The sequence below is a fragment of the Stenella coeruleoalba genome (assembly GCF_951394435.1).
Source record: "Stenella coeruleoalba genome assembly, chromosome: 5".
Classification (NCBI taxonomy): domain Eukaryota; kingdom Metazoa; phylum Chordata; class Mammalia; order Artiodactyla; family Delphinidae; genus Stenella; species Stenella coeruleoalba.
The window spans coordinates 127,675,569-127,747,657 of record NC_137150.1 but is presented as its reverse complement, the minus strand read 5'-3'; positions in this window follow the sequence as shown (position 1 = coordinate 127,747,657).

Genomic DNA, 72,089 nt, shown 5'->3' with positions numbered 1-72,089 from the left:
CATGGAGATCTTGCTAAAATAACAGAACACAGGATTAATGACACCAGAAGTAAATAAATAAATATACCCACTGCCTAAAAAAAATCAGTTAGAGATTTTTTGTACTATACTCCTAATAAAAGAAGCTAATAGCTGATAGGTATTTAGTTTCATAGCAGAAACTCTATTAATGGCTGAATAAAACATTACTCTTTACCTAAGAAAGAGGTTGATAGCTGTTCTAGGATGCAAGCAAAGGTCACATAGCTTAAAAAAAGGACTATTGGGCCCTTCCTTAACATCTGCTCTCCTGCCTCCATGCCAGAGCACACAGCTGTCTTGATACCCCACCCATTGCTACAGACATAACATTAATGCTTGGGTTAACTGTTGGGCTTATCCTTTTCCTCATGCATGAAACTACATGAGAGGATATTCTGTGTCTCTTATGTATTAAAGCACTTTGACCTTGCAATTAATTTCCAAGGTGATAGTAGTTACATTGCTAGATGATAATAAAAGAACAACAACAAAAGTCAACAGTTTGGATTAATACAAGAAGAGCCATGGCACCAGGAATGGAGTTGCAGATTGTTGGACTGTCTAGCATATGCAGGTTGCCATGGAAATTATGCAGAAATGGAACTCTGGGCATCCAGCACAATTAAGAGCCATTACCAGCCATAACCAAACAAAGAACATGTTTTAAAAATCAGAAGAAAAAAGGAAAAGGAATTAAGAATGTGAACTGGGAGAACGGACATGAAACAACATGTTTCTGATAATAATATTGAGGGAACATCTTCCATTTTCTGAGACCAGCAACCAGAATGTTTAAAGTTTGAAAATGATGGGCTTGAGTTAGATGACTAGGTTACACTAAAACCCTCTCATTAAAATAAAGATCAGCATCCATCCTCAGTCCCCTGATGATAATTTTTGGCACTGTGTCTACATCTCAAGGTCAGAAAACACACTTGGAATTCTCATGACTAAGCTAATTTCACTGACTTGGTCAAAGGGGTACTTTCCAATATTATTTTACAGCACAATCTTTGCTAAAGACTGGCTCCTAAGGTTTAATATCCTAATTCAAATCATACACTCCATAATTTCCTGGTACCCAAACAAATCCAATTGGCAGGCATGAACAAAATTTGGCCACAAACACTAGTAATCACTACTTCTTTTCCCAAGGTCTAATAAGAGGCCTGTGGATACAATGCCATTTGCCAATGGACAGAAACCTTCATATCAACCACAGCCATGAATTTGATTTAGTTTAAAAAGGAGACATCTGGCTAAAATCCACTGCCTGTGGTATGAACCTTGACCAGCCTAGCAGAGCCACCATCCAGCACCAAAATCCCTGAGTAAAGGGAAAAAAAAGGACTAAATAATAAAGAAAATATGGGCAAAACATGATAAAGCAAAGTTTTTTTTTGAATACTCAAGTGTCAGAATTAATGCTCCTTGGCAATAACAATTTTCTTTTCTTGAAAAGTAGAATATTAGTCCTTCAGTCCTTCCACTTTGCTTTGTCCAGGAAGGATGCTTTAAATAGTTAATGATGATGATGATGATGATGATGATGATAAAGTAATGACAACCGCTAATGATTATTGGATCCAGGAACTATATTTGTTACTTTATGTCATAACTCTTCTGACCCTCACTAGTCTACCCTCAAAACCAGTAAATATTCATACTGGTGGATTCAGATGGTTTGGTTCCTGAGTGCTCACTCTTAACCATTATGTTTTACCATTACCATTATGTGGTACCATTATGTGGTACCATTACCACATAATCAATGGGAATCCACATAGCAGATGGGAATTAACTTTGATGTGTAAAAATAAGTGGGAAAATAAAACTATCACTGAAAGGGGTTTCTTTACTCTCTAGAACTGGGACAAGTCCATTAGCTTAGTGGTTCCAAAATGTTACATGTCTTATGCTACATCTTTGGAATAGAGGTGATCATTCTAGAGTATCTACCAGATGCCAGACACTGTTCCATGAATTTCAACACAATTTCTCTCATTGAATCACATAAAAAACTGTAAGTTTGAAGAATGGTTAAAGAAGAAGGTGAGCGACCTTGGTGTTTTCCTGATTTTTATATATATATATATATATATATATATATATATATATATAGTCAGGAATATATATATTTGAGTTGTTTTCTTTGTCTTTTTTTTATAATTGAGCAATAATGAAAAGTTCAATAACAGCAGCTAGATTTCAAAATCTGTGCTCATTTTTAGAATGTATCCAATCACTTGTTTCTACAAATGTACTAGGTATTGTTGGAATAGCTAGGATTCCCTCCTTGACTGTATAATAATGTATTTTAAGATATGTATACTTTCAGGTGCCTCAAATTTAGTTACAAACATGATGAGATTGAGGCTTCATATTCCCAGTGGGCTTCTTTAATAAATATATTTTCTTAATTTCTGTTATTATTAATGTTCCTTATTTAAGATTAAGCAGTAACTATTTGTTGTCCCATCATGCAAAATAAAATATCATAATATTAATGTCAGTTGTGCAGTGGCTTTTTGCCAAGTTCGGCTGTAAGTCAATTAAGTCTATTAGTTGAATTAGCCTCCAACTGCCAAATTATGTAGGTACTATTACTATCATTCTTATTTTATCTTACAGATGAGGAAAGAAAGACAAGGGGAATTTAAGTAACCACAAGAGTTTACCATTGGAAGATGACGGGACCAAAGTTTGAACTCTAACAGTTTGACTTCCGAATGGGAAATCTTAACTTCCATACATACATATTGTCTTTGGATCCTCACCAAATTTGAGGTTATCTGATTTCAGACAATTTGAGAGTCACTCAATTTCTTTCAAAGTTCTCTGAGAAAAGTCTCAAAAAGGTAAGTAACTCCCAGAAGATGAAATAGCACTAAAACAAGAGTACATACCTGCCGGTCACATTGCTAGGAGAACACTGGTTTCTATGAACCTCTGTCAAACTCATGAGGGCAAACCCAGGAGCACTTTGAGCACTCTCTCATCTAGGTAAGATCCATCATATGTCATGGCAACAAGGATAATTTTGTTTAAGGATAGTAAAGGGCAGCTAGTTTAGAAATATAATACCCAACTAGATAATTTTAAATACATAAAATCCCAAAGTACACTTAGACATGTCATTTACCTTCTGTTATTATCCGTCAGAGTTTAATTCAATCTTGTTCTCTATCCTCATTTACAGCTAGGAAACTATGCAGTGGTTTTATCAATTGACCTGTGTAAATTCCCTCTCACAATTTTGTCCTTATGCAATTTTGGGAAAGTTTCTGTCATGACAAAGTTCAATAGGATAGCATAATTGAGTTGCTGGGTAATCAGTAAGTAATCAGCATTCAAGCATTTTTTAATCATTATAGCTAAGACTCTAAAATCCCCTTGGTTAATTGTAACAATTGTTTAATAATAAAAGAAAAATCTCATTCTTCCTCAGTGTTTAACTTTTAGAAACAGGATCTAAAAAATGTTTTTAAAAATGTTTGACATATACACATTACTATATATAGAATAGATAACTAATAAGGACCTACTGTATAGCACAGGGAACTCTACTCAATACTCTGTAATGATCTCTATGGGAAAAGAATCTAAAAAAGAGTGGATACATGCATATGTATAACTGATTCGCTTTGCTGTACACCTGAAACTAACACAACATTATAAATCAACTATATTCCAATAAAAAATTTTAAAAACTTACATGTCAAATTATTCCTCCACACAAAATTTCCTGACACTTATCTTGTGCCAAAATCTCGAGTGTAGATATTCAAAATTGTCACATGAATGTATGTAAACTAGAGACTAGGAAATGTGAAGATTTGTTCAGGTGATGACACTCCTTGCCAAAATTCACATTCTCTTTTACCTCAGAAGTTTTGTTGTTGATGATATTACTGTTTAGGAAAACTGCATTCTGTAAATTCGTGGCGAAAGTGAGTGGTCAGAGGGTTGCTTTAGAGCACTGAGAACAAGATTGAGGTTCTCCATAAGCTTCCTAAAGATTGCTTACTGTGTAGGAATACTTCTAGCTCAAAAAATCTCTCAATATTTCTATGGCTGAGATGGAAACCTAGAGCATCCTAATATTTTGACTGTCCTCTTAACTGTCTAAGAAGCTGGAACTTCTCACTAATAGTCTTTGCTGGGAAACACATTATTTTCAATTAATAATTAAACTGTTGTTATTTGATTTAAATAGAAGGACTTTTGCCAATGCTTGTATTGAACACATGCCAAAACACTTATGCCTTGTGCATATACAGTAATAAGAATGCTTTGTTTTAGCATCTACCAGAAAACAAAATTAGAGAAGCATCACTCCCTACTGCCTTCCTTGAACCCATGCATTTATTACTTATCTGAATTCACCTTAGAGTAAGTGCCTTCCTCCTATATAGGATAGACCTAGTGTAATAGGCTTGCCCTAGAATGAATAGGTGAATAGCTTTAGAAATAATTTCAATTGTCATGCAGTTGCACCTCAGTTTTATGCAATTGCTAAATAGGAACATAACTGAAAGGAAAAGTATAATCAATCAATCAAACTATAGTAAACAAGTTTTAGGTGAGAAAACAGCCAAAAGAGTGTAGATTTGGAAGTTTGCCCTACTTATCAACTATATGTCTCTTTAATCTATCTTGATATCTATCGTTAGTCATTAATTTTATCTATTTTTCTGTTCTTAATGCATCAAATCACTAAATAGGAAGAAGTAAATCTGCATCAAGGGACCACCTAGCCCTTGACTTAAAAATATATAAGCATACAGTCTAAAATAAAGGAGAAATATGCATATGTACCAACTTTCTTTGACTTTGATGACATTCTAGAGTATGCTAATATCTCATGTGAGTTAACTCTCCCCACTCCCAAATAATAACAGGGCATATAAAATTGAAACATAAAATTGTACAAATCCATATTAAGGCTCTCAAATTTAAACTAAGCTTTAAAATTTAGCAATATTGTGAGATTCATTGCCTTCTAATAGAAAAAGATGCAAGTAAATTCAAATAGAAGATACTCCATATGTTGTCATAATATGACAGTGAAACTTATTCTTTAAAGAAAGATCAGGCTTTTAAAAAATGGTAACAAGACCAAGCATCATCTAGAAGTCAGTTTTTTAAAAAATTTCTCAGCACTGTGGATAACTTTTATAAAAACGAGAAGACTGAATTTACTGAAAATGAAATTTTGATGAAGTGCTATTGAAGTATAATATTCTATGAAATGCCATGTTATGTTAGAAGGAGTTAAATGACAACTTTTAGATTATTATGAGACAAACACAATTTAAATTTACATTTTTTTCTCCTAAATTGTCGTATAGTGACTCTCTTGGTGTTCTCTGCAATTTGTAAATCATATTACTCAAGTTTTAAGTCTAGATCTTAACCCAGTGACTTTCTGAAACTTGGCTTGGCTACAAAAAACAATCCGTGTTCTTTCTTAGCCTCTGAAGGGCAGTAGGCTTTACAGTTAATACCATGCATGTGTCTTCTACTCTGTGATAATCTTTCAAATCTTCTCTTGGTTTCTCAACTTGTCTGTAAACTCCTGGGCCAAGTTTCATGCCTTATACAACTTCTTTCCTTTTGTATCACTTCTGTGTTGCTTAATTATAGTAATTTCTTAACAAGGATTTTTAGATTCATCTGTCAATTTATTAACTGTATTATTAATAAGAAGAACAAAGCCAATTCACACTAAAAGCAAATGATTAGGAAAAAATGATTAGGAAAATTGCCTTCCTCATGAATATAAGGAAGAGTTTTGGTCCTCATTCTCTTGATAGGTTGACTCAACTACATTTCCCATTTCATAAAAATACAGCTTCATTTGGGAAACATCTTTTACAATGTTTTGGTCTAAACATTACCACCTTTAAATATTTACTTAGAATCTTTATGAAGTTTGCACAGGATGTAAAATAAAGATCACTAAAGATGAATGGTTACACTTTAGGTGAATGGTTTTATTATTTTTTCTTTTAGTATTATTGAGATATAATTGACATACAGCACTGTATAAGTTTAAGGTATACAGCATAATAACTTACACATATTGTAAAATGATTGCCACAATAAATTTAGTTAACATCCATCATCTCCTACAGATTCAACAAATAGATGGATGGTTTTAAAAGCTTAGTGGTCAGAAGTTAGCTGGATTTTTTGGTTTAAAGTAAGTATAGAACAAAACATGAGAATCTGTATTTTAAATGAATTCAAAGTGTATCTTAAATGCTCACCTTAAAAGGTGATTTTATTACTTGAGAAATGTCACTTGTGATGGTTACAATCAGTGATAAAAAGCTAACTACAAGATTAGGTATTTTAAAGAAAAGTATACGAATGAAACGTGTTCAGTCAAGGATGTCAGTCTCTGATCATCTTTTTTTGCCTCTTTCTTTGTTCAACTTTATTGTTCTGTGCATTTGCTTATGACTTTCATGAAAGCTCCAGCCATCTTCATCAATCCACATAATATGTACCTTGCAAGGACCTTTTTAAAGGCTTACTTAAAATATTCCAAAGCTGGATGAATCAATTGTCCCTCTGTCCTTTGTAGTGATTAATTTGAAGCAGTCATGACACTTATTTATATGAAGATTGATGGAAGATTTCCTTATTTGATTTTTTAATCTCCTTTACCTTAACTATTTTTTCTAGAAAAATAAATCATATAGACATACACACAAAGATAAGGGGTTTCAACATGATAACACTGAAATAAGTTTTACCTTAATGCTATGCATATAAATAAGGAATGTATGGAGTAGATATAAAGTAATCTTAAGATTAAAAGGGAATATTATTAAGCAAAAGACACACATTTTTTTTTTATCAGAGCTTAAACCTTTTTGTTTTTAACAAATTCAAAACCTCAAGGATTTCAAAATCTTTAGTTATTTATCTTAGCAAAAATTTTCAGACCACTTATTTTTAAAATTATAGTTACTGATTTATTTCACTTTTATATAGGTAACATAGAAAGTGAAGGCAAATTCAAAGATAGAATTACAAGAATAAGAATACCACCAAATGATTTAATAATTGTTCAGAGCATTTATACTTTGTCATCATACATACAAATGAATAGTAAAAGGAGGATAGATAATGAGTCATATGTAATTAAAATTATTATTCAATCTTAAATGAGTGTCCAAAACCATGGACACTGTAGGATACTGAATAAAAAGTTTACTTCTCACTCCTCTATTAAAATCTGACAGAAAAAACAAAAGAAAATAAACATATTCAGAGAGAGAATTATAGCCCCAAACCATATACTCTGTAGCAAACCTGCCAAATACCATGATATCCCAACTAAAACAAGGCAAAAATCTGAGAGATTTCACATGCATAGTCAATCTATATTCAGAATTTTCATTTTACCAAATGTCATTGTCACTATTCTGGGAGGTGTACCTCAAAAATCTTTTTCTTAAAATAATAAGATCTTACAGAAAGGTTTGATCATGATTAAAGTAAGAAAAACACTGTACAGTAACTCAGCATCTAATCATAAAGTGGAAAGTATTTGAAGTTGAAGGAGAATTCAGGGTAATGTACCATTCTTATTTCATGTACTCTGGGCTCCAAATGAAAGGATATTCATAGAGGTAAAGAGAAGTAAAAGGAAGAGAAAAAGCATTAAACGGCAGGTGATAATACAGAGATTTTGTAGCCCCAGGAAACTAAATCTGTGTCACACTACCTCTGGAAAGGTGAGCAATGGGAGATATTTGCCCAGTGCTTAGGTAGGAGGAAAATTAGTAAGACAGTATTCCATAACAGAAATCTAAATAAAAGATGATACAAATTGAAACACCATGCCAGTCCTTCCAAGTATCTCTTATCTGATCTATTCTAACAGGTATAATGAGAAATAAATCAATATAGGGTCTATGCATGCATTCTATTCACAAAATATGAAAAGGAAGAAACAAGCATAAGCAGAATGAAGCTGACAAACCTCTATCACAGAAAGTTATCAAAGTAATCAGAGAAAGAATTGAAGCTAATAAAGCAAGTTAACTGATCTCAGGATAGAAATTGAAGTAAAAAAAAAATTAAGGAATTATAGAAAAAAAATCATAGACCATAACACCATAAAGTACATCCAGGAAAATGGTAAATAGCTAGAAGAAATCACACAGAATAAAATGAAACTGACAAAGGCACATTTCAAGTATACAATATAGCATTATTAACTGTAGTTACCATACTATACATTAGATCTCCTGAGTTTATTTATCCTATATCACTTTGAAGAACATCTCCTCATTTCCCTCACTCTCTGACCTCTGACAACCTTCATTCATTCTACTCTCTGGTTTTATGAGTTTGAATTTTTTGGATTCCGTATATAAGTGAGATAAACTAGTATTTGTCTTTCTGTGTCTGGCTTATTTTACTTAGTATAATGTCCCTCAGATTCATCCATATCATCACAGATGGCAAATAAACATATGAAAAGATGTTCTACATTGTACCTCATCAAGGAAATGCAAATTAAAACAGTGAGATACCAGTCCACACCTATTAGAATGGCCAAAATCCAGAACACTGACAACAACAAATTTTGGCAAAGATGTGGACTAACAGGAACTCTCATTTCTTGTTAATGGGGATGCAAAGTGTTACAGCTACTTGGGAAGACACTTTTGAGGGTTTATTACAAAACTAAACATATTCTTACTACACGTGACCCAGCAGTCATGCTCCTTGGTATTTACCCAAAGGTGTTGAAAGACATGGAGGAAACTTAAATGCACATTACTAAGTGAAAGAAACCAATCTGAAAAGACTATATACTATACGATGTCAACTATATGACTTTCTGGAAAAGGCAAAACTATGAAGACAATAAAAAGATTCATTTTTGCCATGAGTTGGGGGGAGAGGGAGGGATCAATATTTGGAGAACAGAGTATTTCTAGGACAGTGAAAATAGGTGACACTATAATTATGGATGCATGGCATTACACATTTGTCCAAACCCACAGGCTATACACCACCAAGAAAGACTCTAAAGTAAACTATTGACTTTGGATGATAATGATGTGTCAATGTAGGTTCATCACTTTCAACAAGGATACTATTGTGGCATGGCATGTTGATAATGAGTGAGGCTACGCACGTGTAGGGGCAGGATTATGTGGGAAATCTCTGTACCTCCTCTCAATTTTGTTTTAAACCTACATTTTGCATATAGGCAATAGTGATGGAAACATAAAAATCAAAAGAGGTAAAGCGCCCACATTCCTTTAATGTAAGTAAAGGGTGTAAATTATTGCATGCACATAGAGATATTAAACAGAAGATAAAATACCCCATTGGAAGAGTGAACTTCCTTGGTCTTCATGACCTTCAAGGTTTGACCCTTCTTATGAGAAAGAGATTCCCCCTGATTCTCATTGCAAAATTCCCATTTCTGTTGCGTTAGTTTTGGTTTCCTTTAAAAGCAGACTGGGGGACAGAGACTTGGGGGCAGGTAATTTATTCAGAAATTGATCTCAGAAAGCATTAAAGTGGAGAAAGTGAGGCAGGAAATGGAGAAAAGCCAAATATGAATGAGTGGTTATTACTATGTGCTTAGTCTTGCTGGGGACATCTAGAACACGTTTCCAAATCATTTCATAAGGAGACAGGAAGACTGGAGCATTTCCCAACTTAGTCTCACGTTTCATTGGTTGAGGGGTGCCTAAGAAGCATTAACTTCCCATCTCTAACTCCCTCTTTGATCCTGCTTGAGACTGAGCAGCACTGATTAGCTGGAAGGAATTCACAAACCCAGAAGCAGAAAGACACTGGCATGAGATGGGAAGCTGTCTGTGAGCTGGAAACAGGTGAAATTCAGGTAAAAACAGTGGGCCCAGGAGATACAGTGCAAGGTATCAACAGTGTCTGTTGTAGCCAGTTTTATTTTAAAAATTTTTTCAAATATATACACTATGTTTTGGGGTCCCCAAGTCCACCCTCAGGTTTGATGATTCTATAGAAGGATTCACATAACTCAGAAAATCTGTTTTGTTTTGTTTTCACAGTTCTAGCTGATTACAATGAAAGGATATGGATTAAAATCAGCAATGCAAAAAAGGCATGCTGAGTGGAGACCAGGAGAAACCAGATGCAAGCTTCCTCTTAGTGAGGTCTTAAGACAGCATTTAATTCTCATAGCAACAATGTATGACAACATGTGTGAACTGTTGTCTATTGGGGAAGCTCACCTAGTCCTTGGTATCCAGGGTTTTTGTTTTTTGGGTTTCTTTGAATTTTATTTATTTTTTATACAGCAGGTTCTTATTAGTTATCTATTATATATATATATTAGTGTATTTGTGTCAATCCCAATCTCCCAATTCATCCCACCACCACCCCCCACCCCCTGCTTTCCCCGCCTTTGTGTCCATACGTTTGTTCTCTACATCTGTGTCTCTATTTCTGCCTTGCAAACTGGTTCATCTGTAGCATTTTTTCTAGATTCCATGTGCAAGCTGTGGAATACGATATTTGTTTTTCTCTTTCTGACATACTTCACTCCGTATGACAGTCTCTAGTTCCATCCACATCTCTACAAATAACCCAATTTCATTCCTTTTTATGGCTGAGTAATATTCCATTGTATATATGTACCACATCTTCTTTATCCATTTGTCTGTTGATGGGCATTTAGGTTGTTTCCATGACCTGGCTATTGTAAATAGTGCTGCAGTGAACATTGGGGTGCATGTGTCTTTTTGAATTATGGTTTTCTCTGGGTATATGCCCAGTAGAGGGATTGCTGTATCCAGAGTTTTACTGGGGATTCCTCACATATGCATAGTCCACGTGACTGACCTTAGCTACTGAGTTTCCAGCCTCCCCACCCACAACAGAAGTTAAACTGATAGAGCATGGTGCAAAGCTCCAGCATACAGAAACATATATTCACAATAAATTACACTGTTAGCATAAACTATCTGGTGTGGTCTGCAGTTTCAGGTCAAACACTTATCAGGAAGAATATTCCTAGGGGTCACAGGTTGTCCCCCAGGAGTTGGTCAAGGGACAGTCCTGAAGACCTTTAGAATGTTCAGGGTGTGAACAACCTAGGTATATTTTGTTAACCCTTTAGTGTATACCTTCCAAGACACTTATGATCTTTTCAAACCTTTGACAACTTGCCAACCAAGATTAAGTAACTAGCAACAACAGTGTACTCATTCAAATTTGAATCATAGGGCAGTTTTCCTGATCTATCTTTCCTTTGCATCTTGCAACTTAAAATGTGGTCTGTGAACCAGCAGCAGTGGCTTTACAATGGAGCTTGTTGGGCATGTAGAATCTCATGCAACCTTACTGAATTTACTTAAGCAGAATCTGCATTTGAACAGAATCCCTAGGTTAACATATCTGAGTTAAGATTTGAGAAGCACAGCCCTAGCAGGCCCATTTGTTAAGCTACTCTGAGTTATATTGCAGTAGCCATTTGATACTGTTATCTTAAGCAAGTTGTTTGATCTCTCTGATCATGTTATCTCATTTATAAGGTATATTTTACACACACTCAGACTCACAAGTATATATATGTATTACATATGTGTGTAATATTATGTATATGAATCTTTCAGTGACATGTCAAAGATCAATTTTAATATATTTAAAGGGTCTTGCACAAAGATTGATTCTGTACTGGTAGATATGACAATCATGATCATGATGGTCCCCATGAATACAGGGAACTGAAGGAAGACATAGGGTCACAGAGATTACTGCTATGCAGAGAGGTAGGTAAAGAACAAAGATAGAAAAATGTAAGAGAGATCAGCAGTAGAGTTTTAAGAAGGAAGAGTAGTTGTATCTCATAAAACAGTTCAAAAATAGAAAAAATGCCAATAGATTTTTACAAGTAGGACATGGGGCTAGTTTTAAAGGCTTAATTCAGCATATGACTTTCAATATAGTAGAGGTCTCCCTAGAAAAATGCACCCCTCTTCATCCCCAAATGAGTCATGCCATGAACTACCTGCTTCTGACCCCCAGCTGAATCTGGGCCGATTTTCTAATTCTAATGAAGCAGAGCTGTGGATTTATTAACTGAATGAGTGTTTTTTGCCTGATCCTGGCATTGTTTCCCTTAGATGTGTATAAGTGAGTATCAGGCAGACTGCAAGAGTCCTTCCTCATCCCTGTGACTTAAAAGTCTAGTTTTTATATAAAAATGATAAAATTCCTATTGAAAATGTGCTTGAAATACATGTAACATAAAATATTCTTGCACATAGACCTGAAGTGCTTTTATCAATGTATTAATAAAGAACTGAATTAAAGAGGGTAGGTTCTTTTGAACGCCTGTGTTTATCACATTAACTTCTAAGAACTGTCCTTTTCATTTGGACATAGCTTAGAAATTATGCCTATATATTTTGCCAAAGTATAATTTTAAAAAGTTAAAACATGATTCACATTGAAATGTAGAATGGACAAGTGTCAAAATGTCTTCAATTGATCAATAACAGAGATTTTGAGGAAGTGGGTATTAATAGGCATTTTGAAAAAAGAATATTAGAATAAGACTGCTATGGGATATAATGAACTGGTTAATGTCTTAAAGAGCAATAATATATAGTCGTTAGAAATATATGCTCTTCTGGGCCGGAATCTCCCAGTTCATATGTGATTTCACAGTGTCTGATCTCTGATTAAATAATAAATCGAAAAGTCAAGAGCAGATAATGCTTTCTAGGAAATTAAATAATCCCGTTAAGTAATGCTGCAGTACAATATCAAAAGGCCATGTTACTCAATCTTGGTCTAATTTTCAAGTGCTAAATAATTTTTTATGTGCACGTGATCTTCAGTACATTTCAAGTTACACATCTTTGTAATAGTACCATAAATACTGCAAGTGGACTCAGGGATCTAAATTCCGTCTTTATTAATTTATCCCTTTATTTTTGTCCTGTAGCAGTGAATTTGAAAACTGCTTACTAACCATTAACTCACAGAAGTATAGACATTTAACTAATTTCAGGAAAGGCGAGGCTGACTAACTTGCTGGAGAAATAAAATTAACCCTGGATATCAAGTTTATAAATGTATTCAGATAGTCCTCACATTCTAGTTTTCTTGTTAAGAAACCAAATTGCCTAAAGTAGCACTAAATAGAAGTTGTCTTTTAATTTCAATGCATTATAAGGAAAAATGACTATTTCCTTAGCATTCTTCCCAATAATGAATACATTTATTATACGTCCAAGTATATTCCAAGTATCATATTTTTCTAATGAATTTAAGAGAAATGATCAGAAACTTTGGAGATAGGACTCAGCTTTAGGAAACGTTAAAAGCTTCTTCGGTTATTGTAGTTCACAGCGAGGACTGCAGTTCACTACCTGTTCATCATACCCCTTTGCATTCTTTGCTGAGAAGGAGTAAATAATTGGCTTTGGGCAGCTCCAGGCTTCCCCAACAGCACAGACATTTGAACCCTTAGAACTCTGCACATTCTTGATGCCCAGATACCCTCTTTGTAAGGGCCCAGTATCATTGGATCATACTCACTTAGTGAAACAGAAAAATAGTCTGATAATTAAAGCATGATTTAAATATTGTTTAACTCTAGTATACATTTCTCAATTTACATCTTACTGGCCTGTGTGTGAAATAAGTTGATATGAAGACAAACACTAGCAAGTTCTATATAGTAATGGAATTTTCTTAGAATAAAACCATAAAATGAGATTAAGCATGCATAGAGAAACTAAAAAGTGAAAATGAAATGCTAAAAGTTCAATGATTTAGCATTAACTTTTCTCTTTGCTACCATGACTAAGGAAAAATCTCAGGGAATACATACTACATAAAATTAACATTTAATAATATATACTGTTGGAAGAGAGACTTTTTCCCCCTGAAATTACAGGCAGAGAATTTCCAAAAAAAACTATACTATTTAATTTCAATGCTTTTAATTTTAGTCATTTTAGCTAGTTCTTTCTCTTGCTCCTTCTTTCTTTTTTTTCTTATGCTTTTAAAGACAAGGCAACATCTCAAGTATGTAAAAAAAAAAAAAAAAAGTTTAAGCAAACTTGTGTTCATTCTAGAAAAAAGTTGAATTAAGAATTTGAATTTGAGGGGGCTTCCCTGGTGGGGCAGTGGTTGGGAGTCCGCCTGCCGTTGCAGGGGACACGGGTTTGTGCCCCGGTCTGGGAGGATACCACATGCCGCGGAGCAGCTGGGCCCGTGAGTCATGGCTGCTGAGCCTGCGCGTCCAGAGCTTGTGCTCCACAATGGGTGAGGCCACAACAGTGAGAGGCCCGAGTACAGCAAAAAAAAATAAAAAATAAAAAATAAAAAAAATAGAATTTGAGGTTTAGTTAACATGAAAGAATATGTTAAATTATTAATAAAGAAAAAACAGTGTGTCTGCTTATTATAACACATATCCTGAAGTGGGCAGAGACAGGTCCTATAAAAGCCAAGATTCTGCCTGCATTGGCTTAGAAGTTTATTGTAAAACATGTCTGAGCCAAGGAGATTTAGAGGAGCAATGCCAAGTTAATATGAAGATGCCAATGTAGAATAATCTTTAAAAGATGGAGTCTCCAACACTGAAGTTACTGAAAGTACAATTCATGTCACGTCGATTTAATTGGAGACATCTGTTACCGAGATACAGAAGCATATCTGTCTATTAATTTCTGAGTTTAACTGTTCAGGCTGTGCTCATCCACTTAATTTTAATAAAGGCTCTATAAGAACTTCTTTTCAAGTGTTATTTTTTATGAAACCAAGTTTCAATCTCTGATATTTTTGGTCATTATGTCCATTTTAAAGTATAAGTAGAAAAGGAGAAGGGTGTTCAAAAAGAAAATTCTCACCCCTACTGGAAGCCTGTTTCTCAAGAGATGCTGTTTTTATTTTACCACAGCAAGACCTGAGAGCCTCCATGTTACCAGATGCCTTATGCATTCCTCACTAGTCTCTTTTTTACATTTTGAATCTCCTTTGCACTGGGCTAGAAATACAAGTTTTCAGTAAGTGTTTGCTCAGTGAGTATCAGTGAAAACTCCAGACTTTTTATAAGAGTAGAAATAATGAATAGGTTAATGATAGAGTTTCTGAAAAATCAAAGACTTGTTAAATAAGATAATGAATTAAAGATGAAGCGAAACATTAACAGCAATAAATACAGTGTTTGGACAGATAAATATTGGAGATACATCAGTGGGTAGAATCCCACATCTCAAGGTATAAGTAGTTCATACAATTTTTTTTCCTTCAACAGTTTATTCATCAGCATTTAATTTAGCTCACCAACTGACACTTAAAATAATGGATCTTCCCACCATATGATATGGTCTATAACTTACAGAACAAGCAATAAGTCTATTATCCATCATGAGATGCAACATCCCATGCCCCCAAAACACAAAGGTAGCAATCATTCAAGAGCTTCCTAGCAACTTAGATGGGTCAGAGCTAATACTGGTTTCAGTCACTGCTTCAGTCAAGTTCTTCAGTGAAGGCACTGGCATTGGCATTGGACAGGTAACTCATAACGTACGACTCTGTTCTAGTGTCTAATATCAGTAAAAACTTCACAAATTGTGCCTGTATAGATTACATTCATTCAGGATTAGTGTGTTTGAAATAAGTGAACCTGACTTATAAGAGCTCTGCTGGCCCTCCACATGTGCAGTGTTGAATAGAGGATTATCTATTCAGCTTATTATAGGACTAGAATAAATCATAAAACCACCTATGCTTTTCTTTGGTTCTAAAGCAGACTTTTCTAAACCTAGCATTTCAGTTATATAACATTATTTTAAAGTATCAATTAAGGCATTAAAATATCATAATTTTCTCATTAGGTCTATTTGGATATTACATATTTTTGTCCATTAATTTGAAGTTTTTCAGTTAAATATGGAACATAATGTTAAGTAGCTGTCAAAATCCAGGTTTTCTCAAACAAAGATATTACTTGATATTGATTAAAATATCTTAAGTAGAAACATGCTTTTATTCTTTCTGGCTTTAAGCTATGATGTTAATGCCCATTGTTTTGGAAGTTAATATTTAGCGTTAGATGACTGAAAACTCTGCTATATACTTAGGTAGTAATAGTTCAATACAGGTTTGTACATTAAATTTAGTTAGTTGGGCTGAAAAGTGACCTCAGATTTAGGGGAAAAAAAAATGTACACTTCCAACTACTTATGCAAACCACTGTTGTGAGGCCAAGGCTAACTCAACAGAACAAGACATGATTTTTATATTGCACTAGCGTTTACCAATTTCTAGGCCTAGGGTAAGCTTATATATTAAAGTAAAACCATGTTTTAGCTTTAATTTTTAAATGTTATTTTTCAATTAATCAGAAAGCAAATTTGAAAAAATTATTTAACTATTCTTTTAATATCAAGTTTAAATCCAATTTTCCCATGTAGTCTTTGAAATTATATTTTAAACACTGAAACTACATATTTACCAACACAAAGTAGTCATCATCAATCTCCATTTTTTAGCGGAAGCCCCTTAAGTTCACTGGGGAGATACATAAATTAAATAATAAAGTATTTTAGTATGCTTTAAAAGAAAACACTTTAGTGAATTATGTGGAAAGCAATCCTTTAGAAAATATCAATATCAAGCTATGAAAATAATTTTAACTTTAGGTCCACTTTATTATTAATAGGTAAATTATTTTATTGTAGCTGTATTTAAAAGTGTAAACAAGCTGTGTTTTCGACTTGTGACCATTTCCCTCTCTTATGCTATAATTGCCAAAACCACTGATGTCAGGAACAGCAGCTCAACTGTTCTCCAGACTCCCTTTGGGACTTGGGACACAGAAATAAATCGTTAGTTACTACCCAGTATGCAGGTTTTGAATAAGAAATTGCCTAAAAGTCACCCCACCACTAAGGTGACAGGAAGTGCTTCAAGTTAACCCTAAATTCTGGTTTAACCCCTAGCATAAATACACAGGTGTTGACATTATAAATAATCTCTTATTAAAGGAGACGTGAAAAAATAGTTCTGTTAAATAATGTGTTTGGGGGGTGAAGAGGACAAGGAAAAGTAAAAGACATCATAAAACCTTATATCATTGTGAAGTTAAAAGAGTAGAAAAGACCTACCTTAGAACCACAATAGTGGTTCTAGCCCCTATCTCCTGCTCACTTATTATACATCATTCAAAAAAACAAAGAAAGAAATCCTAACTTTATAATAATTTTCAGGGATATAAACCTTATATGGAATCACGTAAGAAATGAAGGTAGTATATAAATCAGAGTATTAATATTAGAAATAAATTTATTGTTTTGTTTAGCTGGTAAAGAAGAGAAGTTAACCATTACATGGAGTGAGGTGTAGAGGGGTACATAAAATATGCAGCCAGAGAAGCAATCTATTCCTCCTAATTAAACTTGGTTTTGGTCTGAGCTATGCTAACATGTAATGTCTTGATAATCTTTTCTTCCCAGTGTCTCTCCTCTTTATCATCTTTCAAATGAAGTTCTCGGTTCAGATCATCAATGACTCTACAGTCAACTTCAGCCAAACATGTGAAAAGTTTAATGTTAGTCATTGGTTTTCAACCTCTTCTTTCTGAGTTTTCCTTTTTGACATAATCTTAGGATACTTTAGGCTCTTTTCACTTTTTCACATCTAGAAAATGTGGATCTAGGTAACCATCTAGAAAAGGTGGATCTAGGGGTAGCTCATTCACATTTGGGCATAATGTTTACCCTTTAAGCACACACATTTATGATAGAATAACAGATATTTTACATTTGTGAAGAAGTTTTAAACAAAACTGAGGATATTTTGAAGATAAAGCCCACTAAATTAAGTATTGCTAATGCAGTTGGCTTCAAGGCTTACTTCAAAGTAAACTTAACTTTATTTTGAAGGTGAAATATATAACAGAATGCTTCTTTCACTCTGGGGGTCTTTCTTCCCCATTCCCTAGGCAAGTGAGTGCTTTCCTGGGGAGATTGGTGCAAATTTATAGGGGCTAAATTCAAATTTCTGTTTTGAGTTTCTTTAATTCTTGATATCCTCTTAACCCTGACCTCAACATAGAGAGCACCAATCTTCCTCTGGCTGTCACTCCACTTTCCCAATTCATAATACAAGACTCCCTTCCTTATATATATATATATATATATATATATAGATAGATAGATAGATAGATAGATAGATAGATAGATAGATAGATTCTTTTGAAAATATTTTCTCCCATTCTGAGGGTTGTTTTTTCATCTTGTTTATAGTTTCCTTTGCTGTGCAAAATCTTTTAAGTTTCATTAGATCCCATTTGTTGTGCTTATGTACTTTATTTAGTAATGAAGTTAATTGCTTCAAAATTTTTTTTTTACAGAAAAAGCGTAAGTGGTCTGATTATGTGTGGTATATCACACAATAGATAACTATTTTTAATATTTGGCCATAGGTGGGTTTACTGAATTTAACCTTAATCACTACCAGTATCCACCTAGTGGCAACTAATCTTAAAAACACAAAATAAATTATAACCAAATTAATCCTCTCATTTATAAATCATTCCATAATGATTGGACTATTATGTACCAAGGCTTATGCTAACCAATGGGAATACAGCCATGAATAAGATGTGATCTCTATGCTGGAGATGTTTATTACACATGTGAGGGGACCTTTATGTGGGTGAATTCATGGCTGTAACATTACATAAGTGATGGAGTTGTCATAGCAGATATCTATCAAAGCCACAACATTAATGGTTCAGTAACAGTCAGCTTCCATTTATCAAACAGAGTTTTATTAGTGGTTCAATTTCTCTAGGTAAAATGTTGTGGGATGGTATAAAGCTACATAATTGTCATAACTTGGGTTCCCTAAAAGCTGCAAAAGGAACATAGCATAGATATTTTATTTAGGTATTCTTGGAAGCATAAATAAAGGAGTAGGCAGAGTAAGACAGCACATAGAGAAAAGTCAGTGAAGGAGGAATTAATGAGTTGGTTTCCAATGCGGGCAAATGGTATTTATCCTGAGACTGGACCTCTTAGGAACTCTGTAAAACATACCTCAGGATTATTCCCCTGGAGAATGGAGAGGGTAACATTTTATTTCTTAATTTTGGGCCTCACACTGTTGAGTTTTGCTCTCAGAGGCTCTAACTTCCTAGCACTACCTGGCTGTGCCTATATGCAAACTGAGTGGTCTTCTGAGTTTCCAAAAATACCTGAGGCAGAGAAGCCTAGAAAGTCTTCATAACACTCACTGGGAGTAGAAACTTGAAAAACTACCTACAAATAAACAACACAGCTTCACTGAAGCTGGTGGACCAAGGGATTGTGGCCGTAAGTACCAGGAGAGGTCTGTTGCTATCATCTACCTTAATGGTTGCATTTATGTGGCCATCAATAGTCATTTTACTTGTTACACAAAACATGCATTGCTTAATGAAATAAAACTCTTTTAAAAGCTCTTACTTTTGAAAATTAAACTGTCTTTTAACATTACATACTTCAAGTTTTATTTTCACCAAATGCAATCAACATTATATAGTAAAAGCTAAATTAATAAAGGTGTAACACTCCAATGACAAATACATTTCTCAAACTTAAAAATCAAAGCATATAGCATTTGTGGTAATCAGTTCACAATATACGAAAATTAAACCTTCATGTTGTATGCCTTAAACTTGGGGATGCATATCAATTATTTTTCAATAAAATTGGAAAAAAAGTAAAATAATACCTAACTAGTGTTTTAGTAATGCATTACAGATTATCAGATAAAGGGAAAAAAAGGAAATATAATATTAAAAATATCGTTAAATGTACATTAAAAATTTTGGACATGAAAATGTGACTTGAAAAATCAACAATAGTGGTTTTAAAATATAAGGGAGGGAGGGCTTCCCTGGTGGTGCTGTGGTTGAGAGTCCGCCTGCCGATGCAGGGGACACGGGTTCGTGTCCCGGTCCGGGAAGATCTCACATGCCGCAGAGCAGCTCGGCCCATGAGCCATGGCCGCTGAGCCTGCGCGTCTGGAGCCTGTGCTCCGCAATGGGAGAGGTCACAACAGTGAGAGGCCCACGTACCGCAGAAAAAAGAAAAAAAAAAGAATCAATGGACAAAGGATTAATCTCCAATATATATAAACAGTTCATGCAGCTCAATATTAAAAAAAACAAACAACACAATCCAAAAATGGGCAGAAGACCTAAATAGACATTTCTCCATAGAGGATATACAGACCGCAAACAAACACATGAAAGGATGCTCAACATCACTAATCATTAGAGAAATGCAAATCAAAACTACAGTGAGTTACCACCTCACACCAGTCAGAAGGGCCACTCTCAAAAGATCTACAAACAATAAATGCTGGAGAGGGTGTGGAGAAAAGGGAACCCTCTTGCACTGTTGGTGGGAATATAAATTGATACAACCACCATAGAAAACAGTAAGGAGGTTCCTTTAAAAACTAAAACTAGAACAACCATATGACCCAGCAATCCCACTACTGGGTATATACCCTAAGAAAACCATAATTAAAAAATGCACATGCACCCCAGTGTTCATTGCATCTATTTACAACAGCCAGGGCATGGAAGCAACCTAAATGCCCATTGACAGACAAAAGGATAAAGAAGATGTGGTACATATATACAATGGAATATTACTCAGCCATAAAAAAGAATGAGACTGGGTCATCTGTAGAGACATGGATGGACCTAGAGACTGTCATACAGAGTGAAATAAGTCAGAAAGAGAAAAACAAATATTGTATATAAACACATGTATGTGGAATCTAGAAAAATGGTACAGATGAGCCAGTTTGCAAGCCAGAAATAGAGAAACAGGTGTAGAGAACAAACATACGGACACCGAGGGGGCAAAACAAGGGCTGGGGGGGCAGTGTGGTCAGGGTGGTATGAATTGGGAGCTTGGGATTGACATATACACACCGATATGTGTAAAATGGAAAACTAATAAGAACCTGCTGTATAAAAAAATACATAAAATAAAATTCAAAAAGAAATAAAATAAAATACCTGGAAAAAAATGTACCTAAGCACAGTCTGAATTCAAACACCTAAAGCATAGTGCTATTCCTAGTAGTCCATATTTTATTAATATTAATATGTACTTCTTTAACTTTGGATTAACAAATTTATTTTAAAATACTTTTCACAGGCAGAAGACATCTCATGTTCTCATGTGCAAACCATATCTTCATTCACATCAAAACAAACTTTCAACAACAAAAAAATTTCAATAACTGTTGAAAAAAATAGAACATGTAATACACAATTTAAAGAAGTATTTTTAGAACTTCACCAAGGTTGCCTCATTAGAGGAAGTTCACTTTTGGTGTACATCCAAAGTGCCAAATTAAATGTTGTGTTGAAATAGAATTGAACAGGAATATAATCTTGAACTTTTCTTATTCTCTTAAAAGTTTAGCTTTGAGTTAGCCTTTATATTCATTATTTTAAAAAATTGCAAGTATATAACCAAATAAATCACTCATGGATAAAATGAGTATGCAAAAATACTTTTCCCCTTAAAATAGTATATAATAACCTAAACAGAATAGCTGTGAGTGATAATAATATGTTTATTTCATTTATAATCTATAAAATTACACAGTTTGAATATGAAAAAAATGATATGCCATTTATTCATCTAGCAGAAGTGATTTCAAATGTAAGTAATATTTTTGAATATTTTTTCAGGTAAAAATATAATCTTTGAATGAGTTTGGATTTTGAAGACAGATTCATGAAGATTGCAAATATCTAAAAAAAGTGCATATATTCATAGTAGATAATGGCAAGATGTGAAATGATGAAGCTGCTTGTGAAAATACCGGTTTTGCACATTCTCATTTAATTTCTGTGACTTAAGTGTATAACATACTACACAAAATATAGTAAGAGCTTAATAAATATTTGCTACTTTTATTTATTTTTGTTTCATGTATAGGATATCATAATATTTATTCTTTTGCTGATTGTTAATCATTCTTCAGAACACTTTTTTAGTTATTATTTTCACTTTTCTCCCTCAATAGATTTTGGAGAATATACTGCATGTATTATTAATTTAATTGTATACAGAAAATATTTTTTTAATTAAAAAAAAGAAAATTACATTTGTTAACAATCTAATATTGTCTACAGGAGTAGATAATGTAGGTCATCCAAGTTGAGCTGAACGTTTTGGTCTTAGCTTCCCATTGTCAAACTTCATGGCCAACCAGGGCAGCTGTTCATTTTATAGGAACTCCGTTCAATTTCAATTTATGTACTTAAGAGTGTTCCAAGAACTATCTGCCAAGTTTTGTTTTTTTTTTCAGTTTATTGTCAGGTTTTTTCTTTTGTGTTAAATGCTACATTAAAGTCTACTGAGATTTAATTATTAGAGTTTATACATTGATTGTGGATACAAATGGCAATGGAGTAGTCAATATATTTGGCAAAAGCATCTGAGAATTTACAGGAAATGACAGATGCTCACATGAGTATAGAAAACTAGGAAGTCAACGAGAAGGATGGTCAGCTCTTCATCTTCTGCATAGTTTTATATTTCCCTAGATGACTAAATAATTTCTGTAAATATAATTAAATAGGATAATAGGTCTAAGAAATGTTTAATGAGGAAATAATTTGTCAAGTTACTAAGTTATTACATTATAATTCTTATCATTAAGGCAAATAAGACTTGAAAGGTCTAAAATTTTATGTGAGGAAAAGATTTAACTGTATCTAAGTATAGTATATATATATGAGTTATATCCAAAAACTTACCTATAAAATATTTGAAATTTGATCTATTTTTACTTACATTTTATTGATCTTAAGTTTGATGTATGAAGGAATCCATTGTAAGAAAATCTGTATAGAAGACATACTTTTTCATGTTTAATACACCTAACTCTAAATAAACTTAATTCTTAGGAAAACTATTCTCTTCCAAATCCTAAACATATAAAAATCTTGGAAAACTTTGGAAGAATTTATATGGTTAAAATTTTCATATCTTCCCTATGTATTTTATAACTTACATCTTTCTTTTCTCTTATTGTGTATATTTCCTTAATCTGCACTAGTCCAAAATTTGTTTCATGGGAAACAAGGAGATAATGTTTCATGACAACAAAATGAAAAATTTGTGTCTACCTTCTGCACTAAATTGGCACAGATGTCTCAAAAAATTTAGCTCTTTTAATAAAATTAGTCACCTAGATCTTAGGATGTGCCTTACAATTATTGTCAATTAGAACATGTCTTCACATCCTTAGTAGCCTCTTAAAAATCTTTATTTTATCTCAGCTCTCACAGTACAATGGTACTTGTTATATTAGTCAAGCCAATCTTATTTCTTTTTCATTTTTTTATTATTTTGACCCTCTAAGAGTCCCACAATCCAACTTTCTCTGGAAAAGTTACAAACCCTCTTCCTAGTCAATAATGTCTTCTCTTCCTTAATGGTATAGTGAGTTGCCCAAATGTTCCCTTTGGGCAATTTGGATTGTTCCTCTTGGTGTTTTTCCTTGATTCAATAGCTGAGAATTAATTTTCACATTCAGTTATTTCTTGCTTTCTCTGCCATAAATCAGCTCCTCATCTCACTTAAACACTCTCAGTCTTTTTCTGAATAGTGTTTTCTGCATCTAGGTTCTCCACTTTCAATGTCTTCTTCACTTTGTCACTGGGATCATCTTTCTAAAACACAGAACAGTCCACAAAATTAAGTTATGCTTTCATAGCATGAAATATAAGCCTTTCACAATCCCACCTCAAAAAGTGCTGAATCCTAATTTCCCACTGTTCCTCATCTTTTATTTTCCCATTTTCTACAAACACAACCAGACTACAGAGCCATGGGGTTATTAACAATATTTCTGGGACTCCGCATGCCTGTCTTCATACTTTTGCATATGTTCATCTCTATGTTGAAACTGAATATTCTTTTTTGAACCATTCACATGTGGCCCACTCCCATGTAATACTTTAAAGCTCAATGCAAAATCCCTTGTCCATAGAGCCTTCACTTAATGTATAAATGTAATTGGCTCCTTTGTCTTCACTTCAAAGTTTGAAGTACACCATTGTAGTACACACATTTAAAAAATAAATACTAAAATATTTTAAATATTTGGACTATAGTATTATAAGCAACTGCTCCATTAAATACTGGCACTTAACTGGTGTCATTTTGATTTTCAATTTTCCATGTATGAAATCTCACATGATCTGAGAAAACATGCATATGGTCTTCTTCAATTCCTTAAGTCTATGAAACAAGGAGCAAAGATTTTCAATTTGAAAAGACTAACTTATCATTTTCATATGTATTCATATATGCTTCATACACATTCAGAATATTTTATCAATAAAATCAAGAACATTAGAGAAAAATGCTTTGATGCATTTGAGTAAAATATAGTAAAAAGTTTGGGATCAATAGCTTTTTCAATATCATTCTGTGAGAATTTCAGTCATTAAGTGGATTCTAGTTCTACAGCTTCAAGGAGATCTAATTCTATGTGAGTGAAGAGAAGAAAATCTGGCATTCAAAAAACTGGAAAGTATGTTTATTCCAAAAATGACTCACGTTATGTGACCTGTTAAAACATCTTTCTTGGCCCATTCAACAGTTTTCACTTTACCTCATATCACTACACAAATGACTTCAAATTTATAACAATACTCCAATATATGGGATAGTTTTGTGAGAATTGTTATACTTAATATTATTCTAAAAATGTGAGTATATCTGGAATTTCAATTTCTGTTAATGTGAAATAGGTTAATGTGTTTAACTAACTATTGTGCTCCATTTAAATCTGTGCTAGAAATCAATATGTTCATCCACTTCTTTTATGTAGGAAAGAATCAGAAGAAAGAGAGATGGATGTATTGGGGGTACAAGCCAAATAAATTACTAACACTGCTTAGGAATTGAAAGGTCTACAGATAAAGTTATAGAGCATCCTCATTGCCTACATGCTATTTATAGTTTTGTCTGCAATGTTATCTTCATAAAAGGAACTGACTGGAGTTATTTTGGATTAAATAAAATGGTAGAACTTCATGTAATTTAGCTTCTTATTTCAATGATGATGAGAAAACATTTCATAAACATTTGCAAGTATATGGCACATGGTTAATTGACATTTTCTTTGACTGCTTGAGGTCCAGTAATTGCCAGCACAGGTTATTGTCAGAAGTCACTCATGTCTTAAGCGTCTTGATACCTCAGGTGTCTGAAGATGGATATTCAAGCAATCTGCCCACAATTCAACTCACGCCACTGATCAGATTGATCTGAAAGTCTCATAAATAAATCCAGTTAGATTTACAGCCCAGATCTTCTTATGTCTTTTATAAGGTTTGTATATAGTACAGTTTTTGAACTTTCAGCTTTTTACCTGATAGCAGTGCCTTTAAATTTCTCATAACAGAGAGGTATAGTGAAAACCTTTTTTATACATTATTCTTTCTTACAATTTTGTCTATATTGGTCTATAGTGCTTCTTTAGATATATATTCTGTCACTCAAAAATATAGGATTCTGTTTTAATTTTTTTTTTTTTTTTTTCGGTACGAGGGCCTCTCACTGTTGTGGCCTCTCCCGTTGCGGAGCAACAGGCTCCGGACGCACAGGCTCAGCGTCCATGGCTCACGGGCCCAGCAGCTCCGCAGCATGCAGGATCCTCCTGGACCGGGGCACGAACCCGCGTCCCCTGCATCGGCAGGCGGACTCTCAACCACTGCGCCACCAGGGAAGCCCTGTTTTAATTTTTATAAATCTGCTGTGCTTCATCTAACTTAGATGCCATCTGACAGTGGTAAAGCCAGTTCTGGTCACTTTCAGCAACCTAAAGCTTTAAGTCTGATTAAGAATGGGATGCCAGGACAGAATTCATAGCATTAGAAGATTTGAAAGGATCTATATTCTACAGCCATAACTTACACAGACTTATAAATAATCAGTTGGAATTACAACCAAAATTATTAAGTGGACTGGTTTGGGTCTCTTAAAGAATGTGAGCAGAAGCAGCATACATGTCAAATATTTTGCAATGTTTTGAATTTCATCTTTTTACCTGTAGATGCACCTATGTTTTTTCTTGATTGTTTCTTTGGCTCACTATGCTTGTGACTAACTTTACCATTTGCAAAAATGTCACCTTTTCAGAAGTCGAGTGCTTTTCCTTATGGAATAAAATTAGGTGTCTTTTTTGAATGATAACCACATAGAAAGATAAAATAAAAGCACTTAATGACTAGAAATAATAGTCTTTGGAGATGTTTGCTTCTCTTACACAGGAAAAGGGCAGGGTAGGGTTAGTTTTACTGCTCCCATCTGCACAATGTAAGATGGAAAATGAAAAAGAGTGATCCCATATCATATTCAGCACAGAGCCTTCCTTAGGCATTAGCTTTGCTTTAAAATCTTTTTGGTTTTGCTATAATTCTCCTTTCATTCATTTATTTTTGAAAAATAGTACTTGAGCGATAGAATCGTCTAAGCCCAAAAAGATTTTTGTTTACTTTTTTCTTTTTATATGTTCAACAATTAAATGCTTTTATTTGCCACATATAAAGTGTTTTAACTTTTTGCAAAGGAGAAATATATTGTCGCCTTATAAATTTCATAATTATTGCACAAAAATTCAAAAATTATCTTATTAGTAAGAGATCAGGTTGGTAGATTTGTGGTAGATCTACTTTCACAGTAGGTATAATCCTAAAATGACCCTCAATGGCCCACATCTTTGTGTAATCTCCTCTTATTGAATGTGGGCAGGATCTGTAACTTGTTTTTAACCATTAGAATATTATGAGTTATAATTCCTATGATTATGTTACATTAAATGGCAAAGGTGAAGAGATTTTGCAGATATAATGAAGATTCCTAATCAGTTGACTGTATGTTGGTCAAAAGGGTGATTACTGTATTATGAGTGTGCCAGTCATAATCAGTTGAGTTTGTTAGAAAAGGGCATGGCTATTAGAAACAAAAGAAGTCAGACACTTCCTCTCTTCAACTATCCTTGAAGAGGCAAACAGTTATTGAGAATAAGGCTACATGTTAAGGAATGGCAGGAAACTCTAGGAGCTAAGGGCTTTCAGTCCTATAATCACAAGAAATAAATTCTACCAATGACCAGGTGAGCATTAAACAATACCCAGAGCCTCGGATAAGACCCAACTCCAGCTGATACCTTGATTGCAGCCTGTAAGACCCTGAGCAGTGGACCCAACTACGCCATCCTGAATCATGGAAAGTATAAGATGTTAAATAGGAATTGTTTTAAGCTACTACATTTGTGATAATTTTTTATGCAGTATAGAAAAGTAATATCTACAGGAGAATCTACTCTAGGAATCAACAACCTTGATATTGAGATACATTATATACATATTTAAAATACAAAGTAAAATTATGTAAGGCATCATGGGAGAGAGAAAAAAAGATTGATGGAAATTTAGAAAAAAGAGTGAGAAGTTCTTTCTGAAGGAATCAAGACACTTCATAAAGAGGCAGTTCTGTGTTCATTTAAAAATGAAAGAGTTCCTTTAGGTAAACATGGGAAGGGCAACAGAGCTGATGACTTCTTACATAAATAAAGGCATCTTGGCAGCTGCATACAGACTAGTGAGCTATTTACATGTGAAGAGGAATAATGATCACTCAAGTTAAAAAGTAGTTTGGAGACTTTTAGATACCTTACATAGGGGGGGTTATTACTGAAGATGATTTTGATGAAGAGGAAATGGAGATGGTTTTCCACTTACTGCTTTTGTGACCTGGCACAAATTACTTCCCTAAGCCTCATTCTTTTTATCTATGAAATGGGTAAAAAAAAAAGACCTACTGTGTAGTGTGGCTTGCAATGACAAAAGTACTAGTTCTCAATGCAGAGAAGGACTGGAGTTTATTATCTATAGCATCTCTGGCCATAGCATGGAGGCTAACTTAGAGGGAAGAGGATGATAAAGGCAAGTTAGAAGGAATTGTGATGGTTTTTGACCAGTCTCCGTTAGTAACAGTAGGAATAACATGTGAGAGATGTTATTATGTCTCATCCAGAGATGAGACTCTGGAAAGATACAAAGAACCAATATTTCTTGCCAATGTAAAATATTTCTAAATGTGAAAAGAAAGCATTGCAAGACATTAAAAGTTCAAATTAAAAAAAATCTAAAACATCTTTTCGTTTCTGGGTCCAGTTGTTGTCTGATGTCATTAATATATCCAATATTTTCATTTTCAGAGCTGCCCCAGGCATATTTGTTTTTTTTGCTAATGGAAGTGATTAAATATTTTGAAACATGGAATGATGTGACCACATCTGTTCTTGAAGAACATAAACATGTAAAGGGCAGATAGGAGCCAAGTGTGGCAGCAGTGGGTAGAGTGGTTAAGTCCTTCTGTGTAATGTGGTAAAGAGACCATGAGGCCTATAGGAGAGCCATGATGGTGAGAATAGAAAGGAGGTAGTAGTTCCAGACATAATCCAAAGGGAAAATTTTAGGAGTTTGGTGAATGAGAGAATATGGGATATAAACATGGAAGGAAAAGAGGTGATTTCAGTGATATCCTATGGACAGTTTTTATTGGCTCCCAAGAGCAGATTTTGCACATCTGTCACCAACTTCCTGTTTAGTGATATCAAAGAGTTACTTGAATTAGCCATAGTGTGAATAATCACAACATTACGAATTAGGCCTATATTTATGGGAAACTGGCTGTTAAACATGTACCAGCACACCACCGAATGATTCTGAGTTTTCAAGTGAAAACTAGGCAGTTAGGAAGATAGTAGTTCTATGAGTTCAGAAAGGTTAAGTCAAGAGTAGGAAAATTTGAATTAAAAAAGGTAAGGGAAGTAAAAGAAGCATGACTTTCTGGTGGAGGAAGGGGAAAAATATGTTTGCTTGAGGACCTCTTGGACTGAGATTCCAGAGGTTAGCATCGTGCTTGATACTTGGTTCTATATTCTTCTACTATCAACTGAATGACTACCTTGGGGGCCATCCAAAAAATCTATCAGGAAGCTGGAAAAGTGAAATCTGAAGTTAGAACTACATACACATCTACACACACACACACACACACACACACACACACAGTAGAATCATCTATATTGGATGGTATTTGAAATACTAAGATTTTATTAAGAAAATGTGTGGATTTATAAATGGGAAAATAAAGGAGAGAATTCTGAGCAGTTTGTGACCAAAGGCATTTGAGAAGAAGGAGGTAAAAGGGCATTGTCACAAATCTAGTCGGGGAGTCTGGAGCTGGAATGAAATGCTGTAGATGAGACAAGGGATGAAATGTGAGACTCTGTCACAGGATTGGATGAGTAGTGATTGGTGGGATGCAAAGTTATTCAGACAGTTGGAGCAGAATCTACAGTTAAAGTTTGTCAAAATGTAGCCATTCATAAGAATCAGCCAGAGGGTTTGTTAATGCAGATTTTGAGGCTCCACCCTCAGTGATTCTGATCCAGTAGGAGGTTCAGGCAGGAAATCTGCAGCCTGTTGTTTTGGAAACATTGTAGAAGGGATTGAGAAATAACAGGAAATAAAATATGGAACTGCAAGGTGAGGAGCATAGCTTTCTCTTTCCTGCGTTACAGCAGTCACTGGAGAAGAGAGAAGCATTGGAATTTTGATTGGAATTGGGTTCATGAAGTACACTTTCAGGTTAGAAGTGAATGGAATATGTTGATTAAAAGAGTGTGCAGAGGGCTTCCCTTCCCTGGTGGCGCAGTGGTTGAGAGTCCGCCTGCCGATGCAGGGGACACGGGTTCGTGCCCCGGTCTGGGAGGATCCCACATGCCGTGGAGCGGCTGGGCCCATGAGCCATGGCTGCTGAGCCTGCGCGTCCGGAGCCTGTGCTCCGCGGGGGAAGAGGCCACAGCAGTGAGAGGCCAGCGTACCGCAAAAAAAAAAAAAAAAAAAAAAAAAAAAAAAGGGAGAAGAGAAAAAGACCAATGATGGGCGAAAAAAATAAGTGGAATGGGGCTATGGAGGCGGGGAGAAGTGGTTACATACTTTTGGAGAAGGCCAGGGAGAGGAAAAATGATGACATTTAAACTAAGTAGAGAAACTTTTGTTAAAGGAAACACTTAAATGTGGAGCACATTGTACCATATTCAGTTGATAAAAGTAACAGTTATCGTTTAATTTGTTTATGTTAATACCAAATAAAATATATTTTACAGGAAAATGAGAGGTTTTCCTTTTAAAACTTAAATTGATTAGTTTTCCACTAAGGCTTAAAATTCCATTCATACCGCAAAGGCTTTATAAAAGGTTTTTATAATACTCCCCCCTCCCACCGAAGGAATACAGCTATAAGCAAAGTTCTACTCTTTTCCTAAAAATGGCTGTATAATTAGGAAATCACTACTTCATTAGATTAATTGATACCATTCTGAAGATTTCAGAGAGAAAGACATTTTGTGTAGGGAATTGGTTAGAAAGGTGTTAGAAAGTCTGGAGGAGCAAAGGGCAGAAGGTGTTTTACTCAGTTTAGGGAGGATGGAGGCCATCCACCTGCCATGGGCACTGAGCTAACAAAAGATGCTGGTGGCACTGCCATTTGTGCCAAAGAGGAGGCACCCTGCCGCCACTGCAGAAACTGCTGATGGTCCTGGTACCCACAGTCCCAACTATTGCACCTGCTAATGTTAGAAACATAATAATGTCTCCCTTCTTCCTGCTTCTAATCTATTACTGGTATTTCTACGGACCAAATCCAGCTAACTTCCATTTTGCAAAAGAGTCTTGGGAATACAGTTTGCAAGCTTCTAACCCTTGTGATACTGAGAAGAGTACAGGATTGTTAGAGTGGGATTTAATGCCCAATGACAGACAATATCTGGTATACTCACCTATTCCTCCCCAAAGGGGAAAAGTAGAATGCTTGAAAACATAAAAGGACAATTCGAATAATATAAGAAATGCTATAACAATAGTGTTATAAGAGATTGGCTGTATCATAAGATTAGATGTCTCTTTCTGCCTTTTTTATTATATTTTTATTGGTGGCCGAATCCAGAGCTTTTTTGTGGCCACTGAGACACACACACATATAAACACACATAAACATGTCTATCTATCTATCTATCTATCTATCTATCTATCTATCTATCTATCTGCCTATCATCTATTTATGTGTCTTCATATTTGTGAGGCAACGCATTTAAAAATTTATTTTATTAAAGTATAGTTGATTTACAATGCTGTGTTAATTTCTGCTGTACAGCAAAGTGACTCAGTTATGCATATATACAAATATTCTTTTTCATATTCTTTTCCATTATGGCTTATCAGAGGATATTGAATATGGTTCCCTGTACTATACAGTAGGACCTTGTTGTTTATCCATTCTGTATATAATAGTTTCCATCTGCTAATCTGAGGCAATACATTTTTCGAGAAACTTTCTTAGAAGTAGTTTATTTACACAAGTCATAGCATAGATTTGATAACTCATTAAGTTATTTAGGAACCATTTATGGATAGTTTGCTAGGTCCAATGGGAAATAAAATTGTCAATAGTATCAGCTAACTTTTACTGAGAACTGATTTTGTGCTTGGAAATTTTCTAAGTGGTTAATATGCAGTGTCTCAAGACATCCTTACAGCTACCCTATGAGGTAGATACTCTTATTATACCCATGCTCCAGATAACAGCAAAGAAAAAAATAGACAGCAGCGAAAGTGGAAGCACAAAGAGTTTTTGCAGCTTGCCCAGCATGACATTTCATAAGTGGTACAGTAGTCAGGACAATAAGGATTTTACAGTATTATAAGGAAAATGTAAAATGTATAAAAACATTTTAATAGAAAGTAAAAGCTTCTATGCATCATAAGTATTAAACGGAATGGGTTGAGAAAGTACTTACTCAGAAAAAATTTTTCCCATGTCGGTATGAATTTCATTTGTGTAGTCAGTATCCAAATATCCTAGTTTTATTCAAATATATTTTATGAAATGTTCTTATTAAAACCACCTGAAAGGTGTGTGACTGTGTATGGGTATGTGTGTATGTGTGTGTTTGTGTGTATGGCAAAATATAAATAATTTTTCAGGACTTTTTCTGAAGTGCTTACTTCAGAAGTGATTGAAAAAATTTGCAATATACTTTTAGAAGGACAATGATATCATATTTAATGTTGATACCACTATAGAATTTCTAAATTTAGAAAAAAGAAATGTTTTTGCATATTTTAAGGTATGCTGAAATTTTGCCATGTGGCGTGGAGACCAGCCACAGACGAGCACAGGGTACCACTCTACCCGTTTAAGATCATACCATTCTCTGTAAGTTCCTTCATGTTGACCTTTGAATGCTAACCAGGTCCCAGATCACCCTCTGAGACAGAAGGAAGTTGCTTGATTTAATTCTTTCTGACAGTTTGTGCAAACATCAGGTCAGGATGTCTCAGGTAAATTAACCAAATCCTGTTCAACTGTAATATGTCTAATTAATTTATAATATTTAGACAATTAGACACATTCCCACCGATAAAGTGTATTTTCCCCCAATTTTAAAATTGTGATCATCTACATAACTCATATACCAATTCATGGAGGCAGATTTTCATGGAGGCAGATTTCATGGGTCTTTTCTTTCTTGGGATGTGGACAAAAAAAACAGAAGCAATTATTTAAATAGATTAGCCATATGGCATCAAGTAATTTCCTATAGCATCCTAACAAGAATTAGGATGGATAGTAGAACTTAGAGAAATTGTGAAAGAGGAAAAAAATAAAGTGGAGGAGAGAATGGTAAATCTAGGATTTCTGAGAGAAGAAATGGGGGTGGAGGCTGATGTGTGCATGAGTGTAGGGCTAAAGCTATGTGCCATAAAACATTCAAGTGCGTATATTTGTCCAAAGAGTAAGCAGGATGAATAGGCTTGAAAATCAGAGAGGAAGGGCAGGAGAAATTTCCTCTGAAAGTTTGATCAAATGTAACTGGTGTTTTGGTTTTTCCACTATCTCAGACCTTGGGTTACATCTTATGTATAATACCTAAGAATGAATCATTAACTTGGAGAGTTTCTAACCTTCAAAGAAAGGACCTCTCCCTTTTAAGGATAATAAGATGGAGTCTGAAGAATTTTTGTTCTATGTAAGGGTCAAGGAGAATCAGTACTTTTTTTTTTTTTTTTTTTTTTTTTTGTGGTACGCGGGCCTCTCTCACTGTTGTGGCCTCTCCAGTTGCGGAGCACAGGCTCCAGATACGCAGGCTCAGCGGCCATGGCTCACAGGCCCAGCCGCTCTGCGGCATGTGGGATCTTCCCGGACCAGGGCACGAACCCGTGTCCCCTGCATCGGCAGGCGGACTCTCAACCACTGCGCCACAAGGGAAGCCCGAGAATCAGTATTAATGTCTGTACTATTTTATATATCTCTCTGGGGAAACTTCACAATTGTTTTTTTTTTTTTTTTCATGTTATCTTCACCATAACTCTGTGAAGTGGGAAAGACAAATATTACACTCCTCATTTTATAGATGGGAATCTGGGGTCCATTAAGGTCAAATGACTTGGCCAAAGTTGAACCATCAAGATTAGAACCCAAGGCTCTTAAGCTTCGTCTAGAACTCTTTCTAGCACACCCCAATACCTCCTATTTAGGCCTCTTGAAAGCAGCTTTGTGACATAAGTGTAAGACAAGTTTTCTTCTTTTAGACAAGTTCTTTTTGTTTGCTTTATTTTCCTGAATTAGGAATTTTGAGAGAGCTAACACCTTAGTGTATGTACAATGGATTTTTCCTATTAGGTAACTCTGCCCTTTGCTTCACCCATCACACAGCTGGGCTAAGTAATTCTAAAGGAATGTTGTCATGCCAAAGACTCAAGGAAAAATAGGTTGGGTTAAAATCAATTTATTAAAACAAATCGAGGTTTTTTTTCATTGGTTATACTTTTTAAGAGTCCCTTGGTTACACATTAAGGTGTCCTTACCACAGAAATAAATAATAACTTTATGTGTTTGGATACACAGCAAAAAAGTAAAAAAGATTACACTTTCTGAAAATGTGACTGTTTACAAACCCTAGAATGTGTACTTTCAAAAAGCTTAGAAACCAAGCTCATAAAAACACAAACAACAGTGCTTCAACACATAGAAGTATTAGACTGTAGAAGAGTTATTTTGACTATTAAATAATAATGCCATCATTTTTTCTCTTAATGATTGACTTAGTTGGTTTATTTGGGAAGTCTCTATCCATCTCAGAGATGGATTTGTTCCAAGTGTTCACTAGAAAAAAAATATATTCATCAAGCAAAGATTAAGTTCTAGTTTTGTTTTCCTCTGGCCTAGAACTTGGTTTGTTTTGCCCCACATGAGATGAAACTCTCCCTGCAATCTAATCTGTTCTTGTACAGAGGATTCATAGCAGTCAGTTCTAAAAGATCTGCTCCTCCCAAAAGTCTGGTCTCTTTAAATAGAATCCACTGAAATAACACTGGGTTTTATATTTCACTCATGACACATAAATATTGACAGTTTTGAATTACAGTACTAGATTTTCTTAGATGTTTCAGTGAACTTACAATGTTGAGTGAACTGAAACCTGAAAAAGGAGTGACTAATACTTTTGCTCTAATAAGAGCTGTGGAATAATATGGGTCCCTTTAATGGTCCAAGGATAGGTGGTAACGTATAACAATTTCTAAACACATAATGTGACTCTAGGACCAAACTCTTTACTAGGTGGTATACTAAGTATTTGGAGAGCTGAGTCAGCAGACAGCTTTAGCCAGAATGCCCAAAGAAGGGACTGATAGACTGTCAGAACAGAATGTAGACAAAACAAAAACTCAGAAAACGGAAATATTATGTTTGTGTGTTTGTTTTGATTTGCTTGATAAATATGTTTATGTTCATTGAGTAATTGAGGTACTAGTGAAGAGTGATTTGGTCTTCTATTTGTTTGCATGGGTAATAGCTAAATGGTGAATTTTTTAAATTCTATATTACAAAGTAGGTTTGGAACCACAACAGATATGCCTTGAGGGTAATACAGTACTAGAAAACACTATGACTTGCTCAACAGATACAAAAGAAATTTCTATTCAAAAAGTACTAGAAAAAATATTCTCATCTCTTGTCATTCTCGGAAGTCATAACTGGGCACGGGTTTCCAAGAAATCTCTATGTCCACCTGACAAAGAATCTTAGCTAGCGATTTTCAATTCATCTTGCTCCTCAAGTCAGCCTAGTGGCCCTGAGATGACAGCAACATACTTCTCTGGTGGAATAAAGGCAGTTTCTCCAAAGATGGCTCATCTTCAGTTTCCTGGCATTTATTTCTACTCTTGAAAAGACCTGCATATTACACTGTGAGATTATGGCAGCTTGGGTAACAGGCACTTCCTTTGAATTGTTGCATGGAGATGAGGAAAATGATGATAACTTATACATAATTTACATATAATAACTCGTCCTCAAAATGACCCCATATAACAGAGAAGGCAATTGAGACACAGAAACTGGGGTGCTCACTCAAGCTAATTCTTCTGCCCAGGCAGTCTGGTGCCAGAGACTGTGTTCACCTGCAGTACTCTACAGCCTCGAGGGAAGTGTGGGAAGAAGTTCTGGTGCGTTTTATGGCATCCTACTTCCTCTGTGATGACGTTATAACACTTACTCACACACTCTGTCCTCTAACTTGGAGATTTCTATACTAAATCTGCTGTTTTGTCTACTTAAACTTCCCTAATATTCTCTCATGTAGAAGTTTCTACTCTTCACGTGTTCATTCTTTAGAAATACAAAGCATAGGAGAACTCTACTCCCTCAGTAAAATGGAACCCAGTTGCAGGAAGGAAAAGGATTTTGATTAAATGTACTCACCCTGAATGAGAAAAGATATGGGCAAACTTGTATTTGTATTATCAAAAGGAGCAAGAGTTATTCAATTAATCTTGAATGGATTGAATTTCAGGCAAGATTTACAAGGTTTAAAACATATAGATATATTAGGTTAAGCTACATTTAATGGTCATTTTTAGGGCAACAATGATCAAATATCAGCTACCTTATTTGGTTCAACCTAATCATGTAAGATCAAGGAGGTGTTTCTTGATGCTCCTTGAAACCAAGTACACCCAAGCAGATTCACTTGATGACATGACTAGTGCTTAAGATCAGTCCAGTCACAGGCAAGAGCCTCTGGTGCTGTCTCCTAGGTCCTCAGGGTGAGTTTTAGAGAGCTACCACTTTGTGCTACTCACCTGCTTCATTAGCCAAGGGAGAGAAAAGGGATTACATGTTGTGAAGTAGCTACCCCACCAGCAGGAGGCTACCCTGAGAAGTGGTTTTCTGAGTACTGCTTGCAATGCTGAGCCCTTGTTTGGCTCACAGAGACGCTTCCTCAAGAGGTTGCTAGCAGTAAAATCTGCTATTTGCCCAGCTATCTTACTTGACCCATTAGAAATGCTTCAAGTCACATTTAGATAAATCTGTAGTGAAGTGTACACAGGGAAGTTTGTAAATGTGTTAAAAATTTCATAATGTCTGTGAAAAACTTCCCTGTTTTAACTTGGTAATATTTGGATTTTAAAATATGAATGACCATATATTTGCTTGTGTGTGAATATATATGCACACACACACATACATATATACACGCGCACACACACAATGCTGTCCTTGAAATGGCCCCCAAATTAAGAGGTAAACATCCATGTATCCGGATGTTCAACACCCAAACCAGATTGTTCTGTAGTATGTTCAATGATAATCCAGCTTCATAAGGGTACAAAGATGGTTTTGTAACCCTGTTGAATCATTGAAGAAAAACTAAATTGTTTTCCGTAAGATTTAAATGTTAATTTTATCTTGAACGACAGTATTTAGGGTTTTGAGAGGATTACATTTTCATCTACTCATCACGCCCCCAGAAATTTCTGTCCCTGAATCATTCTTGATCAAAGAGCCTTTTGTTCTGTCTTTTTCCACAGGTAGATAGACTGTAGCTGAGTATAGTAGGTATGGTCCCCTGAAGTCCTGTTTTGACTTCCAAAAGACTGTCTACTCCTTATCTTATGGAATATGTTTGACTTTGGCTACAGGCCCCAATAAGGAACACATCAAATGCTAGGAATAAGCACGTAATCCTCAAATAAACTGATATCCACCCAGCTGAACTTGTAAGAAAAACTCACAGGCACACAGTCAAGTAAATAATCACAAGAGTAGTATTTTTTTATATATGTGTTTGCTCTAGTCAGTCACTCCCTCTATTCATCTTGGTTCCTTTTAGCATCTGCTAGATGATTTCTCATGAAAAACATTTCTAATGCTATTCAGCTATTATTATTATCTACTGAGATAAGTTTGGGGGCCATACAATTAAAATTTTTTTTTTAAATAAAGAAATAGATCATTTCAAACATGTAATTTCTCTAGGCTTATTCAAACTGGGGGAAGTGTTAGCTTTAGAAGAAGGTAAGGAAAAATCTATGACTCTGGCTTTTTTTTTTTTTCCCTCTGTCTTGCTTTTTCTACCAAAAGGAGCATGTGGTAAAGTGCTTGTGCCACAGACACTGGCCTTTTCTTCTTGTGGAAAAAGGAGCTGCTGTTTTATGGTGGCCTGGAGGCTGGGAGGAGATTGCTGCCAGGGGCTGCTGCCCTCATGGCTTCACCAAGCAGGCAGCACCAGCTGGGAAGCCCATGGGCCTGGGTCTGCTCACCATTTGCCCAGTAACCTGGAGCTCAGGCTCTCTGCTCTCTGGGACCTTCCTCTTTCTTTCCTCTTCCCTTCTCTCTTTTCCTCTGGTGCCTCTTAATCAGAAACTTCATGAAAAGTTTATCAGAGGTTTCCCATTGCAGTTGGAAAGGGCAGTTTTCTGCATTTGTATTGGACTTGACGTAACTGGCATGTAGGTGTGCCAGGTTATTATATTTAAACCCCCAGATTTTTAGGTCGCATACAGAACTTTGATTTCTCTGCTATTGCTGCAATTTTATTATTAATATTAGCCATAAGATTTAGTGAGAAAAGTGTTTACAGGAGTGTCAGACTCTGAAAGAAATCTTGGTTCTGCTACTTAAGGACCATGTCAACTTTTCTGGGCCACTATTGCTACATTTGAAAAATGCAGGACTAAGATAAACACAAAAAGATTATGGAGGAAAGAGCCCAGTTCATATTTGGCATTCTCTGTTATTTGTGTTATTATAAAACTATTTGTATGGCATGCTGGATAAAAGTGGAACTATCTTGTGGTTCTTATAAAATATTAACTAAATGCATAAAATATTTATCCCATCTAAACTCACTTCACTTTATTATGTTAAAATATTAAATGAGGATGCATTTTGGCAATACTTGCGGAAATAAAGGTTATTTTAAATCAGATTACATTTAGAGGTAAACTTTCAAATAAATGATTTCCTAAAATTAAAAAAAAAAACAAAAACATCTTAAGTGTTTTTTTTTTAAGCCTTAACTCCAAGTGATTTTTACCTAAAATTGCAAAGAGATTTTCAAATTTGGAAATGTATTTAAAAACCTCAGAAACTAAGAATGTGTTTCATATTACTTGATCCTCGGTGTTCAGAGTATGACTCTTGAACCAGCAACATTGGCATCACCTGGGACCTTGTTAGAAATACAGTATTTAGGCCCAAATCAGGACCCAAGTAGCAGACTCTGCATTTCAGCAAGGTGATCAACCCTAGTTGATTCATATGCACATTATCTAGCCATGTGTACAATATTACATTTGTAGATGGACACTCATTCAGCATTGTTTGAATTTACCAAGTGATGAGAAAGTCTTTGTGTCCTGAAGCAGCTCATACCATTAGTAGGTAATCTAATTTTTAGAAATTTCTTTCGTGTTGGTCAAACAGATAAAAATATCTCCCCTTCTGTAACTTTTACTCATTTAATCGTCTTCTTATTTGTAAGCAAAACAGTCACAATTCTAGTCAGAAAAGTGGCAGTAAAACATTTTAAGAGAAAAAAAAAATCACATTTTCAATTAGTCTGTTTGGTTTACACTAAGGATGGACAAGCTACTGCCCAGGGCCGAATCTGGCTGGCTGCCTACTTTTGTAAATAAAGTTTTATAGAACCACAGAAATACCCATTTGTTTACACATTGGCTCTGGATGCTTTCGTGTTACCATGGCAAAGTCAAGTAGTTGCAACAGAGACACTATGGCTTGAATGTCTAAAATATTTACTATTTGTCCCTTTACAGAAAAAAGAAAAAGACTTCGAAATCCTGGTCTACATGAAGCATTCCCATTTCTCCAACAACAATTTTTTTATCAAACCTCAGGCGTGTGTCAGGTACTGTGCTAGCAGTTGGGGTTTCAAAAATGGAATGAGACCCTGCCTTCAAGCAGATCATCCTCAGCATATTCTTTTTTTTATACTATTACTTATAAATATCATCTTAAATATGGTGCCTAGATTTAAACCTCAAATGAGATTTAATGAGTATAGAATAGGAGTATCTTTATTAAAGCAGAATATGTGCAGAAACAAATATTTATTCTGACATAAATTTGCAACTTCTCTTGCTGGCACCTCATATCACTTTTGTATATTTAGCTTGTATCCAAATTTTTGAACAGCAGGCATTTCCAATTAGTAAATGTATGTGTATGTGTGTGCACATGTGTGTTTTGTGAACCTCTTTTTTGGCCAGTTCTCTTTCATGCTGTCTTTGCTGAATTAATTAATTTTAAAATAAATGCAACATAGTTAAATAGAAGGAACCTGTGGAATTAGGTAGAACTAAACCTGAGATGAGGGTTAACTGTGCCTCTTTGTATTTTTATTTTTGGGGAAAATACTTACTTTTTAAGAAACCAGTTTCCTAATTTATGTAAAGGGAATAAAATTAGTAACTGCCTTACAGGATTTTGGGAAATAGCAATAGAGATGGTGCCTACTTGTACAGAACTACTGCCTGGCCCTAGGAAGACCTCAATAAATAGAACCTATCTTAGCATGTTCAGGTACTTTTTTCTATTCTGCGTAATAATAGTGAATCTTGAATGCTAACTCAGTTAGCTTTGTATGCAAAACTGGATGAGTTTTGTTCCTAAATATTCAATCAATTTAGCTATAAATGTTCACTGAAAGAAGGCCCAAGAGCAGAACCTTAAAGTACATCAACTATTTCTTTCTTCTGGGCAGTGATTTTTTTTAACATTTTATTTTGACATAATTGTGGATTCTCATATAGCTGTCAGAAATAATACAGAAAGGTCTCTGTACCTGTTATCCAGCTCACACAATAGTAACTAAGTATAGTTCAATATCACAGCAAGGAAATTGGCATCCATTGATGTATTCAGATGTCACCATTTTACAAGCATTTATTTAAGTATATGTTTGTTCCTATGTTTACTCCTTATGTTTTTTACCACATGTGTAGATTTGTGTGATTACCCTCATGTCAAGATACAGGATATTTCCATCCTGTGCTACTTTTTTGTAGTCACATTTATTTCCCTACTGTCCCCACTTCCTTTTTAACTCCTGAAAATCACTAATCAATTAACTTCTATAAGGTTGTCATTTCAAAAAGTTGTATAAACGAAACCATACAGTACATAACTTTTTTAGGTTGGCTTTGAGATCAATTTAAGATGCTATGTGTATCAATAGTTCATTCCTTTTTATTGCTGAGTTAGGTCAGTAATAGTAAAAAAAAAAATTCCTCTTATGTATTTATTTATTTTACATCTTTATTGGAGTATAATTGCTTTACAATGGTTCCTCTTATTTAGAAACTCCAGTTATTAGTAGTGCTCCTCTGAGTCGTTCTGGATAAAGGGCTCTGAGCCCAGTTTAATTGTTTCCTCCTGGCCCCTATTCAGGAGTACAGCACGCTTAGACAAAATAGATAAAATCAACTCCTCTAGGCTAATTAGAATATATTTCAGCTTGAAATTAAGAAACGGTATTCTCTGTTTTATGTTTAACAACTCTCTTAAAAAGGCAGAAAAGGTTAGTTTGTCCTGACTTTTTCTTAGTCAACTCATCCTGGATCCTAGTGACCTTCTCTTATTTCTTTCTGCAGAAAGAGAGTGCAAAGGATTATGAGAGAGGAGATACTTAGCATCGTTCAGCAACTTGCCCAGCGTGATGCTCACGATTCTGACTCCACACCACCAAGTAAGTCTCTGATACCAGCTGAGGGTCCTACAATTCAATCCAATTCTGACCGTTTCTACCTGGGGACAGCATCATATTCTACAAGGTAAGGGCTCAGTCCCATAAGACTGGCGTCTCCTTCAGATGAAAGTCCAGGTTGTTACCTGTGATTTTTTTCAACTGGTTATAGATCAGAGGATTCCATGACCCCTTCCTTGGGTTCAATTAATTTGCTAGAGCAGCTTTCAGAGCACAGGAATCCAGTTTACTTATTATATTACCAATTTATTTCAAAGGATATCAAAGGATATAGTATCAACAGCCAGATGAAGAGATACCATAGGGTGAAGTCCCAAACAAAGGAGCATCTGTTCTCATGGAACCTGGGGCCTGCCATGGTGACATGCAGAAGCATTCTAGTTCACCAACCTCAAACTCTCTGAACCCATCCTTCTGGGTTTTTATGGTTTCTTTGTTACATAACCTTGATTGATTAAATACTTGGCCAATGGCAGTTGATTCAACCTCCGTTCCTCTCCCCCATCCAGCTCCCAGAGGGCAGGGAGTGAGAATGAGAGTTCTAATCCTCTAATCACAAAGTTGGCTCCACAGGCAACCAGACTCCATCCTTAGATAATTTCAAAAGTCACCTCATTAAGATAACAAAACACACCTTTATCACTCTCACCACAGGAAATTCCAAAGGCTTTAGGAGCTCTGTGCCAGGAATTGCAACTATGACCAAATATACATTTCTACTGTAAATATCACAGATGCAAAAAGCAAACTAGTGAATCTAAATAGGCTCAGTAATTTAATCTATAAATGGTAGAAATAATTACTGCTCTATGAGGTTAGGAGGATCAGAAAAATTAATATATGTGGAATTGAGTCATTGACTAAAACTTGTAATAGAAGTATGAATATTGATATACATGGCAATAATAACATCTCTTCAGGAATTATATGTGCTTATGCACCCAACTTACCTTTGAGCCCCAAGCCAGGTCCCCCTCATTCCCTGTTGGAGAATTTCCCTTGCACAGGTCCTAGGGTTCAGCTTTATACTGGATTCTTCTTTATACCTGCCTCCACCTATTTTTGTTTCTCTGTTCTCCTCCCTTAAAGACTGGCTGTAGAGTGACAACCTATGTATTCAGTTTCCTCTCTTTGAGACCCCCAAAGAAATACATAAGAACTCATGTTGTTTCAATAGTTGTAATTTATAATCAATCACAACTGAGAAACAGTCAAGGAATAAACCACTAGCAGCATCTACAAATTTAGAGTAGTTTCAAGTTTACAGAATCTTACAAAATTGTCTGCATTATGGATCCTTGTTCATAGTTCTTGACTTCTTTTTGAAACATCAAATGGAAGCCCTTTCAGATTTGTTATCCCAGTTTTTTTTTTTTTCCTGAGGTTACTACTTGCTACATTAAATACCCTCTTCTTAAAGAAAACCATAGCCTAAATAGTAGTTAAAGGGGTAAAAACAGATCTTGTTCAGGAACTACTGTAATGGGGGAAAAGTAACCTCATTATAGAACTGAGCTCAACTCTGAATGCAACAGGAACAAGTGGGGATTTATAGCTAAGGAGCAGATTGGGATTGGGGTAGGGGTCAGTGGATGGAAAATGACAAATAGGAGACATAAGGGTAGAGAGAATTCTTCCTAAACTGACCTAATAGGATGCTCACTGAAGGCAGAGTAGGGTGATCAGATATGGAGGATGATTAGACACCAAGGATGAGGGGTTCTCTCTTTACTGACTTAGCAGGATTCATGCTAAAGCTGGGTTATGCTGTCCCAAGAAGGATGAAGGCCAAGGAGGAAGCTTAGTGAAAAAGTGGGTTCAGAGGAGCCTGACTAAAGTTTGGTCAAGGAGAGAGTCTTTGTCACACCTTAATTTAATTGTGTTCCTCACCAAAAGCAAGCCTGAAGAGCGAATTAGGGAAAATAACAGGCAACCTCTTATCTCATGCAGATAATCTATATTTCTAAACATCTTCAGTGTAAGTGACATCAATCTAAAAATTATAGTGCTGTTGCTTTATGACAACTCACACAAAAAAAGAAAGAGGGTTTATTAACTATGATTTAAAAAAGGAAATGAACTTCCTGAAAGAGTATAGTATTGATGTACTGATGCAACACAATTACATCTTTAAAAAACCTGAATTGTGAAAGAATATTTATTAAATTGACTAAGACAAATAATTTGGAGTACTTGGCTAAATGGACAGGATTTATTATTCACTAAATTATTATAGGCAGCTGGCTGAGTATCACTACATTATTATTTCCCCAAACTGTATATTAATAGGCACTGAACTGCTTTTTATTGAGCTATTATATATGCCAAATCCATTATATTCATTATCTCATGAATCTTTACAAGAACCAAATTAGATGGATGCCGTCTCCATTTTACAACTGATGATAATGAACAAAACTGGCATTCAAATCTAGGTTTATAGGCTCTGAAGATGGTGATCTTCTTATTCTGCTAAGCTGCCTCCCTGTCATAGACTGGGCAGTTGGACCCAGCACCCCTCCTTCCCTCCTCTATACCCATAAAGCAACCTTGTTGTGGCAGAACATGTTTGTTTCTCTGTTTTTCTCATGACTTTGGACTTAGCCATACAACTTGCTTTGGCCAATGGCATGGGGTGGAAGTATTATCATACATTACTGAGCCTACATTTTAAGAGGCCTGTGTGCTTGTGCTTGTTCTATTATATCTTTTTCACCTTGGCTACTCTTCTAGTCCAAGAAGGATGAGAGAACAAATCAATAAGTGTAGGAAAGTTCCAAATATCCTAACATTCAAGTGTAATTATCTTCAAGAGATGAACATTTGGACCAGATTTAGAGAGGTTGCCTAGAGCTGATCCAAGCTCAATTGTAAAGTACTAGAATCATTATGAATTGGACATAGTTTATATGTCTTTTTAGCACTTGAGATCTTCCTACATGGGATTCCCCACTTTATGTACCGCAGTGGACGTTAAAGATTGACTTTCACTGTAGAAGCCAAATCCCAAACAAAATTAAACAAGAAAACAAAGCAAAAGAGACTCATTTCTGCACACACATGTCCCCACTCCTTGCAATTGAACATGGCCAATTAAACAAAACCTGGCTCAGATTTAGAGTAAGGACCTGGGAATACAGAGACTTCCTGCCCTGACAATGATGACAAGGAAGCAACAGCTCCCAGATCATAGGGAGACCATGGCCATGATGCTGATGATGGAATTCAGTGATGAGCAACCAGTGGCTAGGGCCAGGGTCAGAGTTTGGAACAATACAGTCTCCAGTATCTGGGTTTCGGCAGTAGTATCATGATGTCCTCACTGAATTTGCTTTGTGGCACCATTCTGCCTGACCTCTCTGGTCTCTGCCTGTTTTCTGTCTGTTCACCATTAGATCCAGCAGTTCTGTGAGCTAGTCAATATCCTCTCAATAAATTCCTTCTCTGTCAAAATTAATCTTGCTATTTACAGTTAATAATTTGACATATTCTCATTACAGGTGTCAAAAAGAAAAAAAAAAGATTATCTCTGTAACAGATATTATTTGATGTCATTATAGAAGTATGGTCAATACACCAAAAAGCAAAACAAAACAAAACAAAACCCAAGTATCATTCAAAATTTTGAAAGGCAGGTGGTTGCCAGGGGCTGGATGGCAGGGTAATGAGAATTTTTTTTTAATGGGTATTAAGTTTTGTTTTGCAAGAAAAAAGTTCTGGATATTGGCTGTACCACAATGTGAATGTACTTGACACTAGTGAACTGTACACTTAAAAATGGTTAAGATAGTAAATTTTATGTTATGTGTATTTTACCATTATTTATAAACTTAAGTTAGTTTAAAAAAATGTTTGAAAGGCCAAATTATTGCAAGTTACAAAATATGTGATATATATTTTCTCTGGAATCAATCAGTCAACAAAAATATGAACAACAAGTTACACAGGACAAGAAGTAAATGAATCTAATATTAAAACATAGCTATTCTTTATAAAAATAATAATTGGAAAGATAATATAATGAAAAGAAAGCCTTATTTACAATAATAGCCAAAGAGTTTAAATATCTATTAAATATGGTGAATTTATAAAGTAAAACTTGAATAAAGCAAAAGAGAGACCTCATTTATATTTATTTAGATTCATTCTTAGGTAGGTGATTCACTAGAGTAAGAATAACAGTTTGTAAATTATACTGTAAGTTCAATACAATTACAGATAAATAACCAACAGATGTTTCCTTTTTGGAATTTGAGAAAATAATATTAATATTTATTAAGAAAAATATACATGCAAGTTAAGAATTTTTTTAAAAGAAAATAATGAGGTGCAAGTAGGCAATATATTATACTACAAAGCTACAACAATTAAAGTGGGTTAGCACTTGTATAGTTATAAACCAGCTGTCAATGAAAGAAAATAGACTGACCAGAAATGAAAAAATGTAGGAATTTAGTATGTGATAATGATAGCACTTCTAATAAGTGGAGAGGGAACATATTATTGAGTAAATGATGTTGGGACACACGATTAGCCATTTCAGTAATTTCAAAATGAATCAAATATTTACCTGTAAAATATGACACCGTAAAATTGCTAGGTGAACATAAGTAGTAGGTTAAAAAAAAACATAAAGGAAAACATTGATACATATGACTACTAAAAATAACAACAAGAAACAAACTTGGAATAACAATGACACCATAAACAAATCCCTCAAATAAACTCACAACTGATAATCTAGTATCTATAACATACATCTGGGAAAATTGCCGATTTTCCTTATGTACAAAGAGTTAATACCTATGACTAGGGAATTCATACAAATATGATTTATAATAAGCATAAAAATTGCTCAGACTTATGTATTACTTATTAAAATAACCATAAAACATGAGATATTAATATATATTACATAGGAAACCTGACAAAGGTGAAAATGTCTGTTGGTCTCCTGTATCAGGAGTGTAAGAGAATAAAACCTTTGTATACAGAGTGATGTAAAATTTTGAGGTGGCAAAATTGCATTATCCATCAAAATTTTAAATGTTGACTACCCTCAATGCCATTTTGAGATATTTATATGATGGATTTACCCACACAAATTCACCAAGTTATATGAATAAGGATGTTCACTGCAGCTTAGGTTGTATTTACAAAGAATCCTGGAAACCACCCCATTCTCCATGAACAGAAATTAATCACAGAAGCTGATGTCCATACCCTGTTCCTATTAAAAAGATTGAATTGTTGTCCATTGACAGATAAATGGATAAAGAAGATGTGGTATATTTATACAATGGAATATTACTCAGACATAAAAAGGAATGAAATAATGCCATTTGCAGCAAAATGGATGGACCTAGAGATTATCATACTAAGTGGAGTAAGCTAGACAAAGATAAATATCATATGATATCACTTATATGTGGAATCTAAAACCAAAGATACAATAAATGAATGTACAAAACAGAAATAGACCCAAAGACATAGAAAACAAATTTATGGTTACCAAAGTAGAAAGAGGGGAGAAGGATAAATTAGGAACTTGGAATTATCATAAACACTATATATATAGAATAGATAACCAACAAGGACCTACTGTATAGCACAGGGAACTATACTCAAAATTTTATAATAACCTATAAAAGAAAATAATCTGAAAAAAATAGGTATATATGTATGTATACTTGAATCACTTTGCTGTACACCTGAAACTAACACAACATTGTAAATCAACTATACTTCAATAAAATATAAAAATAAAATTAATAAAAATAAAATTAAAGCTTAAAAAAGAGTGAACTGTATCTGAAAGAATCAATTCGCTAATATGCCAATGATATATTATTGAGTAGATAAAGAAGCTGCAGAACAGCATAAGTATAACTTTCTGAAAAGATAGACAAAAACAAAGAAAGCTTTGGGATTTGCACTGGATTGAGAAAAGGGTGACTTTCATTCTTATGGTTAGTACATTTAATAATGTGTATTTTTTCCCAAGAAGCTGTATTATTTTTTGATGAAAAAATCAATTTATGATTAATTATTTAAAATAATCCCACAATTACCTAACTACAGAGCTTGAGTGGTAATTCATCAGAATTTACTGATTATCACTTCTAGGATTACAGTAAAAAGTTTTAAAGATAGAGATATATTTGCTTTCTCTGTCTCAAAATATTGCAGTCTGTCATGTGTGCTACTTATAGAGCACTTTTTCTCCTGTAACCCACAGGCAGTCGATAACACCACTCAGTTATTGCTCAGACGTTGTCTTACTTACTTACCTTGCAGAAAATAGGACTAATGTCATAACACCCATACTTCATTTGTCAATAACCTGAACTTGCTGTTTCTTTCTTGAGCTTGTTAAGTCCATTGGTAAATTGTTTCCCCAACCATTTAATGAGAACTTGGAATTATCTCACATTCTTTCTCATGTGTGTTTTTACATCTTCTTGCTCTGAAAACAATTCTGAAAACCAGTTTTGACCATCAATAGCTTTGCTTCCAATGCCATCATAATATTTCATAACATTTCTTTTTGCTGACATCTTGAACCCTTTAAGATGTCTGCAATTAGTATCTCTTTTCTTGCTTGATATTCTTCATTTATGTGAGGTATACCTGTACAAATCTATCCTTCTATACTTGGCTGTGTGATACTAAGCCTGGCCTCTGTGAACCTCTTTCCTGCTTTGGCAGGGGACTCACTAATAAGCTTGGCCATCTCTCTAAGAAGAAGATCGAAATGTTGAAGGGACTGGTTAAGGAAATAGAGACTATCTTTTTGTTTTATTTTCCAGTTTTTGCTTCCTATTTCTATTAGCATCAATGCAAGAACAAATTCTCACCTTATAGTGCTGTTGTTTCAATAGTAGCATTTGTGGTCTTTCCCGCACTCACAACCACACCTCACTGTTTTCTCTCAGAGACACATGTACCCACCAAGTGATCCTTCTTCCTTAGAGATATGGATTTCAGCTTTCTGGGGCCACTTTCCCCAGGACTCTAAATTTTAATAATTTCAAATGCTTCTCTTTGCCCCACAAGCCCTAAGGACGATACTTTCTTCCTACAGTTGATCTTTTCAGTTCTTCAAAACCCAATGAGCAGCTTTTTGTATTAACTTAAAATGCACACACACACACACACACACACACACACACACACACACACACACACTTTTTTGAGGTATGATTAACATACAAAGATCTGTATGTCAACATTAAACATGTACATATTTAATATATACAACCTGATAACTTTGTGTATAAGTATATATCACTGCAACCATCACCAAAATCAATGCCAAAAATATATCCACAACCCCAAAAATTTCCTCCCATACTCTTTTATTTTTTATTTATTTATTTATTTTTTTGTGATAAGAACTACCTCAAAGATTTTCCCTCTTAGCAAACTTTTAAGTATACAATATAGTATTTTTAACTATAGGCACTGTGCTGTACATATCTCTCTATGACTTATTCATCTCATGTAACTAAACTCTTTACCCTTTGACCAACGTCTCCCTATTTCCCCTTCCCTCCAGCTCCTATTAACCACCCTTCTATGCTCTGCTTCTATGAGTTTGACATTTTAGATACCTTACATAAGTGGGATCCTAGAGTATTTGTTCTTCTGTGTTTGGTTTATTTCACTTACTCTAATGTCCTCAAGGTTCATCCATATTTTTACAAATGGCAAGATATCCCTTTTTTCTAAGGCTGAATAATATTCCATTGTATATAAATATCACTTTTTCTTCATCCATTTATCCATTGATGAACATTTAGGTTGCTTCTAGGTCTTGTTTATTCTGAATAACGTGGCAATGGACATGGGAATGCAGATACCTCTTTGAAATTATGATTTCAATTCCTTTAAATATCTACCCAGAGTGGGATTGCCAGATCATATGATGGTTCTATTTTAATATTTTGAGGGAAACTCCATATTATTTTCTATAGTGGCTGAATCAATTTACATTCCCACCAACAGCGTACAAGGATACATGGATTCCTTTTTCTCCACATCCTCATCAACACGTTATCTTTTCTTTTTTCTTGATAATAGCCATCCTACAGATGTGAGGTGAAATCTCACTGTGGTTTTGATTTGCATTTTCTTGATGATTAGTGATGTTGAACATCTTTTCACGTACCTGTTAGCCATCTGTATGTCTTCTTTGGGAAAATGTCTATTTATGTTCTCTATCCATTTTTCAATTGGGTTATTGGTTTCATTGCTACTGAGTTGTGTGAATTCCTTGTACATTTTGGATATTTACCCCTTATCAGATATGTTGTTCGCAAATATTTTCTCCCATTTTAGGTTGCCTTTTCATTTTTGCTGATGGTTCTCTTTGCTGTGCAAAACGTTTTTAATTAAAAGAAAATCTCATTTGTCTATTTTTGCTTTTGTTTCCTGTGCTTTTGGTGTAATATGCGAAAAAACAAACAAAAACAAACATTTCAAAGAACAATGTCAAAGAGATTTTCTCTATGTTTTCCTCTAGGAATTTTATAGTTTCAGGACTTAGATTTAAGTCTTTAGTCCATCTTTAGTTCTTTTTTTGTGTATAGTGTAAGATAGGTCAAATTTTATCCTTTTGCAAATCTGTTCAGCACCATTCCTTGAAGAGACTATCTTTTCACCATTGTGTATTCTCGGCACTATTGTTGATGATCAGTTGACAGTGTATGGGTGGAGATGTTTCTGAGCTCTGTATTCTGCTCCATTGGTCTATATGTATGTTTTTATGTTGATATATACAGTTTAGATTACTGGAGATTTATAATATATTTTAAACTCAGGAAGTGTGATGCTTGCAGCTTTCTTCTTGCTTAATATTGCTTCAGCTATTCAGGGCCTTTTGGGATTCTATATGAATTTAGGATGTTATTTCTATTTCTCTAAAAACATCCATTGGAATTTGAAATATGGAACACCTCGATATTTTTATTTTAAATTATTTATTTCTGAATGTATGAGTTGAGGACGAAGCATTGATGTAACATCGGTACATTTTGGACTATATCACCAATCACTTTTGATTGGCTGAACTACCTGCTTGTACAGATTGCTTATGTCTCTTCTGGCTCTGCTTCCGTCTGATCCTCTCAGTATCACTTTCATTTTATAATGGACTGCTGCTGGGTCATCCAATCTTAGAACATAGTTAGTCTGAGAGAACACACCTCATGGTGGGCAGCTCAGATTGCATGGTCACTTTCTATCCATGACCATTTTGTCTCTACATGTCCCAGTAGCACAACAAAAGTTCATTTTCAAATCGTACTTAGTTTTCTACTGAATATGGCCTTCCTACAGAATGCTAGGGTTCTATATTTTTATACCCTTATTGAGACTAGATATAAACTCCTCAGGGTATACTTCTCCACCACAGGTACCTCTAGAACTACAGAAACTGCCAAGTCCTATGAATGGTTGGCTGGCCCACAACCCACTTCAGGGTCTTTTCTTGCTCTGGTTAACTCAGAATTGTCAGCCTTCCTTTGCTATCCAGAAAATATATCCATAGAAGTAGTACTTTACAAGAGTAGTATGTAGTGCTCCTGAACTCTAAGGTACATAGCAAGCTTTGGTCTTCCTTCTTAGTGCTGGGAGGTGCAAGATGCAATAATTGGTTCCTTTCTTTGGAGGGTGTGTTTTGGAATATCCAAAATCATTGAACCCTAAAAATGTTACTGATATGACAGGTGGTAGGAATGGAAGCCTCTGTCCCAAAGGCAGGATCTGAGTGACATACTAGAGCATCCATTAGAGTCTTACTACTTTCAGTGTTGTATGATAGGCTCTTGTATGTATCATGTCCTCTGTTAGATTGAACAAAGATTTGTTTCTGATTTACTAAGGTATTTACCAAAGTATGTAATTAGAATATACTTTCTTACACATGGTGGTGCTCAAAGAAAATTGCTGAATTAATAGTAAACATCTGCCCAGCCATATTTAACTATGTAGTCATGGGTTGTCCTGTAATGAGTATACATAAAATGAGAGGTTGTGTTGTAAATATATTGCCACAACCAGATAGTTTATTAAATAGTTGCATAATAATGCTATAGAAATTGAGACAAAGTTAATTTAACTTTGTTTTCAGTGAATATATTTGTTTAACTATTATTTTTTTAAATAACATTATTTTAGAATTGACTTAGTTTTACAGAAAAGTTGTGAAATAGTACAGAGTTCCAATTTACCCCACACCCAGATTCCCCTTTTATTAACATCTCACATTAGTATGATACATTTATCCTGATTAATGAGTGAATAATGATGCATTATTATTAACTACAGTTCACATTTCATTCAGATTGATTTCTATAATTTTTACCTAAGTCATTTTTTTTTCTGTTCCAGGAGCCCATGTAAACTAGGACATTTTATTTAGTCACGTCTCTTTAGGCTGTAACAGTTCCTCAGATTTTCCTTTTTCTTTTGATGCCCTTAACAATTTTGGAGAGTACCAGTCAGGTATTTCGTAGAACATCATGTGAATAAGCTTTTGATGTGCTGAAGTGAAATATGATGACCTAAGTGCCGGTTTCCCATTCGACTGACTTCTTTTCATCAATCTTCATGTTCTCTGAGTGGGGTTTTCCTGTTTTATTTTGGCTCTGTTAACATTTCTGGAAGTGGTCACAGTGAATAATGAAATAAAAGCAAACCAGCTCTTACACTGACTTTGCAGTCAACGAGTGTCTAAATTGTAAAGGAGTGAAAAACTCTGAATGTTGTGTTCTCTGTCATAGTTGATCAATAAATGTCTGCTGATTTCATAAATAAGCATCCCTTTCCTGGCTTCTCAATTTTAAAGCCAAAAAGCCTTTCAATGTTTTTTAAAGGAGCCTCCCCTCTTTTTGGTGACAGTTATAAAGTGAAAACATTTTGCAATCCTTACCCAACACTCATTGCTTGTAAATCCTCTTCCACATAAAATTATTACTTAATATACTCATATCTTACAAAAACTATCTCAGTCTGTTTCTCCATTTACTCAAACACTTTCTTACAAAGTTTATCAACATATTTCTCCTAGCCATTGTTAATGTGCTACTTTTAGGGTAGTCAGCTACTTTGTTCACCATTTTTAAATATTCTAGCTTCTGCCAAAGAACAATATGTTTTTAGAGTGCTGGCTATTTATTATTATATGAAATTTCAGGTGAGTTTGCTAGTGGAAACCTACTACTCACATACCTTTCTCTCCAGGGTATAGGACACTGGTATTTAACAAGTAAAGAATTGAGGCCAAATGGGCATTTTGGTATAAGATTTATTCACATTATCTATAGACTCTATTATGTTGGTCTCTTTAGCAACAACTAGTTGGGGGAATGTAATGGAGCTTCCACCCAGGGTTGAATTTAACTGACCAATAGCCCTGGGATTTACCCATCTAATCATGGTGGAGAAGCTGGAGAAGGTGACCCTGCAAACACACCCTACTTATTCTGCTTGCTGTGGAGAGAATCCAGCAGCCACATTGCCTGAATATACCATAACTGTGCTGTGTATGAATAATGACCTTTATTACCTTAACTCTGTCCATCGGGAAATGTGGCCCATATCAGTGCTACTCCACACATTGTTGTACATAGTTAATTCCATTCCCCAGGGTTGGGTAATGCTCTGCCTTCAAGGTTGTATGCCCAATCTTAAAAAATATGGTAATTACTTAAGAATAACCAGGAAGCCACCTCAAGAACACAAGTCTATGTCAAGAGATTTATTTTACCATAGTTAAATGGTTAATAGGGTTATTCATACCAATAAATTTGTGCCAATAAATTAGAAATTTTAGGTGAAATAGGCAGATTCCTAGAAAAACACAATTTACTAAAGGTGACACAAGGATAAATAAACATCTGAATAGTCCTAGATCTATTTTAAAAATTGAGTTCATAATTTAAAACTTTTGTTCCGAGAGAACCCCAGACCCGGATGGCTGTATCAATACATTCTTTCAAACATTTAAGGGAAAATATAGCATCAATCCATACATATCAAAATCTTCTAAATAAGAGAAAAAAGAAAATACATTCCAATTTGTTTTATGAGACCTGTACTTCTCCAAACCAGACAAGGACATTATAGGAAAGGACAATTATAAGCCTATTTCTTTTACGAACAGGTATGCAAATATCCTAAACAAGATATAAGCAGACCAAATGCAGCGATATAAAATCAGCATGGACTTTCAGTATTAAGTAGTGTTTATTCAATGAATACAAGATTGGTTTAACAGTTGACAGTCAATTAATGTAATTCACTGCATTAACAGAATGAGGGAAGAATCGCAAGATTGTTTCAATGTAGTAGAAAAAAATGATAAAGTTTTACTCCCATTTGTTATAAGCTTATGTCATATAATTGGAATAGAACTTCTTTAATTAGATATTTAAAAATAAACTAGCACATAGGTATTTAAAAATAAACTAGCACAAATATCAGACTTACTATTGAAATACTGAAAATTTAGCAAATTAGAAATGAGTCAAGGATATCTTCTATCACCATTTATTTTCAATGTTAAAAGCTCTGTTTAGGGCCAGGAAGAAAGAAAAATAAATAAAAGTTATAAAGATGGGAAACGAAAAATAAATTTTCATTTTTTTCATAGGCAACTTCAGTTTTACCTAGAAAATCCAAAAGAACCCAGTGATTAATTATTAGAATGAGTTTAGCCATCTTCTGGATACAAGATTAATAAACAAGCATCAATTGCATGAACATATTAAAGGGCTATTACAACTGCATCAACCAATTAAACAATTACTCTACACAGCAAGAAGGATAAATTTTATCAACATAAATTGATCAAAAAGTTCCAGACAGGAAATGGTTTAATATTATTTGGTTCAATTTATAAAACATTCAAAAACTTGTAAAACATTCAAAAACATGCAAAACCAGTATATGTTGTTGCATGTCAGGACAGTGGTTATATCTGGGCAGGAAGTGAAGAGATACCTAGAGGGGAGAGAGGAGGCTTTGGTGATGCTGGTAACACTTTCTGGTTCTGGGTGATTGATACACCCATGCATGAGATTTGGAAATCTCCTCTAGTTGAGCATTTATGATTTGGGCAGTTTCCTGTGTTTGTGTTAAACTTCAGATAAAATTTTTCTTAAAAAAATTTGTATAATCTCTCTGTGTGTGTGTCTCTCTCTCTGCCTTTTCATTCCTACCCTTAACTCTTAACTTTTCTCTCTACTTAGGCCCATGATCACCACTTTCTTATCTCAATATATTACCCAAAGCAACTCTGTTAAACCAAAAATCAGATCACTTTTCTCCATTGTTCAAACAACTTAGTAATTTCCCATGTCACCTCTTATTCTTATTATGAGACAAAAGGCCCTCCATGATCTGCCCCCATGCTTCCCATCCTCATCTCTTTGGACACTGGTCTCGTAACTGTTCCTCAAACCCTTTTAACATCCATCCACCTGGGGTCTCTATCCCCAGACAGCTCAGCATCCATTCCTCCCCTCTTCTGGTTCTTTATTTAAATTTCACCTTTTCAATAAGGTCCCACTAAAGTTCGACACTATGATGTGAACACCATATATACTGCCCCAAATTTCCTAACACCCTCTTCACTTCTATTTTCCTTTAGCACTTATCAGCTGGTAATCCGGTATCCAAAATTTACAGTGTTAATTTTCGGTCTATCCTATAGGAATGCAAACTCTATGAAGACAGGGATTTTTTTTTTTTCCCTGTGATTTTGCTGTATCTGCAATGCATCAGATATAGAAATGTTTAAAAAGCATTAGTTGAATGAACGAAGGAAGGAAGGAGCAAAACAAAAGATTAGACATGGGCTAACACTGGGTGTTCAGATGATGACTTGAATGTTCAGGCAAAACACCTTATATGCTGCCTCAGGTTAGAAGCATTCTAGTTACACAGGCGGGGATAAAACCTTAGCTGAATCATTTGTATAATTTTTTACTGTTAAAGGTAAAAACAAGTGAAATGTTTTGTCCACAGCTTGTAACTTTATTAGCTACAAAGGAGCCTCCTGAAGATAAATGCAATGGCTTAATTTCACCTTTTAATAATAAAAATGGGGATAATATACAACTTCTAGTTAATCTGGGATTCTAATCTGCTGAACTCATTTTGAACTTTAAATGAAAATACTCACCAAAAAAAAAAAAAAAAAAAAAAAAAAAAAACTAGCAAAATTGCCTGACCTTAGAAGTCTGCCTTTTCTTGGAGCTAAATACTCTTTTTCACACATATGAAAAAATCCCAAAGTAATTGAATTACTAGAGGGATTTTTAGTATTAAAATGATATTTGTTGAGACTCCAAAATGCCATTTTGAAAAGAACTGATAATATAGCTTGAAAAATCCTTTGCTAAGCAGAATCTTTCAAGAGTGGTAATTTGGATAGGACTGAAGCAGAATTAAGTCGCAACAGGAGTTAGGGAAAAAGAGCCAAAAGCCAAATAACCTGAGCTTTACTGGAATTTGGTAAGGGAGTAGCTGAGAAGCTTGTCTGATTCATTTCCAGTTATAAAAAGAATTTTTGCATTGCCCTTTCATGGAGATTTAACTTCAAAGAGTTTATTAGCAACTGTCCCTGGGAAGGTGTAGGAGAGACCCCTTGTTCACACCGTAGTTTTCAAGAGCATGAACCCCTCACTATTTCATACCAATTAATTAGATTGTTAGAACAGGATCTTGGCCTCTGTATGAATATTTTAAATGTAAAACATTCTTTAGAGCATTTTTCAATCCAAGATGCCAAGATGCACACTTGGGGAGTTTAAAAAAAATAGCTGATGGCCAGCTTTCTACCTCTTTATTCTGATTTTATATTTTCCAGGAGTAGGGCCCAGGTATTAGAATTGTTCTCAGTTCTTTTAACACTTTGAAACTACAGCGTTGTTTCTATTTATTTAATTATTTTTATGTTCAGACTTCTGAGTTCTTCAACGTTTAAAGAAGCACCAGGAATTGAAGTCCACTGCCTTGATGGGAGTTGTGATTTCATTTCTGAATAAAATATTTGAAACTCTTTGATGGTTAATGCCAATTGTGGTTAATGCACCTGTATGTGTAAAAGATAAAATGGGATAATAAATCTGTTCCATTTTAATAAAAATTTGAAAGAATCTAATGTTTTCTCAAACGTGTTAGTTTTTATATATAAATAGATAGTTTCCGTTTACTGATTTTTCCATGTAATTATCCACTACAGTGGTAGATAAGAATTCTTTCAAGGAGAACATGAAGATGATTTGCTTTTTGTAACAGGTTAAACGTTTCCTTTTCTTGTCTAGCATTATGCATTCTTACTTAGCAATGGAATAATTTTATTTACAAGAAACGTAACTCGAGTCTTTTCCTAGAATTATTATAAAAGATTAGGACTAGAATTTAATAAAAAACAAATTGAATGCATGGCACAGAAAAGCTACCATTAGTGACCATCTAGTAACTTTGTTTTCATCAGAAATGCAGGATGTAACTAAAGACATATATGAGGAAATGCAGTCATTCTTAGTGGTGTCAGTTACAACTACTCGAGTACCCAAGACTCTGCCCTCTTGAATCATTCCCAGTAAAACGGTTTCATCCTTGTTATTAAATTTCTCGTCATGAACACATTACTCAGGACAAATCTTTCTCTGGAGCCAATGGAAAAATCCTGAATTAGAGTCTTAACACCTTTCCATGACATAAGACTCTCTTTTGGAAACTTCTTATGTTTCAGATCCCTTTCATGTCATAACTCCTCAATGCCAACTCATGGGCCACACAGTTAATTAAGGTTCTGAACGTGATTTACTCCTCTGTTCATTGGCACACATGCTTATACCTCACCTTGTGGAATGTTTTGGCGTTGCAAATCTAGTTTCAATATTTGCTTTGTCTTTGGACATATAATTGCTGTCTAAAATCTCATGAGAGAGTGGACTGAATTTTCTATTTTTCTCTTCTGTGAAGGAAAGTTTGGTATGTAGAGCAGAATGTCATTGTTTAATCTGGAATTTGGCCAGAACTCTGGGACTTGTGACTGGTTTGAATGAAGTGTGGAGGGATTTTTTTTTCTAATCACAAAAAGTCAAAGATGCCTTACATAACTCATGGAATATTCGTATAGCATGCTAGGGATCTAGCTTAGTGCTAACTTGAATGGGAAAATTTCAAAGACAAGGTTATACATATACTATTCCCTAGAGAAGTGAACTTTGTTGTCTAAGTGTGATAATTTACTATAGTTTATGAGATAATTGCTCCATATCATATACCCTAGGTGCCTGGAGGCAACTGAGTATTCTAGGAGAGTAAGCCTTTTTTTTAAAACATATATTTACTGGCTTCTACAGAACTAAAACAATTCAGTTATGACGGAGACTTATGATCATAAAAATAATACTATTGACAAGACAGTCTGTACTTTAGTATGATCCAAGCATAATATTTATATTATTGTATACATTTACACAATCTGAATCTTTTCCCAACTTTAATTACCTGGACCAGATTGCTTCACAGGCAAATTCTATCAAACATTTAGAGAACAGCTAACATCTATCCTTCTCAAACACTTCCAAAATATAGCAGAGGGAGGATGGTTAATGCCAATTGTGGTTGGCATTAACCATCCCAAGCTCATTCTACGAAGTCAGCATCACTGTGATACCAAAACCAAACAAAGATGTCATGAAGAAAGAAAACTACAGTCCAATATCACTAATGAACATAGATGCAAAACTCCTCAACAAAATACTAGCAATCAGAATCGAATAGCACATTAAAAGGATCATACACCATGATCAGTTGGGGTTTATCCCAGGAATGCAACCATTCTTTAATATATGCAAATCAATGTGATATATCATATTAACAAATTGAAGGAGAAAAACTATATGATCATCTCAATAGATGCAGAAAGAGCTTTCAATAAAATTCAACACATATTTATGATAAAAAATCCAGAAAGTAGACATAGAGGGAACTTAACTCAACATAATAAAGGCCATATATGACAAACCCACAGCCAACATCATTCTCAATGGTGAAAAACTGAAACGATTTCCTCTAAAACAGGAACAAGACAAGATTGTCCACTCTCACCACTATTATTCAACATAGTTTTGGAAGTTTTAGCCACAACAATCAGAGAAGAAAAAGAAATAAAAGGAATCTAAATCAGAAAAGAAGAAGTAAAGCTGACACTGTTTGCAGATGACATGATACTATACATAGAGAATCCTAAAGATACTGCCAGAAAACTACTAGAGTTAATCAATGAATTTGGTAAAGTAGCAGGATACAAAATTAATGCACAGAAATCTCTTACATTCCTGTACACTAATGATTAAATATCTGAAAGAGAAATTAAGGAAAAACTCCCATTTACCATTGCAACAAAAAGAATAAAATACCTAGGAATAAACCTACTTAAGGAGACAAAAACCTGCATGCAGAAAACTATAAGACACTGATGAAACAAATTAAAGATGACACAAACAGATGGAGAGATATACCATGTTCTTGGATTGGAAGTATCAACATTGTGAAAATGACTATACTACCCAAAGCAATCTACAGATTCAATGCAATTCCTATCAAACTACCAATGGCATTTTTCACAGAACTAGAACAAAAAAATTCACAATTTGTATCGAAACACAAAAGACTCCGAATAGAGAAAGCAATCTTGAGAAAGAAAAACCGACCTGGAGGAATCAGGGTCCCTGACTTCAGACTATATTACAAAGATATAGTAATCAACACAGTGTGGTACTGGCACAAAAAAACAGAAAGATAGATCAATGGAACAGGATAGAAAGCCCAGAGATGAACCCAAGCACATATGGTCACCTTATCTTTGATAAAGGAGGCAAGAATATACAATGGAGAAAAGACAGCCTCTTCCATAAGTGGTGCTGGGAAAACTGGACAGCTACATGTAAAAGAATGAAATTAGAATACTCCCTAACACCATACACAAAAATAAACTCAAAATGGATAAAAGACATAAATGTAAGGCCAGACACTATAAAACTCTTAGAGGAAAACCTAGGCAGAACACTCTATGACATAAATCACAGTAATATCCCTTTTGACCCACCTCCCAGATAAATGGAAATAAAAACAAATATAAACAAATGGGATCTAATGAAACTTAAAAGCTTTTGCATAGCACAGGAAACCATAAACAAGATGAAAACACAACCGTCAAAATGGGAGAAAATATTTGCAAATGAGGAAACTGACAAAGGATTTATCTCCAAAATATACAAGCAGCTCATGCAGCTCCATATCAAAAAGACAAACAACCCAATCCAAAAATGGGCAGAAGACATAAATAGACATTTCTACAAAGAAGATATACAGACTGCCAACACACACATGAAAGAATGCTCAACATCATTAATCATTAGAGAAATGAAAATCAAAACTCCAATGAGGTATCACCTCACACCAGTCAGAATGGCCATCATCAAAAAATCTACAAACAATAAATGCTGGGACAAAGTGAGAGAGTGGCATGGACCTATAAATACTACCAAATGTAAAATAGATAGCTAGTGGGAAGTAGCAACATAGCACAGCGAGATCAGCTTGGTGCTTTCTGACTACCTAGAGGGGTGGGATAGGGAGGGTGGGAGGGAGACGCAAGAGGAAGGATATGTGGGGATATATGTATATGTGTAACTGATTCACTTTGTTTTAAAGCAGAAACTAACACACCATTATAAATCAATTATACTACAATAAAGATGTTAAAAAAATGCTGGAAAGGGTGTGCAGAAAAGGGAACTCTCTTGCTCTGTTGGTAGGAATGTAAATTGATACAGCCACTATGGAGAACAGTATGGAGCTTCTTTAATAAACTAAAAATAGAACTACCATGCGACCCAGAAATCCCGCTACTGGGCATATACCCTGAGAAAACCATAATTCAAAAAGAGTAATGTACCACAATGTTCATTGCATCTCTATTTACAATAGCCAGGGCATGGAAGCAACTTAAGTGTCCGACAGATGAATGGATAAAGAAGATGTGGCACATATATACGATGGGATATAATTCAGTCTTAAAAAGAAATGAAATTGAGTTCTTTGTAGGGAGGTGGATGTACACAGAGTCTGTCATACAGAGTGAAGTAAGTCAGAAAGATAAAAACAAATACTGTATGCCAACACATATATATGGAATCTTAAAAAAAAAAATCATTCTGAAGAACCTAGGGGCAGGACAGGAATAAAGATTCAGATGTAGAGAATGGACTTGTGGACACAGGGAGGGGGAAGGGTAAGCTGGGATGAAGTGAGAGTGTGGCATGGGCTTATATATACTACCAAATGTAAAATAGATAGCTAGTGGGAAGCAGGTGTATAGTACAGAAGATCACCTCGGTGCTTTGTGACCACCTAGAAGGGTGGGATAGGGAGAGTAGGAGGGAGACACAAGAGGGACAAGATATGGGGATATATGTATATGTATAGCTGATTCACTTTGTTATACAGCAGAAGCTAACACAACATTGTAAAACAATTATACTCCAATAAAGATGTTAAAAAAAAATTGGGTGATCTGGGTTGATGAGTATGACTTTTCTGACTCCAAAGTCTATGCATATTTCACAATGAGGTTCTCCCACTATGTCTTGTGTCCTGTATCTCACATTTCCAAGGGAGACTAAACATTGAGTGTAGACCTTCCTCTAATACTATGAGCATAACATTATTTAGTTAAATACTGTTTATAGAACAGTATTTATAGTGGAGTGTGCATACTGATAAACATCTTGAAAATATGTTACTATCATTTTCTAAACAAATTTTTAGCTTCATTTTTTTCATAACTTTTGAATTCCTTATTAAATACTTAAGGAATCAGCCCTCTAAAGGAATTAAGTTCAGTTATTTGTGAATGTAGGCAGTATATTATTACCAACAGAATATAAAAAAAAACTGTAAGAAATAGTCAGTTTAATGATTTTGGAATTTAATATGCTTCTAAGAAAGCTATCTATCATTTGACAGATGTTGTCTTCTGGACCGAAATTTTCACTAAGCAGTTATCTGTTTAAAGTGCAAGAATATTAATTTTAAATGCTAGTACACCAAAGCACCACCTGCAGGTAATTGAACTGTACAGTAAGATTAATGACAAAGTAACCTATTATGGAAAAAAATAATTGATCATTTTTCTCTGAAACATGGCCTTTTTCTTCTGTTCTAATAACAAACTTATGAGAGTTTCCATCTGTAAAATATTCAAGATATGCACTGTAGTTAAAGTTTTTAGTTGCTTAATGTACAAACAATATTCCTGGCACAACTTAATTCCTCTTTGTCCTCTTAAGCCTGACAGCACTATGGCAGAGTGATTTGATAAATTATTTGATACACTTATTAAAATTATGTATTATACATGTATGCTGACAATTGAATTTGGTTTTTGCCCCAAGGCAAGATATATAGATATATAATTAAAGAATATATAATAATTAAAAATATATAATTTTTTAAAGTATGTTAATGTGCCATCCATTAGTAATTTTACCATTTCCTCTCTTTTATTTACTTCCTTTAGAGTCAATCTTGGTTTGCTTTATAATTAGGTGAAAACTGTTACTTAACTTTTGCAATAGGTAAATCAAATTCAAAACTGAATTTGAACTCTGCCACTTAAGCATTTGCTTTCAAAGTATATGGCTGTGGTCTCAATCAATGGCATGGAATTTTACAATGGCATTAGAATGGCACATTCATCTCTTGTCAGCAAAATAAAGCATGGAGCTGTCTGTTCCAAAAGGCTAGAAAAGGGAAACATCAATAATATCCTTCACTGATCTGACTGCTGTAATCGTTGTCCTTATATTAAGATAACCATATATTTTTATCACTTTGACCTTGTCTCTCCATTTGTAATTGCCTTTACTTTAAGTCGTATGTAAATGTTCTGCTCTGTTATATTGCAAGCCAACACTTTTTTTTTAAAACCACCAAAGAATGTAGCAAAAGTTGAATGATTCAGAATTCTATCAAAAAGTATAATGCACAATTTTTAAAGAAGACACTACTTTACAGGTACATTTTAGAAAAAACACAAGAGTTGAAATCATTTTAAAAGATGATGCGAGTGCCTACAACAAATGTGACTTGGTGGAGGAACTGAAGTCACATGAGACAGTGATAAGGTTCCCTGGAAATCTAGAGGGCAGACGAGGAATCATGTGTAGTATGTGAATAGTTTAGATTGTAGTAAAAGACATATTAATGAAAATTTGTGGAAGAATAAACATCTTGCTATGCATAGTGAAGGGCCCCCATCCCTGTAAGATGGGGAAACGGAAAAAGAGTTTTCTCTGGAGAAGGAAAACAAAGTCTAATATTTATTGTTTACTAGATTGTTTACTATTGTTTCCTCTTTGACCAGGACATGCTCATCTCTGTGTTGCAAGTGAGTTTTTCATTTATTAACAAAACAATAAATTGGAAAAATGCTTTTTAAAAGCAGAATTGTATTGTCTTAACCTTCTTTCATTCTGCTATCCTATTTTCTTTCTTGTAAACTTTCTCCTATTAGTGGTTTATTTCTACTAACATTATTTTGGCATTATTATCATTCCCTAACTCTTTAAAATCTGATTTCTCATCCATAACATTTAGCGGAAATTACACTAACAAAAACCAGCAGTGGTTCTTGAATCCACTGATCCCACACCTACTTCAAACTCAGTAGACAAAGTTAAAGAATACATTTGTGAATATCTTTGGCTCTATGAAATCACACTGTGCTTATTTGATTACTTCTCTTTGTCCAGTTTGTATATGACTCATTTATAAGCTCATAATTCTGCTACTTCCAAAAGTCTGGTTAGTCCCACACTGATTTACTTTCTACCCTTAAAGAAATACATATGAAACTCACCACATCTGTTTTCAAGAATTTAAATGCATACCGCCACCTTCAAACTCACTGAAGCTGAGGTTTCATATTTCCCCCTACCTATGGAATATTCCACTGAAATACTAATAAATATATTTTATAAATGTATTAATAAATGTATCTGTTTATTACCTTGAGCTCATTAAATCTGAATTGAATACACTACATTTCTCTTCCAAACCATTTACAATTCCAAATTTTACTATTTCTGATGATGTCACCACTATTTTTTCAATATCCATGTTTAAAAACCTTGGCATCCTTTTGGCCTCCTTATCTTTCTTCTCCATCCTCCAAAACCATCATACATTCCAGATGTGAAGACCATGTCCTCTTTATTCCATAATGAAAATCTGGATGCTATTGATGGATAAAGAGTCTATTACATATGTGTAATTAATATTTATTTGTTTTATTTTTATTTCTATGTCATTGCTTCATAATGGCCTCCTTTCCATAAAGAAGCCAAGACTGCAGACTTCAGCTGCAATTTTGAGGTTCTTTTCTGGTCCAATGTTCCTTATATTTCCAGGCCGAGCTCCCTAGGTGTTGGGGTCAATCCAAAATTCTTGGATTATTTTAGCCTCTCATTGCACATAAAATCATGGCATTTTGAGAGGTGTGTGGTAAACAGGAGGGGGTTGTTGCCAAGCACATATTCCCAAGCAATTTCTTAAATGGCACAGATTAATTTCTACATTTGGGATATGGAAGTTGCCAAGTCAGCCTATGAGCATTCCAACTTCAATACCTGGCCCAGCTAATGTGTAACAGTGTTACTATTTTTAAGGTAACAATGAAGACGTGAGCAGTGTTAACTGCTCCTTACAGTTTTTCAAGATGGCAATAATGAGAACAGAGGTCAGTTTCTAGATTCCAGGACAATTTAGCAGGCAAACTTCAATAAGGATTTTTTCTCTCCACCATTACAGCCTCTGCTTTTACCTGAATTTCTATTCAGTTCTCTTCTGAATATTAATAGCAAGATTTCCAGAGGGAAATTTTTGCTCTGGACTGTTGGATTTGATATTTTTTTCTTCTCAAGCTATTTAGATGTCATTTTTATCAATTTCAATCTCTATTTAGCAATAGAAATTCTGACCTCACAATTTTCATGTTCTGTATTCTTTCAAATCTTCTTAAAACTGTCTTTCATTTAAGCATTGTAAGCTTTTCCACAGAGGAAAATATAATAAGTCAAATTTGGTTTCATATCCCCCATGGGAATTGGTGTGACTACAGCACTTTACAGCTAACAGAAAGCAAATGGTGTCAGAGGTAAATTGACCTATCTACTAATTTAATTTTAGCTGAATTAAACTATAAATAAGATTGAAGTTTTCTTCTAAATTAGGAAAGGAATCAGGCAACTAAGATAAAGCTGGGTTTGAGAAAATTCAGGAAATGAGAAACAAATCTATTTCCATTCTTATTGTTATTTGAAACAATAAGTTCCTTCCTAGTTTGGACCTGTATCATTCTCCAAAAAAAAAAAAAAAAAGCACAAAACTCTTTTATATCAAAGAGTTTAAGACAAAGGCATAGCTCACTTAACATTTTTATGAATGTGTATTTACTTCCTGCCTGAAATCAGTTCTTGAATGAGAAGTTGCTGGTAGAAAGCTGGGCCATTGGAACTAGAAGCGGCAAGAACTCTCAATTCCAACTTTGTCACGGACATTCTGTGTGGTGTCATGTGAAGAACCCACCCTGAATCTGCTTATCTACATCAGACAGGATTCACTTGTATCTGAAAAGCGCTTGAGGGTGTAAAACCCTAACTACCAGGGATATTATTTTCTAATTAACCATTTTTATTTTCTTTTCAATTCTCTTTTCTCATTTTCTCAATAAAGCAGTAATGCTCACAAAATGTGGAATCTATTTTTTTTAAATAATGTTTTATCATTAACCTACAGAAGAGAATATTTTTTCAAAACCATTTTAATATATGATGAAATCTCTTTAGAATCATTTCCTTTATTTTAATATGACCTGATTCTTCCCTACAATAACAATTTGTCTCTTAAAATAACAATGGCGCCAGAGAGATCCTTTCATAAGAGTAAACTCAGAAATAATTTCTGTATCTTTACTAGCTGGCTTTCCTTTTGAACTTTGTGCAGTCCTAAATGGTTCCTGTAGGAAATTATAAAAATAACTTAAGTCCTAATGAGAAAACAAGTCTACAAAGCATTATTCAGAGATTGTCATCCCCTGAGTTGTGTTTATACGTGACAGGGTTCTATTGTTTTATGTCATTATTCATGATCTCAAACTGTCTGTTCTAATTTCCAAGAAATGCTAAGTAAAAGGAGGGTTTCAAATTCAGGAAGAAGTTTTTCCCCTTTCACTGAGAATGGAATTATAGCTGGAAACATGGTCGATTAGTTACATGACACTTGTTTACTTGTGAGTTTCTATAAATGCTGCTGAGTATTCTTTGTTTCAAGGATGAAAAGGTACGATTTGGGCAAAAGTTAGTCATAAGAAATTCTCCTAATACAAATGAGAAACAGATGAGAAATGTTAAGTTTTCTTATTGGTTTCACATTAAATCTGTTGTTTTTAATGCTATCTTTGCATAGGGCATGCATCATTATATTTTACATATATGCTCAACTGAGTCTCTGAAAAAAGAAAAATAAGGTTGTATTATAATATGGGAAATGAAACTATATATTTTATTTTCTGATAAAGCAATTAAGGAGCATTCTAGATTCTCTTAAGAATATTACTCTTTTAATGCCAATTATTGCAGAAAAGTGTATTTGTATAATTTTGGCAGATATTAACATCAGACTATGAAAAACATTGGGATGGTGATAGTCAGCATTATTTTTTTTTCGAAAGAATTTTAATGGGTAAAATCATACTTCAGTGAACATAGCTCTTCAATTTTACAAATCTAAAGATTTGTTCTCTTGGTATTTTTTGTCATTCTGGGCTGGTTTGTTATGCCAAAACCAATTTTAGTTACATGCATAGCCTTAGGGGAAAAGGTAAGGAAAGCATCGTATTGGGTAGCCATTGGTATGCAAAGCTATCTGGTGGGATAATTTTTTTTTTAACATCTTTATTGGGGTATAATTGCTTTACAATAGTGTGTTAGTTTCTGCTTTATAACAAAGTGAATCAGTTATACATATACATATGTTCCCATATCTCTTCCCTCTTGCGGCTCCCTCCCTCCCACCCTCCCTATCCCACCTCTCCAGGCTGTCACAAAGCACCGAGCCGATATCCCTGTGCCATGCGGCTGCTTCCCACTAGCTATCTACCTTACGTTTGTTAGTGTATATATGTCCATGCCACTCTCTCACTTTGTCACAGCTCACCCTTCCCCCTCCCCATATCCTCAAGTCCGTTCTCCAGTAGGTCTGTGTCTTTATTCCTGTCTTACCCCTAGGTTATTCATGACATTTTTTCTTTCTTAAATTCCATATATATGTGTTAGCATACGGTATTTGTCTTTCTCTTTCTGACTTACTTCACTCTGTATGACAGACTCTAGGTCTATCCACCTCATTACAAATAGCTCAATTTCGTTTCTTTTTATGGCTGAGTAATATTCCATTGTATATATGTGCCACATCTTGTCCTCATGTCTAATTTGTCAAATCATTACATGGCCTCCAACATTCAGTGTACTGGAAGGAAAGGCAGTATAGATCAGCACATCAGCCTGTATAGATAGGTTTATACCCATCCTGTAATCTGCATTATCCAATCTTGGAGAAGTTAAGACTTATTTTAAACAGTATTCAAAGATCAGAGAAGTTTAGGATCTGGCATTGGCAGCCGGTCATTTCAGTAAAACCTGCACTCAGTATCAAACCCGTCTTGAATATTTCTGGCCACAAGATTCAAAAAAAAGAAAAAATGTCACTGCTTTGTATAGTGTTTATTTATAATTTTTATCTGAATATAAATAAAAATAAAAAGAACTTAGTGTGTATTCACTAAAAATTTAACTTTCCTTCTTGTGGATAAAATAGGAAGTTCTTCTAGGGCTGCTTGAAACTTACCTGGCCAGACTTTTCACTCTCATAAACCTTCCCCAATTTTGTATCTGGTCCCATAGTCTTGACTCTGTACCCTCCTTCTACTTTTTCTGAACATTTAGAAGTTTCCACCAAGACCCAGCTCAAATGTCACTTCCTCTCTGCAGACTCTTCTGTCTCCCCAGGTAGTAAGTACTGCCCTCCTTTATTTTCCATCATTCTTTGTCAACATTTTATTTAACTTCTATGAAAATGCTTATGAAAATACTATCTCTTTGAAAAAAGTTTATTTTGTCCACTATACTGTGGGCTTTTCAAGAACTATGACTGTGACATTTTTTTCTTTGCATCTCCAGACAGAAACTAGCAAAACACCTAGGGATAAAATGTCAGTCATAAATGTTTGTGGATTAATATATGAATGAAAGAATTGTGAATGTAATTGTCTCACCTCTGGCAAAAACACATGGTTTCTACCTGGGAGGATGTTTACATTTTCTATTCTCTTTTGTAGCCATACAAGGAAAAGATTCTTAGTAATGATATTAACAACAGTGCTTTAGTCAGAATATGGCCTGCAATCCATTAAAATAATTGAAGATCTTTGAAAATACTGTGTAAACAAAATACAGTCATAACCATGAACAACTTCAGTTGTAAGGTGGTGGCTGCCATAAGTTGCTCAGAGAGGAGCTGTTCATTCAGGAATTTTTGAAACAGTGGTGACCATGGAGATCACACTCTGTTAATCCTAATGGCACTGAAGCATTTCTATATTGATATGTCATTTATGAAACAATGGTTCCTTAAGTTTACTTAAAACACTGTCTTCCTACTTCCATTTCTATTTCTGACTTGGTGATGGATGATTCATCAGCTTATATTAAGTCCAGGGATGACAATCAAATTGGGTGAAACTAATGCTAGGCTGTCACGTGTGACATGACTGACATCCTATGTCCCTTTTTTCGTTTATAATAATGAAGTTCACATCTAGCCATCCCCCTTGTGACAATTCAACTTCTTCTAATTTAAGAGAATGTTTCTATCTTGCTCTTTGACCTTTGCTGCAGCTCTTTTGTCTCCTGTGCAGGGGCCATATCTGCAGTGGCTGATGAATTGATGTTATACTTCCTGTCTCAATGACAATTGCTCTCTGAACTATCTTCCTTATTGTTACTTTGCTCACCGAATTGTAATTCTTAAAGTAGCTCACAACAAAGGAGCCATACTCTCCCAACTTCTCATGTTAAAATGTTATTCCCCTTTTATTTATCCTGTTCTGTCCATGTTGATAGTCTCACATGGACTACTTCATAATTTTGTTTCTAAAAGTTCTCTGTAATCAGAAATTAACAGTGACCTTAAAGTGAGCTTGAATTTCTGACTTTTCCATCTCTCATGGACTGAGTAGTTTTATTTATATCTGTAACTACTTTAGCTATTAGTACGAGGTCTGGCTTGTGTCCCTTGTGCAATAAGAGGTTCTAAAGTGAATATTTACTCTGTATTGTGAGTCTGATTCCACCTGAGCTTCCTAGTTCTTCTGGACCATTTTTAACTCCAATACTTAATCCCACTCAGGCTTCTACTTCCCTCCCCTTCAGTCACATCCTGATCTTTTTTCCGTGCACCTCTCACTGTCAATGTCCTTGGTCAGGTATGCAAAAGAGCAGCAAAGCTTTGAGAATGGCACCTGATTTGTGGAAATGATGGGTACAATTCTAATTCTCTTCATCTCACTATGTTAGCATTTCTTACGCAGTTTAGAGAGTTTGACATTACTTAGGATTGAAATAAATATCTATTTTATCAGACGTTATGTGTGTGTGTGTGTTCTGCATACCAGAGGTTATCTACAAAAAGTGTTTAGATCTGTTTAATCTTGCAATAAAAGGCTGTAATGATGATGATTATCTGAATATTTACATTTATAAAACAAAAGACCAAATAAAACATTTTCTATAGCCAAAAGACTCTAAGCAGTGACAGTACTTAATATAAATATATGATGAAAAAAATATCATGCCAATGTTGTCTTAGAGTTTTAATGGAGCAAAAATACTCATTTCCCTTTAAATAAATAGTGTACACTGAGTCAATGTCTGCCCTCTTGTCTTTCACATCATGTATTCATCCATCATTAACCATCAGGAGAGTTAGACTTTCACTCCTGTATTTAAAACTGTCCAAGAACAACTAGTGGATCAAGTTGGCAAAAGTAGACACTTAAGACATGGTGTGCTGGGAGACCTTGTTTCCATTCTGACTCTCCTCCCCAACAGTCTGGATGATCTGAGACAGGTTGCCCACCTTTTGGTGTCTATATTCTATCATCTCTAAAAGATGGAGCTTGGATTAAAAATCTATAAGGCCACTTACAAGTCACTAAATTTGTGAGTTTTTCCATTTATTTTGTTGGGGTAGCATGAAGCTTAACCATTTTAAACTATATAGTTCAGTAATATTAAATGTATTCACATTGTAGTGAACAAATCTCTAAGTTTTTTGTTTGTTTGTTTTTTATCTTACAAATCTGAAACTCTATACCCATTAACAATGACTCCTTTTTCCCTCCATCCCCCAGTTCTTGATAATCATCACTATACTTTTCGTCTCTATGAACTTATCTACTTTAGATATCTTATGCAAGTGTAATAATTCAGTATTTGTCTATGTGTGACTGGCTTATTTCACTTATCATAAAGTCTTCAAGGTTTAACCACATTGTAGCATCTGTCAGGATTCCCTTCCTTTTTAAGGCTGAATAACAGTTCATTGTATGAATATAACACATTTTCTTTACTCATTCATTTGTCGATGGACATTTGTGCTGCTTCCATCTCTTTCCAACTCTTTGCTATTGTGAACAGTGTTGTTATGAACATAGGTGTGCAGATATCTCTTCAAGATTCTGCTTTCAATTTTTTTTGGATACACACCCAGAAGTGAGATTGCTGGATAATATAATAGTTCTACTTTTAATTTTTTGAGGAAACTCCATACTATTTTCCATAGTAATTGCACCATTTTACAATCTCAAACAGTGAATAATACTCACCAATACTTATTTTCTATGTTTTAATAGCAGTCATACTAATGGGTGCAAGATGATATTCTATTGTGATTTCAATTTGCATTTCTCTCTTAATTAGTGATCTAGAGCATCTTTTCATATGCTTTTTGGACACATATATATTGTTTGAAGAAATTTTTATTTAAGTCCTTTGCCCAAATTAGATTATTTGAATTTTTTGAAGTCATAAGTTTCTTTATATATTTGGGATATTAACCCCTTATCAAATATATGATTTGCAAATATTTTCTCCAGTTCCATAGATTGCATTTGTTCATTGTGTCTCTTAATGTACAAAAGTTTTTAACTCTGATGTATGTAGTCCTTTTTGCATATGTTTGCTTTTGTTGCCTGTACTCTTGGTGTCACATCCAAGATATCATTGTCAAGTCCAATTATTGATACACAAAACTTGTCCCCTGTGTTTTCTTCTAGGAGTTTTAAATTTGTAATGTTTAAAACTTTGTCCTTTTTTAAATCAGAGAAGAACTGTCTCATTTAGGGTTGGCCATGAAACTAAAGAGGAAAGTAATTTGACAATGATTAGAATTCTTGTATATTTTTGTCTCATTGATCATGGTTGTAAAAACTAATCAACCCATTTTACTGTGCATATAGTTAAAGTATTACTGGAAGTATTAATAATTTATTTCAGAAATGGAAAAATGCTTCAGTTGAATTATATATATCATTATGAGGTCACATAAAATTTTTGATTATCCTTATAAGAATTCTTGTACATTTCTTCCTCTGTACTTTTGTCAGTCTCTCTCCCACACCTCTCTGCTTATTAATTCAAGCCTTCCTATAAGGCCCAGATAAATCTCCATTCACTGGACTTCCCTGGTTGTCCAGTGGTTAAGACTCCGTGCTTTCAATGCAGGGAGCAAGGGTTCCATCCCTGGTCAAGGAACTCACATGCCACGTGGTGTGGCCACAAAAAAAAGAAAATCCATATTCATGAAGTTTTGTTCTATTTCTTCATTCCATGTGTATTCCTTTTCTCTCTGAGTTAGTTCATACTTATTCTTTTTACGCTTTAACTCTCCGTATACTAACTTCTATTGTTACAGTTTTGTTTGTAAATGAAGCAAGTTGAATAAGGTAGAAATTTACTCCTGTGGGATTGAAGGGGATCCACACTATTTTCCCCTGAAATTTCTCTCTGAGTTATTAAACATAAGAATCAAACAACAAACTATTTCTAGTAGCCTGAGATTCCATTATGCCTGTGGTAGCAGTGCTATAGATAGATCAAGGAAATAGTTTCAGGGAAAGGTGACAACAGCTTGCCCATCAGCTGTGTCAGTGTGATAGCCTCTTGGCCACACTTAACTGAAGCCTTGGATAAATCAGAGCATCTGTTGTGGTAGGAGCAGCAACAGGTGCAAACCCAAGACCAGTCTAATTACACAAAGAGGAAATAACACAAAATGGTAACATGAGTTACCTCTGAATCATGAGTTTATATATGACTTTTAATTTCTTTATATGAATCTTTATTTTTCAAGCATTCTACAATAAGCCTATATTGTTTTAATAGCCAGGGAAAAGTTAATTAAAAATATACAGGAATAAAGGAATTATAATAGCTGAGAGATTTTACAAAAAAGAATGTAGAATCACATTTTTTTCTACACTGCATGAAATAGAAACTACTCTTGAAGAGTGGTATGGCAGTGTGTGTGTACATGTATGTGTATTGAAAGTGAAGTATGGAGTGTTGGGACTGGAGCTTGCTAAGATTTCAGTGATTATTTTATGCTAGCAAGGGCTCAGTCACCTGAAT